The 70,743-nt window shown below is 47.7% G+C and overlaps 2 protein-coding genes and 1 pseudogene across 3 annotated transcripts; 1 reads left to right on the forward strand and 2 right to left on the reverse strand.

Annotated features, from left to right (window-relative positions):
* The first annotated feature begins 7,641 nt into the window (after window positions 1-7,641).
* Window positions 7,642-48,208, forward strand: FGD1 (FYVE, RhoGEF and PH domain containing 1). The gene is made up of 18 exons (XM_021699697.1): window positions 7,642-7,960; window positions 24,840-25,013; window positions 25,318-25,495; window positions 25,621-26,059; window positions 27,367-27,456; window positions 28,157-28,305; window positions 29,677-29,833; window positions 29,939-30,077; window positions 39,128-39,186; window positions 39,324-39,470; window positions 40,038-40,130; window positions 40,297-40,376; window positions 43,856-43,886; window positions 44,398-44,499; window positions 44,855-44,980; window positions 45,157-45,318; window positions 46,630-46,773; window positions 47,321-48,208. The coding sequence occupies exons 1-18, from the start codon at window positions 7,654-7,656 to the stop codon at window positions 47,624-47,626; spliced, it is 2,883 nt and encodes a 960-aa protein (XP_021555372.1). The 5' UTR covers window positions 7,642-7,653; the 3' UTR covers window positions 47,627-48,208.
* Window positions 48,209-48,226: 18 nt separating this feature from the next.
* Window positions 48,227-53,215, reverse strand: TSR2 (TSR2 ribosome maturation factor). Of its 2 annotated transcripts, none has more exons than XM_021699578.1 (5): window positions 53,130-53,215; window positions 52,877-52,967; window positions 50,265-50,356; window positions 49,505-49,675; window positions 48,227-49,275 (listed from the first exon to the last, which is right to left on the reverse strand). In XM_021699578.1, the coding sequence occupies exons 1-5, from the start codon at window positions 53,211-53,213 to the stop codon at window positions 49,141-49,143; spliced, it is 573 nt and encodes a 190-aa protein (XP_021555253.1). In that variant the 5' UTR covers window positions 53,214-53,215; the 3' UTR covers window positions 48,227-49,140. The 2 variants fall into 2 exon arrangements, with proteins under 2 accessions (XP_021555253.1, XP_044767892.1); XM_044911957.1 differs by having other exon boundaries at window positions 49,505-49,666; window positions 53,130-53,210.
* A 4,223-nt stretch (window positions 53,216-57,438) lies between these two features.
* Window positions 57,439-57,995, reverse strand: LOC110589048 (annotated as a pseudogene).
* Between the last annotated feature and the right edge of the window lie 12,748 nt (window positions 57,996-70,743).

Consider the following 70,743-nt stretch of genomic DNA (forward strand, 5'->3'; position numbering starts at 1 on the left):
TTAAAATTTTTTAACTATCAATAGTAAAAAAACAAATTTCTATCGACCATGCTATTAAGAAAGTCTAATATTTTTATTCTTTCTGCAGAAAATGGCCTTACCTCATGCTTCAGTGACAAGATTGAAGCCATTGGACATCAGGAATGGTTCCTGGGCCCTCATTTTCCCACCACCAAATCTCTAAACCTCCCAGTAACTGTGTTCATCCTTGTCTTGTTCCTAACCAGTTACAATGAGGGGCCTGAAGACCTCTCCTCCTCTTGTCTCAGATCCCAACCCCTCCTTTCTCTTCCTCTTCTGCATCTTGTCCTCTCCCTCTCTACTGGATCATTCCCAGCAGCAAATGAGCATAGTCTACTATCTCCTATCTTTAAAAAAAATCATTCTTTGACCCTCCTCCTACCATCACCTTATCTCTCTGGGCTCTGTTCCCATTCACAGCCAAGTTTCTCAGTGGAATTGCCTATACACCTAGCTCTACTTCAATGGGGATGAGGGAGGTGTTCTGTTCCCTTTGATCTCAGGGAGGGTCCTGTAACAAATTACACTCTCACCAGCCCTCTATACAATTATTACTGTTTGTTAAATTAATTTTATTTTTCAGTATATACTTTAAGTATTTTAGAATCTACATATACAGACAGTTTGAATAAATAATAAATATCTGTATACCCATCACCTAGCTTCAAAACCAGATCATTTTCAATGACAAAACCCCCTGGGTACCCTCCCCAGCCACATTTCTTTCCCCTCCCTGAGGTAACCACTGTTCTGAATTTTTCATTTTTCATTCTTTGCTTTTCTGTATAGTTTTATAACATATGACTGTATCCATATATTGCATAATTTTTCATGTTTTTCAACTTTACATAAACATATTCTTCCATAACTTTTTTGAATCAGCATTAGGTTTTCTGAGTTTCATCCATGTTATTATGTGTAGCTAGAGTTCATTCATTTTTTATTTCTTTATAGTATTCCATCGTATAAATATGTCTGAATTTATTCATCCCATGCTTGTTTCCATTTCTTGCTGTTACTAACAGGCTTTGGTGAATATTCTTGTAGTGTCTCCCAGTACACATGTGCAAGGATTTCTCTAGGGAAGCAATTCTCAAATTTTTTGATCTCAGGACTTCCTTTACATTCTTAAAATTCACTGTAAGATAAATAAATAAATGTTTAAAAAGGGGGGGGAGCCTGGGTGACTCAGTAGGTTAAGCGCCTGACTCTTGATTTTGGCTCAGGTCATGATCTCAGGGTCATGAGATCGAGCCCCCACCCCACCCAAGGCTCCGAGTCTACTTGAGATTCTCTCTCTCCCTCTCTCTCTCTTCCCCTCCCCCCCACACTCGTGCATGCTCTCTCTCTCTCTCAAATAAATAAATCTTTAAAAAAAATCACTGCAAGACCTCAAAGAGCTTTCACGAATGTGGGTTTTATCAATTGATACTTGCTGCATTAGAAATTAAAACTGCAAAAGCTTCAATATATTAATTAAAAATAATAATAAATCCATCATTTTCAAATAAATAACATATTTCATGAAAAATAACTATTTTCCAAAACAAAAATAATTCAGTGAGAAGAGTGGCATTGTTTTACGTTTTTGCACATCTCTTTAGCATATGGCTTAATAGAAGACAGCTGGATTCTCATATCTGCTTCTGCATTCAATCTGTTGTGTTATCTAGAACACTCCACTCTACAGTCTTGAGAGAATGAGAGTAAAAGAAGCAAATAACACCTTACTAGCATTATGGTTTTGGCTCCCTGCCCCCCACTTCTGCCCCCAGGATAACCCAGACCACACAGGGAGAACCACTGCTCTAGGATATATACCTAAAAAGGCTGGGTCATAGAATATTTGCATCATTCAGCTTTACTAGAAAACGTCCAGCTTCTTCTAGAGTGGTTGTATCAATTTACACTCTTACCAATGGTGTATCCATTCCCTCTTCATCCATTCTGGTGTTCACCCCTACCACTCCACCAAAACTGCTATTAAGGTCACTACCAATATCCGTGTTGTCATATCCAATGGACCCTTTTCAATCTTTGTCTTAGTTGACTTCTCAGTACTCTTTTCAAAAATCTCCAACACAACCCTAGTTATATCCCGATCTCTTTATTTCTTTCTCAGTCTCCTTGCCACCTCCTGCTCCTTCACCCAGTCTCTAAAGTTGGAGTTCCTTTGAGCTCAGTCAAGGATCCTCTTTCTTTCCCTTTGCTCTCTTTCAGACTGACCTCTTCTCTTGTGGCTTTTAATGCCATCTCTATAGTGACAACTCTCATTTATATCTGAAACTCAGACCTCTCCTCTGGGATGTATACACCATTACCTGCTTTGACCTCTCCACTTGATTATCTTAAGGGACTGTAGAACTGAACCCTTGATCTTCCCCCTGAAACCCTGTTCTTCTTTCTGTCTTCCTCATCTCAATGAATGACCTAGCCCACATCAGATCCATGGGAGGCATCAAAGATGCCTCCCTCTCCCTCCCTCCCCCAAGCCACCACACCAACGCCTTTCAATTCTAAATATCTCCCAAATCTGTCTACATCTCTCCATCTCCACAGCCACCACTTTAGTCCACTTACCATTATCTCTGACTACAGTAGGCTTCTAATCTTGCCCACCTCTAGTTCAATCCACAGCAGCCAAAGTACTCTTTTTAAATCATACCACTTCAATCCCCAATTAAAAACCTTTCAGTGTAGGGTATTTCAGCATTTGGGAGATGTGAATTATCTACAAAAGAGATACTAGCAATGTCCACAATAGCCAAACTATGGAGAGAGCCAAGATGTCCATCAACAGATGAATGGATAAAGAAGATGTGGTATGTATATATATATATATATATATATATATATATATACACACACACACACAATGGAATATTATGCAGCCATCAAAAAAACCCCAAAATCTTGCCATTTGCAATGACATGGATGGAATTAAAGGGTATTATGCTAAGTGAAATAAGTCAATCAGAGAAAGACAAGTATCATATGATCTCACTGATATGAGGAATTTGAGAAACAAGACAGAGGATCATAGGGGAAAGGAGGGAAAAAATGAAACAAGATGAAACCAGAGAGGGAGACAAACCATAAGAGACTCTTAATCTCAGGAAACAAACAGGGTTGCTGGAGTGGTGGGGGGTGGGAGGGATGGGGGGCTGGGTGATGGACACTGGGGAGGGTATGTGCTATGGTGAGCACTGTGAATTCTGTAAGACTGATAAATCACAGACCTGTACTTCTGAAACAAATAATGTTCTTAACAAATATGTTAAGAAGAAGAAGACAGTAGGAAGGGAAAAATGAAGGGGGGGAATCGGAGGGGGAGATGAACCATGAGAGACTATGGACTCTGAGAAACAGAGAGGAGGGGATGGGGGGATGGTTAGCCCAGTGATGGGTATTAAGGAGGGCACGTACTGCATGGAGCACTGGGTGTTATACGCAAACAATGAATCATGGAACACTACATCAAAAACTAATGATGTAATGTATGGTGACTAACATAATATAATAAAATTAATAAAAAATAGAGATACTATTTCATCATGTTTCAGTTTATATGATACAACCTGAAACAAAAGTTTCATGAAAGAAACTTACCCTTCCTACATGATTCTATGGTACATCAATATTTTTTATTCTTATCTCAACTTGATCTCAGTACCTTCTGCAGTTTGACCCTTTTAAGTGCTTTTAAGCACTGCTTCAATACCTTTCCATTGCTCACAGAATAAGATCCATTCTCCTTACCATGGCCTATAAAGCCCTACATAATATGGCTCCTGCCTACCTCTTTGACCTCATATCTTACTCCTCTCACTCTCAGCTCACTATGCTCCAGCCACAGTGGCCTTCCTACAGTTCCTAAGTATACCATTTACATTTCTCCCCAGGGCCTTCCCACATGTTGTGTCCTCTGTGTGAAACACTTTTGCCTCTACTCATCGGCTAACTCCCACTCCTTCACATTCAGCTTAAATATCAGGCCTTGCCTGACCCCTCAGACTTAATTGCCCCCACCCGTTACTCTCCCTCTCATATCACCCTGTTCTATCTCTTTATATAGCCTTATCACAATTTGTAATTATGTGTGTGTTTATGTGTTATAATTATGTGTTTGTTCACTTCCCGTCCTTTCCAGCACCAGACCATAAACTCATGGTCTTGTTCACATCTGTCTTATTCACTGCTGCATAGCTAGTGCCTCACACGGTGCCTGGCCCATGGTATGTGCTCAAAAAGACATTCATCAAATGAGCAGAGATCGGAAGAACAAACGAAGTGGAACTGGGGAAATGTGGAGTTTCACGCAGAGGCAACAGCATATGCAAAGACTCAGAGGCTAAAGAGACTAAGGAATGGTCTAAGACTTTCAACTTAGACTCAAGAATGAAGCCTGGAGAGGCTGCCAGCATCAAATAAATCATCAAGGGTGCAGCTTAATCTTCCTTGTTGAAGAAGGTAGGTTTCCTTTTGAGCCCGTGGGGACTCATTGAAGGGTTCTAAATATGAGAGGGATATGAGTTGATTTACCTTTTGAAAAAATCACACCACCTACAATGGAGAGAAGGGATTCCAGGGAGTAAGACTGAAACAGGGAGGCTGTGACAGTATACCAGTTTAGATGTGGTGCTGGCCTATACTAGGTTCATGTCAGCAGAAATGAAGAGACTGCATAAATAAATATGGGAGATATTTGAGAAGTAAACATGACAAGATTTGGTGATTGCATGGGGGTGGAGGAGAGAGAAGAGTCGGGGTATAACTCAGGTTTCTGCTTTGGGGTCATTCACAAAAGTAATGTACAAAGAAGGACAAACAGGTTGGGAGGAGGATGCCTTGAGGTGGTAAAAAACTGAGGTTTTAGGTGCTTCTGGAGTGCTCAGGTAGAGCTGTCTAATAACCAGTTGAATGCATGGGTCAGGAGAAATATCTGGACTTGAGGTATCAATATGGGAGTCATCAGCAAAGAGATGATAATTGAAGCCATGGGAGCGAATGTAATAATTGAAGGAAAGAGCATAGAAAGAGGAGAGAGCTCAGGCCAAATCCCTAAGGAGCACTGCCGTTTAAGGGTTAGACAAAGAGGAGCCTGGAAAGTAACGAGGAATTTAAACAAGGTGGGTATTTACCTCAAAGACACAGTTGTAGTGAAAAGAAGGGCCATATGCACCCCAATGTTCATAGCAGCAATGTCCACAATAGCCAAACTGTGAAAAGAGCCAAGATGCCCTTCAACAGATGAATGGATAAAGAAGATGTGGTCCATATATACAATGGAATATTACTCAGCCATCAGAAAGGATGAATACCCAACTTTTACATCAACATGGATGGGACTGGAGGAGATTATGCTAAGTGAAGTAAGTCGAGCAGAGAAAGCCTATTATCATATGGTTTCACTTATTTGTGGAACATAAGGAATAGCATGGAGGACATTAGGAGAAGGAAGGGAAAAAGGAAGGTGGGGAAATCAGAGGGAGAGATGAACCATGAGAGACTATGGACTCTGAGAAACAAACTAAGGGTGTTAGAGGGGAGGGGGGTAGGAGGATGGGTTAGCCCGGTGATGGGTATTAAGGAGGGCATATACTGCATGGAGCACTGGGTGTTATACGAGAACAATGAATCGTGGATCACTACATCAAAAACTAATGATGTATTGTATGGTGACTAACATAACAGAATAAGATAAAATTTAAAAAAAAATAAACAAAGCAGTAGAAGAAAAAGTGCGAGTGTGGTGTCATGGAAGTGGTTTAAGGAGGAGGGAGTGGTCACAAGTGCCAGATACTACCAAGAAGTCAAGTAGGATAACCTCTGAAAAGATTCTATTATATTTTGTGAGCTAGGCCATGGCAGACCTTGATGAGAGAGCAGTATTAGGCAAGTAGTGGAGGCAGATTGGAGTGGGTTGAAAGATAAATGAGAAGTGGGAAAATGAAGAGAGTTAAGTGTAGGCAACTCTTCTGAGAAGCTTACAGAGAGGAGAAGAGAAGGTGGTGGTTGGAGAGGGAGGCTTTTCAGCAATTGTTTACTTGTTTTCAGATGGAAGAGACCAACCTGAATATGTTTAGATGATGATGGGAAGGGGCAAGGACTCTGTAGGTTTGGTAGCAAGAAGTCCAGAACTTCCTTTCAGTGACTTCTGTTTACTCTGTGAAGTAGGACCTGGTCGGGTCATCTGCTGAGGCTTGGGGGCAGATGGAAAAGTTGGGGGTTTGAGGAGAAGGGAGGTTTGAAAGGGCCGCTGTGGAGCACGGGGGAAAGAGCAGCCGAGGGACACAGTAAAGTTGTGGGTCAGTACTGAGGGCCTCATAGATGATGGGGACCATGAGTTTATAGTGGCACAAATCCGTGAGACTGAACGGTTTTCTCCAGCACTGTTTAGCTGCCTTTGCGCAGGCATGGAAAAAGCGGACAGTTGGACTGATCCAAGGTTGGGATGTTGCCAGGCGGATGCAACAATCCTGAGAACTGAGGCTTTTGGCAAGAGAGTGGCGAAGTTAAGGACCATAAGGTCTGGTCTGAGCAGAGTGAAGTGTATCAAAGACAAGTCCTCTATGAGCCAAGCACTAGGGAGACTCTGGAACCTGTGGAAAGGTTTCTGGAAGAGACTGAAGGACGAGCAGACAGAGGAAGACCTGAGAGAGGGACAGAAAGGCACATTAGGGGGTTTGAGCCCAGAGACTTGCCTGTGTGGGACCACAGAGGGATGGGGAACGAAGGCCGAGGGGAATGTTTAAGGGGGAGGAGGGCCTTTGAGGGCGGTCGCAGCGAGAAGCGAGGCGGGTCCGAGGCAGGGGGCGTGGCCAAGCGCAAATCCCGGGCGAGGGGGCGGGGCCCGGGTAACTGGGTCCCAGCGCCGCTGTGGCTGCGGCTGCCTCAGCGACGGCTCCCGCCTCCCCACCCCCCTTCGCCGTCTCCTTCCTGCCCGCCGCCGCGGAGACCTAGGCCGAAGCTGTTACCCTGCCCCCGCGGCTGAAGCATCGTCCAGAGGGATTGGCTGAGGGCGAGCCCCGCAGCCCAAGCGCGCGACGCACACGCGCGCCCCCCGCCAGCGCCATCCTCTCCTCCCTCCCTCCCCTGCCCTGCCCTCCCTTCCCCTCCCCTCCGCCCCCCAGCCTCCGCTGCGGCGGGAGGAAGAACCCTTTCCGACCAGTCAGAAGAGCCCAGATCGATTCCCATTCGGGGAGAAAGAGACCCCGCACACCGAACAAACCGACCGCTCGCCCCGGGGCCACGGAAGTGGCTCGCCTCCTAAGAGGGAGCCCGCGCCGAGCGCAGCCCCCCGACCCTCACCCAGCCGCTGCCGCATAGACAGCGCTCCTCAGCGGGCCCCCGGCCCCGCCGAGCCCAATCCCCGCGCAGGGCCCGGGCTGGCGATGCCTGGCACGGCAGCGGCGGTGGCTGCGGCTGCTGCTGGTACTGCCACTGCTGCCACGGCTGCTGGCCCGGGCCCGGGCCGGGGGCTTGAATCTCCGCAGTGGGGCTGAGCCCGCAGCCCCGCCCCCCGAGCCTGAGGCCGCTGCTCTGCCGGGCGCCGGGCCTCCTCCGCCCGCGCCTCCGCCCCAGGAGCTGGAGCCAAGCGGGGAGCCCGGGCCCCGCGCCCAGGCCCGGACCATGCATGGCCACCGAGCCCCGGGGGGCGCCGGGCCTTCCGAGCCCGAACACCCAACCACGAACGCCTCCGGCGCCGCTCCACCGGTCAGTGCCGACACGGACCCTGGGGCCTCCGAGCCGGGACTGCCGGTGCTTAGGGGCTCAAGCTCCGCTCTCGGCGGCCCCCTGGATCCCCAGTTTGCCGGACCCTCGGACGCCAGCCTGGGCGCTGCTCCAGGCCCCCGGGTCTTACCCTGCGGCCCCAGTCCACAGCACCACCGGGCCCTGCGCTTCTCCTACCACCTGGAGGGCTCTCAGCCCCGGCCTGGTGAGTGATCCAGAGAGCATGGGAGCCTGGGCCACGGGCCTGGTACTGGGAGCGGGTTCTTGTTCTCGGGCCCTCTAAGCCCCACCTCGGAGCCGGCCCGCTCACCCTGGCCCCTCGAGTCTTCTCAACCCCCACCCCCTTCCCTCGCTCCTCTTCCGTCCAGTCCTTTCAACCTCTGTCCGCGGTCTCCTCTCTCTGTCCCTTTGCCCCCTCAACCCTTCCCACCCCCTTCTTGTCTATCTGCTGAGACTAATGGGAGAAGGAGCACTCCAAGAAAAACGGTCAGAATTGCAAAGCAGTAAGGGGAATTTGGTTGGGGGAACGGAGTTTGGGAGAATAGGAGAAAAGGAGTCTCCCATTTGCCAAGCGCCTACATTGTGCCAGGCACTGGGCTGGGTGCTTTGTATGGGCTCTCATATCATCTTCAGGAGCTTCCTGTGAAGTAGGTATCATTAGCCCCATTTTGTAGGGTAGGAAACTGAAGCCCAGAGAAGTTAAGTAACTTGCCCAACGTCCCACAGCTAGAATGGAGCCAGGATTTAAAACCAGATGCATTTGAGTCCAAAGTCTGTGGTCTTTCTCTTTCCCCAAACTGAGGTTGGAGACCATGAAAGTAATGCCAAGCCTTCTGCTTATGTGATTTTCTCCTGTACTGTTCAGCAGCTCTGGAGTATGAGTGGAAAAAAAAAGAGAGAGAGATGGTGGATTGATCCAGGTTGGGGTTTTGCCAAGGTGTGTGTGGCGGGAGGACCAGGGAAGGAGGGAGTAGAAGGTGCTGATGAGCGAGATAGGTGGAGGAGGTGGGCCTTGGGGGTCAAGCTGGAGGGGAGGGCTGGAAGGGCTGATAAGTAGGGAGACAGCAGAAGGGGTGGGGGGCAAAGTCAGCTGTAGCAGAGCTGTAGAGCTGCAGGGCTGCAAGGATGGTTGTAAAGAGAAATCAGGATGCTCGAACTTGGATTCGCAGAGGTGGAGCAGCTCTGGGTCAGGCTGGGGCCACAGACTACTGCCTGGAGAGGCATTTGCCCTGCACAGACCTGAAAGTCTGAGGAGTCCAGCAGGGCCACCCCCATCTGGGGACATCCCCATGTGGACCTGAACCCAGGAGCCACAGAGAAAGAGCAGTGTATTTCTGGTCTGCCTTCCACTGGAACACTGACAGAGCTGTTGAGCGCCTGGGACCCCCCCCCTCCCCCAGGGCTCACATCCCCAGCCTCCATAGGTCTCTGGGACTGTGGCCCAGCACAGTTAGCAGTAGTGAAACAAAGCACTGGCAAGATGTGCCCCTTACTGCTGTTGTGACCTTGGGCTAGTCATGGAACCTCTGGGAGTTTCCAGGGGCTCCTTCAGTGTGGGCTGGAGATATCCAGCTGACAAGAGGCCTTTAACGCCCTGCCCTGCGTTCGCTCCTGCTAGCTTCCCAAACACCCCTTGACAGACACTGTGTGGAGCAGGCTACTTGGCTGCCCCTACTACAGCACCTTCTTTCAAATCCCAAAACAAGCCACAAGGACTCCCACCTCAGGGTCTTTGCGTCTGCTTTTCCATCTGCCTGGCAGCTCTTCCCCCTGCTCTCCACCTGGCTTGTTCTTCATCTTTCAGGTCTCAGCTCAGATGTCACCTCCTCCAGAGACCCTCCCTGACCACTTTGGGGGGTGGTGCACTTGTGAGTCTCCATCACAGCTTCCGTCCTTGCCCTTCGTACAGTCTGAAATTATCTTATTGTATGTGTCCACTTGTTTATTGGCCATCTTCCTCCACTAGAAGGTGAACTCTGTGAGGGCAAGGGGATTGTATCTGTTTTGTTCACTGTTGTATCCCCAGTGAGTAGGGCAGTGCCTAGCACACAGTAGGTGCTCAATAAATCCTCGTTGAACAAATGCCTGAACAGATATGAAGGGAGCACATAGTAGGCCCTCAGGAACTATTGTCTAAAAGAAGGACAACGGAATTCCTGGCCTCCAGATGCTCTTGGTCTGAGAGTCAGTAGCTGGGCAGCGTCTTGACCCCTGGTCTCTTAGCCTCTGATTGCTGCTGCTACCGCTGCCACCCCCATGGCGGTGATTCGGAGTTGCTGTCCCACATCCCACTCTCCCAGTCCTTACACATTACCAGTCACAATACCCAGCCTGAACTCCCCTCCTCCCCAAAAAAAGCAAAACAAAGTTTCCAGGATCCTTTTTGCCAGTCAAATCCCTGTGTCTGTAATTGGTGGCTGTCTATATATGTATATACTCCAAGATGGGGATTAAGAATAAGAAGAGTGTTAGGGAAAGACCTGGCTTCCCAACCAACCATTCCTACGTGACTCACCATGTGACCCTGGGTGAGTGACTTCCCTAAGCCTCGATTTCCCCATCTATAGAATGCCTCGAGAAGTCTATGAGATACTGGTGAGAAACCTGCAGAATAAAATGAAATTTTTTAAAAATAAGGGGAAAACCTTCTGAAGAGGAGGTGGAGGAATTACTCAGGCCCTGGCAAAGCAGGCGCCGGGCCATGTGATTCACAGCAGCATGGGGTGTGAGAGGCCCGCCTCCCCCACTGCCCAGCCGGCCCAGGGGTAGGCACAAGTGACTTGCTTCTCTCTCCACAGGACTCGCCTATAATTGGCCCAAAGAGGGCAGGGTTGGTGGTTGTAGGGTGTGTGTGTGTGTGTGAGAGAGAGAGAGACAGAGACAGAGACAGAGACAGAAAGAGGGAGAGAGAGAGAGTCCTCTCAATTAAAGGGTTGAACATTTTAGTCCACATGTTAAGATTTCTGTGTGCCTGCCGACTTCCTCCCTCAGACTGCTGAGGCTTTTATTGAATCACCACCCATAGGGACCAGTGACCCATCCTGGTGGGGGGGGGGGTGCTCTTAAAAATAATACAGTTGATCCTTGAACAATGGGGGAGTTAGGGTTATGAGCCCCCATGCCCCTACTTGCACAGTCAAAAAATCTGTGTATAACTTTTGACTCCCCCAAAACATAACTACTAATAGCCTACTTTTGACCGGAATCCTTACCAATAACATAAACAGTCAAGTAACAAATCATTTTGTATATGTATTATACACTTTATTCTTAAAGTAAGCCAGAGAAAAGAAAGTGTTATTAAGAAATCATAAGGAAGAGAAGGGGCACCTGGGTAGGCTCAGTCAGTTAAGCGTCTAACTCTTGATTTCAACTCAGGTCATGATATCAGGGTGGTGAGATCGAGCCCCACATTGGGCTCTGTGCTCAGCAGAGTCTGCTTGGGATTTTCTCTCTCCCTCTGCCCCTCCCCCCACTTGCACACGCACTCTCCCTCTCTCTCTGTCTAAAATAAATAAATAAATCTTAAAAAAAAGGAAAGAAAATCATAAGGAAGAGGAAATACATTTATAGTACTATACTATATTTATTGAAAGAATCCACATATAAGTGGACCTGTGCAGTTCATACCGTGTTGTTCAAGGGTCCACTGTAGTTAAATCTTATCCATGTGAAAAACCTTCAATTTCTTCAAAGTGCTTTCTCTTTGAGTTACCCTGATTTCTGGTACGGGGAGGGGGCAATTGTTTTTATACCCATTTTCCAGGTTAATAAAACCTGGAAAGAGATGCCAGAGAGGGCTTTGAGAGAGTCGGAAAGGAGTTCCGAGCCTAGGTTTGCTCACACAGATTTGAGGGAAACCCTACCCTATTCCTCAGTTTTGAGACCTAGAATATCCTTCTGGATGCTGGGTGGGGAGTAGCTTGGGACCTGTCTCAGTCAAAATAGTTGCACCTGATGTAAGAGTCTTTTCATGGGTAGTGGGAGAACTGAGCCAATTGAGGGGGGCAGCAATAGGGCTGGCTCCCTCTAATTTGGAGCCTAGGGCATCATCAGAGACTCCAAGAGTTAGAATGGGAGCTGGAAAGGGCCCTGGACACCATCTGGTTCTGGGTTTCCCAAACTGGGTGAACATCAGAATCCCCTGATGACTTTGAAAAAATAAATGTTATTCCCAGACTCCACCTCAGAGCTCCAGAATCTTGGGGTTGCAATTCAGGAATATATTTTTAAAGCTTCCCAGGTGATTCTGATACACAGCCTAGAGTGGGAACTGATTTTTAGTTGGGGTAGTGGAGGCTCAGAGAGGCAGTTTATTCATGGTCCTACGGTGAATCAGCATGATTAGGGCCAGAAGGATGCATTGGCCTCCCCTCTGAGGCCCTCTCCTCAGGACCCTATGTGGGCCTACCTCCCTGCCTCCCAACCCCAAAGGAAGGCAGGGATCTAAGCTAAAGGGAGTGAGTCAACCCCTCACTCATATACGCACAAACACCGGCTGCCTTAGTTTACCATCTATACCTAGCTCTAGTGAATGGCTGCCATTTGGCACGTCACGTTGGAAAGCAATTGCAGTTCTGGGACTCTAGGCAGGGGAAACTGTAGCATCAGCAGCACCCACCACAGGGCCTGGCCCAAAGCAAGGGCTCTAAAAGGTGTCAGCAGGGTTTGTAGAACGAGGAGGAACATGGAGGGCAGTTCAGGTAAGAATTTCAGTGGGAGGGGCGCCTGGGTGGCTCAGTTGGTTAAGCGACTGCCTTCAGCTCAGGTCATGATCCTGGAGTCCTGGGATCGGGTCCCGCATCGGACTCCCCCCTCGGCGGGGAGTCTGCTTCTCCCTCTGGCCCTCCCCCCTCTCATGCTCTCTCTGTCTCATTCTTTCTCTCTCAAATAAATAAATAAAATCTTTAAAAAAAAAAAGAATTTCAGTGGGAGCAAGGGCACTGAGGCTTGAGGCATGCTGGGAACTGGGAGTGGTATTGAGAGGCCTAAGGGATAAGGCTAGGAAAGGAACTTTATCCTGAGGGCAAAGGGGAACTATGGAAGGGTTTATTAAGCAGGGGAATGACGTGCTCAGAGGTGGGTGTTTGGGAGATCCCCATAGCTACATGTGGAGAGTGGATGGTAGGGATGCAAGAATGGGAACAGGGAGACAGGCAGGTGGGGGTCATAGTCATCCCAGTGATGGGTGATCATAGCTTGGGTTAGAGTGATGGCAATAGGAAGGACAATAAGATCTGAGAGATATTTAGGGGCTAACATGGACAGGCCTTGGTGGTGGCTTGGATGTACAGGCCAAGGAAGAAAGAAAAGTCCAGGATGAGTTTGGGTTGTTGTCTGAAACCAACTACAGTGACCCAGTGGTTGGTGCTGGGGCCATCTACCTGCAAGAGAAGGAGCAGGTTTGAGGGAGGATATTGAGTTTGAAAGGCCTTGGGGGACATCCAGGTGGAAGCGGCCAGCAGGCATCTCGATGTAGGGTTGGAAAGCTCAAAAGAGAGAGGACTGGGCCAGAGATGTTTGGGAATTCTCACCACCAATGCATACCGTGGATCACAAAGCAGCTCATGGGGAGAAGTGTGTGCAGTTCTGGGGGCCAGTCCCATCCCTGAAGACATAGATAGTGAGGTCAGCAGAGTCACACTCAGGTGGGTCATTCATTACCCGCTGAAACTTTGCCTTAGAAATGCCTTGAGGGGGGAGGGCAGTGTTTTAAAGCACATTGGCATAAAGCTGAGACCCATTTCACAGATACCCAGGCTAGTGGCTTGTTGCAAAGAACTGAGGCAGTACTCCTGAAAAGCAAATCAAACACTGATAAAGGAAATTCCTGTGGCTCCCTCAATGTTCTCCCTTTTGAGGGCATCCTGAGAGGTCACAGAGGAAGGTCGCTTTTGGGAAGAAGAGGGGGCTTATGACGGGGGGGGGGGGTGGGCTCTGCTGGGGGTTTTTGGAGAGCAGCAGTTTGAGATTCTGAGGGAATGTCTGGGAAAAGACCCAGATTTGGTTCAGTCAGCTGGGGTCTTCCAAACAAACACAACAAAACATAAAAGACTCTGGATAGCTGGAAAAAGGACTTCCCCAGACAGGACTAAAGGAATTGAAGCTTCCAAGTTGCAGATGGTTGGCACCCCGTTCCTCGGCCCTTTCAGGTACCTCTGTCCCTGTGGGAGGGCCTGGTGGGAGCTACCTGCCTCCTCAGCGGTGAGTGGCAGCTGTGTCCGAGACAGACTCCAACCACAGCTTTGTGGGGGCCAGTTAGCTAAATGCCTTAGGCAGATGTTGAGCTGGCCAGATCCTGGCTGGGTGGGGCTAGGACCTGTCTGGAATGAGGGCAGGAAGCACAGTCTGCCATTGGCCAGCCCAGCAGAGTTATGTTCCCTCCTCTGGAGAGAGCAGACATCCTTGGAGCAGTAAGTCCAGACTCTGGGTTCTAATACCCAGTTCCTTGGACTTGGAAGGCATCGCATCTCCAAAAGGTGCTTCAAAACCCACACAGAGCTGAAGACAAGGATGCAGGACAGTAGCTGAAGGAACCTCAGTGCTCCTGGCTCTGCCACTGGCGCACTGTACCCCACCCCGGGGTCCTTTCCCCTCTCAGGGCCTTAGTTTCCCCATTTATAACCCTGGGACCTGATTATCACATTTGTCTGGTGTATAACACGGCATCAATGAATACTTGGTAATAAATACTTGGCAGATAAGGGAAAGTGAAAGGGGAGGAAGAAGGGCATTTCTTTATTCAACGAATGTTTATTGAAGAGGTACTACGTGCGTGGCCCTGTGCAAGAAGACAGAGCTTCTTCCTAGCAGGGAAGATCTACATGACAAGTAATTGTGAGCACAGATGCTGCAGGAACATATGAGGAGTGGCGTAAGCAGGGAAAAGAGGACACTTGAGTTGAGACTCCAAGGATAAATGGGAGTCCAGAGGTAAGGCAAAGCGGAAAAGCCATTCAGGCCACGGGAACAACATGTGCCAAAGCCCCAGGCGGAAGAGAGCACTTTCGAGGAACAGACAAGAGGCCATTGTGGCTGGAGGGTGGGGGCGGGGAAGTGTTCTTGAGCTGGGCCTTACTTGTCCCCAAGCTCAGGAGGCTGGCGTTCACCCGGGAGGTGAGGGGGAGCCCTTCACAGGGCCACAGGAATTGAAGCCGACTGTTTTCATAGGCTGGTTGTGGTGTGGAGAACGCCTTGTAGAGAGGATGAGAGGGAAAGTAGTTAGGAAGCTGGAGAGTGGGGCAAAGCTTATGGATTCTAAAGCTATGAAAGTCAGGTCTGCTAGGGGTTGGGGTCTGGCTGGATGTGTGAGTTGAGGGAGAGGGAGGAGACCTGGAGAAAGCCCAGCCTCTGGCTTGGAGAACTGCAGGGCTGGATGTGCCCCTCTTGGGATGGGGAAGGCAGGAGGAGGTGCCCCTAGGGGTTGGGTGTGGCTTGGGACACACTGAGTCTGAGGGAGCCCGAAGACAGGGGATGGGGCATCCCGGTGGCAGTGCCCAGCAGGCATCGGCTGTGCCCCGGCCCCCGGGCCCCAGAGTTAAGGGCAGGAGGGTGAGGGGCACAGGTGTGTGGCTGAGGCCCAGAGGGAATTGGGAGGCTCCTCGGGGCGCTGGCAGCCTCCAGCCATCTGTGGTGCCTTCTTGTATGTAGCCTGGGCACAGAAGGGGTTAAGTCACAGAGGGAAGGCTGGCCCCAGGGAGCTGCAGCTGGCATAGCAGCCCTTCCGCTTGGGCCTGCTGGGCACGCAGCAGCTGCCCACACCTCTACCTCTGCCTTCACCTTCACCTTCCCTGCTCCCCTGCCCGAGCTTCTTCCCAGTTCCCCTAGGCAGGGCCTCCCTGCCTAATGCATTCCAGGTGTTGACACAGCCCCAGGGGTGGCAGGAAGTAGGGCAGGGAAGGTGTGGGTCTCTCTTGCTGTGCATCTCTTAGGGGCTCCAGTCTCCAGGCCTCACTGACTGCTTCTGTTCTCTGGAAAATTCCTTCAGGGATCTCTGTTTGGGTCCTGAGTCTCCGGCAGGGTCAGGCAGTGGTGAGAGCGCCCCCCGACCCCCCGGCCCCAGACCCAGCTCTGGCACTTTCTAGCTTCACGTGACCTTGAGCAAGTCTCTTCACCTCCCTGAGCCTCAGTTTTAACATCTGTAAAATGGGGTTATCATGCCCACCTCTCAGTGTTGTCTTAAGAATTTGCCACAGGTAGAGAAAAACCCCGCAGCACTCAGCATGACACATTGTAGCTATGTTCAACAAATGGCCGTGGTCTGCCTTGGTCTGCCCTTTTTGTTTCTTCACATTTGCCTCTCTAAGCCTGCATCCCTCACTGTCCCTGTCTCCCTTCTGACTTGCCCCCCCCTTTACCGTTTCCCTCTCTAGCTGTTGGGCTCTCCACAGTCTTCCTTCCGGTCTTCTCCTTCCTTGTCTTGGTTCCAGTGCCTCTCTCTCTCTTTTTCTCTCTCTCTGCCTTTTTCCCTCATGATCTCTCTGTGTTACTAATTCTCAAATTTGACCAGGCTTCTGGTGACAGGGGAAGGGAAATGGGTGGATCTTGGGATCCCTGGGGTCACACACAGCAGGGGTCAGAGGGGCCATCCCCTAGTGGCTTTGTCCTCACAGGAAGGGAAATCCCAGCCAGCGTGGCAGCCCCAGCACTGGGTAATTACTGCCCCCAGTGCTCCCAGCTGCAGCTCCACTCCCTTCCCTTCCTGTCCTCTGAAGTCCCCAGCCCCTCCTGGGGGTGGAGCAACCACCCCCATCCTTCTCTGGCCTCAGGTCCAGAGACACAGGGAGGAGGTGGGCAGGCCCTGACAGCAGTCCAGCAACTGGAAGAGGGATGGGCTGCCTGTGCTCCCATGTGGCCGTGTGGTGTGTGTGTGTGTGTGTGTGTGTGTGAGCGCGCGCATGTGTGCGTGCATGCACGTGCATGTGTGCACATGTGCCTGGCTGCCTGGCTGTCTTTGTCCCCAAGGGTCTGTTTTGTGTGTATCTTAATGTTCTTATTTCTGTATGTCTGTCTGTATGTTTGAGTGTGTGTCTGTATATGTCTCTCTGTGTCTATGTGTGTCTTTGGGTCTGTATTTGTTGTGTGTTCCTGTTTGCCTGCTTGTGTGTCACCTTGGTTCTGTCTAAGCCCCTGGGAGTTTCTAGATGTTTCTGCATGTGGGTTTCTGTATGTAGATCTCGTGTGTGTGCGTGTGTGTGTGTGTTTCTGTGCCCATGTCTGTCTCTGTATGCCCCCTATGAGGTCTGTATCTTGGTTGTGGTTGTAGTTGGTGTGTGTGTGGGCAGGGATGCCTGCCTGTCTTTTGGCCCTTCCTGCCCTCTTCCTCCTGTTCTGGAACGTTTTTTTTTTTTTTACAAACCCAGGACTCTGTTCATTGTGCCCTCAAACACACTCTTCACCTTCCCACCTAGTATTCCCACCTTTGCTCAATTTCTTCCCTTGCCTGCAGGACCATGCCCAGTCCACCTAAAACCAAAAAACAACAATAACAACAACAAAAACATACCCCATCCTGGATGGCTGAACTCAAAAACCGCCTCCATTAGAAAGTCACCCCATTCCCCCCTCCAAATGTCATTTCTTTCCCAACTCAGCAAACATTGGCTGAGGATGTGCTCTGTGACTCTGGACACAGACATGCTTGGGATCCCATCCCAGCTCTAACTGTGTATCCTCAGACAAGTTATTTTGCTTCTCTGTGTCTCGCTTTTCTTGCCTATAAGATGGAGCTAATAGTACACAGGGTTGTTAGGAGGATGCCATACCGGAAAGCATCAACACAAAGCCTGACCCAGAGTAGGTGCTTAACAAACAGTTGAACCCCCATACTTTATATTCTCCACGAAGAAGTGAACACCTTGAGTTCCAAACAGTTCTGGAGGTTCTTGAAATGCCCTGCTCTCTTCTCCAAGGGTCTTGCACAGGGCAAAGTGTAAACTGGACCAGGTGGAACCAAAGGATCCCAGTTCAGGGAACTGCTGACAAGTGTTGCATGAGCCTGCTCGGGCCCAGAGAAGATTGGGCCCTAGCAGAGGGTGGAAGAAGGGACCTCCAAGGCTGCCACCCAATGGCCAGAGCATGTCAGATAGGGCAGGAGGTAACCGGCAGAGGTGGAAGGGGCCTAACGGACCATCTAATTCGGATACCCCAAAGTGGTGGCCCACAAGTTGAATTGGACTCACAAATATTGTTTGACCTACTCACTGTTTTCAAAATTAGGGGGTTTCACGTAAAAGTCTGGATTTCTGATTCTCTTGAAATATTGGAAGATCCGAAAACACAGGGCCCTGTTCCTGCAAAGTGACAATTAGATAGAAGGGAGATACTTCAGGTGAGGCATGTGGTCTCCAGTTTACCCCAGTCCCTACCATTCCCTAATGGCTGGTACTGTTCCATTTTACAGAAAGGTCCTCACTTTACATGAGAGTACACACTTTACAGAAACATCCTTCACTTTACAGAAGGGGCCTCACTCTATAAGAGACTTCCTCCATTTTACAGAAAAGCCTTCTGTTTGGCAGAGAGTCCTTCATTTACAGGCAGGTCATCCGTTTTACAAAAAGGTCTTTATAGAACTCTCCTTGCTTTACAGAACGTCCCTCCATTTTGAAGAAGTCTCCTCCACTTTCTAGAAATTTCTTCCCTTTACAGAAGGGGCATTCTTTTTATCAAAAAGGCCTCCATTTTGTTGAAAGTTTCTCTATTTTGCAGGAAGGAATACTCTAGAAAACTCTTGGAAGTGGCTCCCACTTTCCAAAATCGCCTTCACTCTGCAGAAGGTTCCTCTGTTTTTCTGCAGAGTCCTTATGTTCAGAAGACCAATCCACTTCAGGGAAGGAACTTTCAGATCTACGCACAGGGTTCCTGTAGAACAGCTCCCCCTGCACGTCTCACACTTGACAGAGCTTCGTGTTTGAGCTCTCAGAGAGAACATCTGTCAGGCCAAGCAAGGCCTGGGTCAGTCTGGCCCCAAGGGTGTAGGGCAGCAGGGCTGGACCTCACATTCAAGGGGAAGGTAGAAAAAGTGGGGCAGCTATGCCTTTATCTCCTGCTTTTTTCTCAAACTGAGGGGCTCCCCTCCCCCCCCCAAACTGAGCTGGCTTTCCAAAAGGCACTTTCTTATTTGCTGTTGTTCTTTCTTCTCCACTCCCTCTGTTCCCTTTCTCCACCCCACCCCACCCCACCCCCAGGAATTCCAGCTGTCCCTGGGGCCTACCTCTTAGCCTGGAGAGACAGAGATCTGGGGGCTGTAGGGAGAAGTATGCAGTGGGGGGTCAGGAGGCCTGAAGGCTGGGGCCAGCTTCTGCCCACTCTAGCATCTCACCAGGTCCTCAGAATGAGGAGCGCACACATATTCTCCCCCATTTTGCAGATGGGGAAATTGGGGTCCAGAGTTGTGAAGCAACTCCCCAGGTCACCATGGAGTTAATGGCTGAGGTCCAGTCTGAGGCCCTATTAGCTGACTTGAGATTAAGCCAAGGCTACAACTAGGAGATGGGAGAGGGGGTGTTGCTGTCCAGGGAAGGGGGATGCTGGGAGCTGAAATTACCAGAAAGAGGTGAGGGAGAGGCAGGGTCATTCCAGTGGAAATGGGCAAAGGCAAGGATCCTTATCTTCCAACAGCTAGAGGACAGACCTGCTCTGCTAGGAGCCCCAAAGCATGCGCTCAGGGCACCTGCCAAGTAGGGGCATGCAGCAACCAGAAACAATTTTTGGAATGATTTTGTTACTTCAATAACAAAATGTTGTCATGGAAAAATTCAAAACTCTATTATACTTCTGAACACTTATATTACAGTTTTGTATGATTTGTATTTTCAATTGAGTTTGAATTGCAGGATGGGGTACCATTGTCTTTTCTTTGCCATGCCACCTCTAGTAGGAATCCTGCCCTGATCTGAGGAGCTGTCGAGGAGAGTGGAGCTGGATTCTGTGTCCCTCTCTGACTGGGTTTGCTCGTGTTTCTTGGTGTGTCAATAGCTTTGTGTTGGGTTGCAGCCTGCGGCCTGGGGGTTTATTATCTGTGTGCATAGTTTTGTGTCTTTGCAGATGTGTAGTTCTGTGGGATTTCAAGTTTCACTCACATTGCTGTGTGGATGGGGGGCACTATGCTCTCTCCCTTTTTTGTTTCACGGACTACCCCAAATCAGGGGCTGTGATTACTATCCAATTTTCCAGACAAGGAAACTGAGGTTCAGTAGATAGAGAGGCTTGCCCAGGGTCACACAACTAGTAAGTGGGGGTGTTGGGATTTAACCAGGTTCTCTATGACTCCTGAACCAGCTCTTCCTTTTTTTTTTTTTAAAGAGGGGAGAGAGTGGGGGAAGGACAGGAGGAGAGGGAGAGAGAACCTCAAGCAGGCTCCACGCCCAGGGTGGAGCCTGTCACAGGGCTTGATCTCACAACCCCGAGGTCATGCCTGGAGCCAAAATCAAGAGTCAGAAGCCCAACCCACTGAGCCACCCAGGTGCCCCCTGAATCAGCTCTTCCTAATGAAGGTGCCACAACACCTCAACATGCACAGTCCAGTCAGTGAGTGCAGTCATGCCACCCCTCTTTGGGATAGTCATATACCACAGGTTCTAATTGACTGTCCTTGTTTTTTTAATAAATAAGACCAGATTCAAGGTTATCCCTGAAATAATGTCATTGTCATGAGCACTCAGGTGCCCATTGCAGGGAAATTGGGTAGAGTCCACAGCTTGCCTGAGGCTTAACTGGACAAGAGACTAGGGGGCCCTGGTTGCCAGGTGCCGCCTCAGAGGCCCCGCTCTGCCTCATTCACTCTAAGCCCTCCTTGACTGAGGTTGCTAAAATTTGCTCAAATAAAGTACAGGTAGATTTGAATTTCAGGTATTCGACAAACAATATTTTAGTATGGCATAATAAATTTTTAGTGTAAGTATGCATGAGACATGCTTATACTAAGAAATTATTCATTGTTGATCTGAAATTCAAATATAACTGGGCATTCTGTACTTTATCTGGTCGCCCTGTCCATGGCCTCTCCCTCCCCTGAGCTTCCCCATCCCAACAGACTGACCCCCCCCTACGGCACTTCCTGAGCCCCACTTAGCTTTTCCTAAATGAAAGTCTCTTGTCTTTGAGATTGGGAGCTCCCTGAGGGTTAAGATCAAGATTACCTTTTGCCTGCTGAAGGCTAGCCGGGATGGCACACCCCCACCCCCGCAGAAGAGCTGAGACAGTGCCCAGGATGTGCTTCCGGTCGGTGACAAGAGATGCCAGAATGGCAACAATGGTGGTGTGTGAGCATAACGTGCCGAGCACGTGGCATATGGACACGTGAACAACTCTGCAGCTCTCGGGAGGTCTTTGAGGGCTCTGCATTGCCAACATGTGGCTGGGTACATTTTCACAATGTATTATAAAGTTCGGTGGTGTGACTTTCTGTGGGGTGGGGCCCTTTGTGGCCTCTGCTCTAATGGGCCCTGGGGACTCTGGTAAACCCAGTAGTGGAGGGGGCAGTGCTGGTGGAAGACTCCATCAGGTGTGTAGGTATGCACACGTGAGAGATAATGCCGGTGACGGTCAACTATAAAAAATGGGCTGGAGACAACCAGTGCAGAACCTAGCCAGGTGGGGATGGGATGGAGCAGTGGGAAAGGCTGTGGCATCCAGGAAGGGAGAAGGCCTCCCTTGGGAGCTCCCTAGGGGCAGAGATGGGATTTCACATCTTCTAGCAGTGAGTCTACTGGGCTCAGAGTAGGACTCAAATACCTGGGGGAACTGAGCTAAGCCTAGGGAAACCAGAGAGTTCAACAGAACCGTGAGGTGCCATGGGGGCCTAGCTGAGAAGTTCCTATCTTCCCCATGGGCAGTGGGAAGTCATAAAAGGCTCTTGCGCAGGTAAGTGTCATGCCCTGAGCTGGAGGTCCATCTACCCTCATGGAGGAAGCAAGACCTGGGCACCAGGGGGACACTGGGGGAAAACATAGGCAGAGACAAGGAAATGGAGGCAGAGGGACAGGCATGAGGAGCACTGACACAGGAGAGGGAGGGATCTTGAACCTTCTTCCTTCAGTGGAGCCTCAGCCGTTCTTGGCCAGGCCTAGGCTCCTGAACTGGAACCCTGATGTCATCTCCCTGGAGGTGGGCGTAAAGGTATTGTACTCACTAGCCACACTGCAGCTCACAACTTTCTGAAGCACTGGGGTACAACCCTGCCCCTCCTACTTCCCCCCTTTTCCAGCTTCCCCTTGAAGGGCAGGGTTCAGAAAGGAGTCCAGTGCAGGACCCATCTGCTGAAGCTCTGCCATTGACTTGCTGTGTGACCTCGGGCAAGTCACTGCCCCTTTCTCGGCCTTCATCTCTTCATTAGATCCTGAGCTCACAGTCCCTGCCCTTCTCTCCTGCGAAGCCAGAGTGTGCCAGAATATCTGAATTTTATCCAGCCTTCCATTCTGCAGGGCTGCCCGCAAGGAGGCAGAGAGAAAGGAGAGCAGGCCCACTGGTGGGGTGGGTGTAAAGGGAGTAGAGGGTAGGCCAGAGCAGGGCCACAAAGAATGGTATGGTCACCCTATCCCCAGAACAAGCAGTGGAGTGGACAGAGAGAGAAGCCCAGCCAGGGGCCCCCCAGCTGCTCTGCACAGACGGGGTAGGGAGGGCTCACTGGGGAGGCCTGCCTGATTTGAGGTGTGGAGACAGGGCGAGAAGGAGCCCTGAGGAGGCAGACAAGGGGCACCTGAGACCCTGGCATCTATGTGTGTATCTCTCGGGGGGGGTCTCTGCACAACGGCGTGCCTGGCTTTGCCTGTTGGGTCTCTGACACTGTCAGCTACTCTGTGTCTCTCTTGCTCTGGCCATGTGTCTCTCAAACTGTGTCTCGTCATGTGCCACCCTCCAAGTGATTCATCCTCTTCAACCCCACACCCAGGGGGAAGGCAGGGCAGGACCAGGCCAGGATGTGCTGAGCAGGGCAGGGTAAGCCGAACTGAGAGGAGTATGTCCTCCCTCCCTGTCAGGGCCCTGCCTGCTCAGGTGGGAAAAGAAGGAGGAACCTGCACCCAAGGCAAAGTTGCAGGGTGGAGGAGTGGGGCGCGGCCTGGGGCCTGGAGCACCATGTTCCTGCAGGGCTGGGAGCGGACCACAGCCCAGGTCCCCTGGGGCCTGCCTGGCTGGACTGGGGCCAGAGTGCAGCCAGGGACCCAGGGAAGCTGCTGGAACACTGTGTGTTGGGCTATTCCTTCCCTCCAGGACTGGGAGACCTAAAATTCCCTGTGCCTTTTTTTTGCCCATGCGACCCCACAGGGTGTCTCTGCGTGTTGTAGCTGTATGTTTTTGCAACGGAGGGCACATGGGACACCGTGACCATTTAGACCAGTAAGCAGATGTCAGGTGTGTCAGTGTGCCTGAGCCCCCAAGACCTACGGACACCTTGGACATGTTTGTTTCATGAGTACGACATGGGATTAAAAGAGGCCATACGTCTGTGATCGTGTGTCTGCGTTTCTGGATACATGGTGGTGTGTGACTTCGGGATGTTATCCCATTGTGTGCAGTCATATCTGACAGGGTACAATGACCCTGCATGGCTATAGTCCTCATAGCTGTGTGAACCACTTGCAGGTGTGTGAACCCGTAACACTGTATTACGGTATGTGTGACACACTGTGGCCCTGCGATTGTGAGACGCAATATAAATGACTCTGTATGTCTTTGTGACTCAGTGTAACCATCTTTGAGGAGTGTGTATGATGGTAAGTGGTTGGGAAATTATCATATGAAACTGCATAAAACGATGGGCTTGCCACCGTGTGGCTGTCTTTGTGAGTGTGCGTGCCTGTTTGCTTGTGTACGTGATACCGTGGGGCCGCGTGATAATACGTGAGTTTGTGACTGTGGGTCTTGGTGACTGTGTGTGAGCAGGCTTTCAGGAGCGTGATAGCATGTGATTGATTGGATATTTGAATTTGTGGGGCCCTGCAGTTGCCTGAGACAGTCTAAATAACACCATGTGGCTCCGTAACTGAGTGGGCCCTTTTGTGACTGGTCAGTATGAGACTCTGTAACACAGGGTAGCAGATCCTGTGGCTGTGAGAGGGTGTGTGGCTGGGGCCCAGCAAAACCAACACCACGTGTGGGTGGGCAGGGGCTCTTGGCCGCCACTCACTCTCCTGTCCTCACACCTGTTTGCCTACGTCCTTCCCTACGCCGTGGACTTTCATGACTTCCTTCTGCCCGCAGGACGGTCACCTAGCTCCTCAGCCTGCCTCCAGGGTTGGCCCTCTCTGCTCTGTCCCCCCACCCCACTGACTTCTCGGTGAAGACCAAGCCAGGCCCACCTGAGCGCCACACTTCTTCCCTTTGGGACATGTCAGCCTGGAGGGCCCCTCATTGTCTTCCAGATGGAATCTTCTCTCCCAAAGGCAACCATCATCTTCCCCTAGGACCAAAGACAGAGGTGGACTTAGGGAGCCCACAGTGAGGGAAGAGGGACAGTGCAAAAAGGCCTCCCATTTTCTGCATTTGTTGCCTGCCGTTTTAAAGCCATTCCCGTGACCTGAACTCTGCGTGCTGGGTGTGTGTGGTTGTATGTGGGTGTGGAAGTGGAGGAGGGTAGTAACAGATTAGTGAGAGGCTGGGTTTTTAAGGAGCAAAACTTTTGTTCGTGAAATCCAATTTTGTCATTTTTTAGCACACTCGGCTGAATACAATTGTAGACAAGGAAGACCAAGTATCCTCAGGACCTTAAGAAAAAGGATGAATGGCTTAGGCTCAGCATACTCACTGTGGCCATATAAACAAGGGCTGCAAACACGTACACAAACTGGAGGGTGCTCGCATCCACCCCCAGTCTGGTTAAACGCCCTAATAATGCCTGCTGACATACAAGGAATCAATGCACAGATCACAAAGAACTCTTGTCTATTGATGAAAACAGCCAGCCACAGCCCCAGGCCTGGCTCCCCATCTGAGGGCTGTGGTAGGGGCTTCCCAGAAAGGCAGTGTGCCCTGGAAAGGGGTTCAGGGAAACCCAATACCCCAAACCTGCTAAGACATACAACTCCCCTGGCCCCTTTGGGGTAACATCAATCGCTTCACACCCAGGTTCTCCCTTTCTGCAGGGCTGCACCAAGGAAACCGGATCCTGGTTAAAAGTTTGTCCCTTGACCCTGGCCAGAGCCTTGAACCTCATCCAGAAGGTCCCCAGCGGCTTCGCTCAGACCCAGGCCCCCCCACTGAAACCCCCAGCCAGCGTCCTTCGCCACTGAGGCGGACACCCGGCCCAAAGCCACAAGGTAAGTGGTTCCAGCGAGGGGCAGAGAAATGGCCCAGGAGAGGGGATGACAGAGGGGAAAGGCTGACCAGTGGCAGAGGAGAATGCTTGTTAGAAGGCTAGGAAGCACCACGGTCTAGCGGCAGAGGGCTGTGGCCTGTGGCTGATGCATACACGCTGGCATTTTGCCTCAGGCTTGCTCTGTACCCGCCTTGGGCAAAGGTGCAGACTAGAGGTTTGTGGAGGGCCTTGTGGCCTGACCATGACAGCCACCTCCAAACTCAGCTCACTGGGATCTCCCCTCTCTTCCCTGTGCATTTCTCCAGTCCCCCCAAAGCCCAGCTACCTGCAGATGCCCCGGATGCCCCCCCCACCTGAGCCCATTCCCCCTCCACCATCACGCCCGCTGCCTGCAGACCCCCGAGTGGCCAAGGGCCTGGCCCCCAGGGTGGAGGCCAGCCCCAGTTCTGCAGCAGTATCCTCACTGATTGAAAAATTTGAAAGGTGAGTCTGGTCCCCGGGGGACCCTGTGGGGGTGAGGGTGGGCCTGGGACAGGAAGGACAGCTCTAAGACGGGACTCTCAGTGAGTTCATCCCCTGCCTCCGTGTGTGTCCACCACCCACCTCAGAGAGCCTGTGATTGTCGCCTCGGATAGGCCAGCCCCTGGCCCCAGCCCAGGTCCCACAGAGCCAGCCGTGTTGCCACAGCCACCCGCGCAGCCTCCAGTGCCCCAGCTTCCCGAGGGCGAGGCCTCCCGCTGCCTGTTCCTGTTGGCTCCTGGGCCCCGGGATGGCGAGAAGGTGCCCAACCGGGACAGTGGCATTGACAGCATCAGCTCGCCATCCAACAGTGAGGAGACCTGCTTCGTCAGTGATGACGGGCCCCCCAGCCACAGCCTGTGCCCCGGGCCCCCTGCCCTGGCCAGTGTCCCTGTTGCCTTGGCTGACCCCCACCGGCCCGGCTCCCAGGAAGTTGATAGCGACCTGGAGGAGGAGGATGACGAGGAGGAGGAGGAGAAGGACAGAGAAATCCCAGTGCCCCCGATGGAAAGACAGGAATCTGTGGAGGTACTGACCCATGTTCACCAAGAGACGGGACCATGTGGAAAAACCAGGAGCCTGGCTCTTACACTTGGTTCTTCCCCAGCTCGTTATTTCTCAAAACAGGGCATTGTTTCCACTTTGGATGTTTGGCTTCCCTGGTCCCCTGGTACTAAATATCGGTAGCAAACCCATACCTCGCTGCCCCCCCGCTTCACTGTAACTACCAAAATGACCATGCATGGTCCCAAATGCCCACTGGGAAAATTGTTCTTCCCTCATCAGAGAACCACTAGCTGGACCTCAGTTTTTCTGTCTTAAAGATGTGCATCCTGCTTGGGGATCCTTAAAGTCCTCCTCCAGCTGGAAAATCCCAAGACTCGGTAGCTATGTGACACTGGGCAAGACTCCACTCCCCTACCACGAGCCTCGGTTTCCTTATTTATAAAATGGAAAGTCTCTCACATCCAGAGAGACTTCCCAGCAGCTGGCCGCCAGAGGGGCACGAGAGCTAGAGCTCCTCCTGCCTGAAGGACCTGAGGCTGTGGTCATGAAGGCCCTTGGCAGCAGGAAACCCTTTCTGTGCCCCAGCAGCCTAAGGCTGCTTTCAAAGGCTTCCTCGCACTTAAGTTAGGTTGCCTCCAGAACACCTTCTTCACCAGAACCCAGCTCAAATGTGGGGGCTGAGGCCAGGGACTCAGCAAATATGTGTCCAGTGATTTGGAAACTGGGCCAACAGGTGATGAGTCGTATACATTTTTGTACTTTGGTGTTTTCTTCACACCCCGGGTACTCGGCAAGCTTTTGCTGACAGTGAACTGAGTGGTGAATACATAACATTTATAGACTACTTAATCTGTAGTCTGCTATGTTTTACTTACATTAAATCATTTAATTATCTCAACTACCAATGGACTTAGGTCCTATTACTATCAGTTTATACAGATGAGGAGACTTAAATACAGAGCAGTTACACAACTTATGCAAGCTAATGAATGGCAGAGCTAGGATTTGAACCCAGGAAGTCTGACTTCCTGGCCCACACAATTAACCACTGCACTATGCTAAATGAATAGAGAGAGCAGATGCCTGGGTGCACAAGTGGCCAAGTAAGAGAGTGCGTATCATCGGAATCGAGGAGTGGCCTTTAGGATACACTGGGGAGTCAGAGATTGAAGCTGGGAGGCTTATGAGTCCAGAGATGGGGAAGTAGGGTTCACCCAGGGTGGCACTGGGCTTAGAGTAGCATTTGAGCTGTTCTGAGAATTCTGTGGGCTTGGGTGAAGGTTAGGGTATGGGGTGATGGATGAGTGGTTGCCTCTTCTCCTTTCCAGTTGACTGTGCAGCAGAAAGTGTTCCATATTGCCAATGAGCTCCTGCAAACTGAGAAGGCCTACGTTTCCAGGCTCCATCTCCTGGATCAGGTGAATGGCCCCTTGGGGGTCCCAGGGCCCCAGGACCTGGTAGGTGGGTGCCAAGGAGGAAGTAATAGGGCCTGAACCCAGCCGTACCATTACCAATCTAGAGTTGGTAAGACCCCTTTCTGACCTTGACCCCCGTCCTGTCTCTGAAGTCAATTCTGATTATGACCCCAAGCTTGATCTTTGTACCAACCCTCATTCCTAACTTTGGGGGGTACATCAGCCCTGACTGCAACTCTGACCTAGATCCTGAATTGACCCCAGCTGTAAACCAGACCCTGATCCTCATTCTAATCCTGGCCCTATTCCTGCCCCCAAATCCACTAGAATCCATATGGGTAGGAATTTTTGCTTGCTTCGTTCACTCTGTTATCCCAGCCATTACAACAGTGCCTGGCACACAGTAGGCACTCAAAAATATGTGTTAAATGAATGAGTCTGACCCTGAATCTAATTCTGACCTTGACCCTGCTCCTGACTTCTCCTTGTTCCCATGCCTACCTCCAAGTCCTAACCTCGATGACCCGAAATCCAACCCCACATAGAAGCCTAACTCCATTCCCTCTCTCCTCGGTCTCAAGACCAGTGCTGATCCCAAAGCTCCACAGAGCTGCCCACAAACACTGCCCTCACCTCCAAGCTGCCCCTTCCCCAGCCAAGTCCCAGGCCCAGCTGGGCTCAACACTCCTGCCCTGCCCCACAGGTGTTCTGTGCCCGGCTACTGGAAGAAGCTCGGAACCGCAGTTCCTTCCCTGCTGACGTCGTCCATGGCATCTTCTCTAACATCTGCTCCATCTATTGCTTCCACCAGCAGTTCCTGCTGCCTGAGCTAGAGAAGCGCATGGAGGAATGGTGAGGGACCCCAGATCTAGGCTGCCTGCCTTCCTGTCCACGCGCCTGCCAAGCCCAGGGCACAAGTGTGCACTCAAGGTCATTCCCGCCCGTCCTCTCCTCTTAGCGCCTTTCACAAAGAGAATCAGACCGAAGCTCTGCCCACCACACCGTCCCAATGTAATATGAAACGCAGACCGGGACTCAGAAAATTACAACAGAATAGCACAGCCCTTAAGAGTATGAGGTTAGGAGCCAAATTGGCTGGGTTCAAATTTCAGCTCTGCCGTTGGCTCGCTTTTTGATATTAAGCAAGTTTCTTAAATTACTGTGGTTCAGTTTCCTCCTCTGTGTAATGAGGATAATAATAATAGCCTACCTTGGAGGGTTGTTTGAAGGATAAATGAATTGACACATGTCGAGAGCTTAGAACAGTATCCTGCATATAATAAGTGCTCAATGTGAGCTGTTGTGTTTTTTTATCAGACCTATGATAGAGCTGAGAACGGGAGGCTGTAGGAATCCAGACGAATGGACCAAACCTAGGCTGGGGTTAGAGAAGGATTCAAGGAGGAGCTGATTCCTGAGCTGAGTCCTGAGGTAGAAGGGCAGGGTTTACAGGCAATCTCCCAGCCGCCAGGCTCTCCTTTTCCCATCCATCCTTTGGAGTCTACACCACCTGCCATAATGGTCTTTCTGAACAATCAGACTGCATTACTTCCTGCTTGAAAATCATCTCCATGCTCCCCACACCCACAGGATAAAGTGTGTCTCCCTCCCTAGACTGTCACCACTGAGGGCTGGCATGAAGCCAGTTCCTGCATCTTCCCAATTGACTGTTACCCCTGAGGGATAGGCCTGGCCCGGTTCTTGTGTGTCCCCCAGCAGACCGTGACCAATGAGGGCTTAAAACCAGGTCTAGTGCCATGTGTCCCTCAGCGAACTGTGACTCCTGAGGAGTATGACCAGGCTTGTTCACTTTGTCTCCCCTATCAGACAGTGACCCTGTCGGGCTTAGCTCAGTGTGACTCATTTGTGTCTTCGGAATCACCCGGCATACAGCTGGGCACAGAATCAATAAGAAGTGTATGAAGTGGCCCTCACGGTGAGGTCTGGGCAGGTATTTCAGGACATGTTATTCCTGGTACTTGAGAAAGGCAGAGTCGGGGCCGGTGGCACCCCGGGCCATGGTTTCAGGTCAAGCTGAGCCTCTTGGCCTAACTGGCCTATAACATGAGCAGCAATTCCAGAGGAGCAGAACTGGCTGACGAGTAGATTTCCAGGAATGCGATGAGAGTAGCTTCCCTGGGACTAGAGACCTAGGAAGAACCCTGGGAGAGTTCTGGGGGACAAGGCTCAGCAGGACCGTGCCAGCCCCCGCTTCCACCCCAGGGACCGCTACCCACGCATCGGAGACATCCTGCAGAAGCTGGCACCCTTCCTCAAGATGTACGGCGAGTACGTGAAGAACTTCGACCGGGCCGTGGAGCTGGTCAACACCTGGACAGAGCGCTCCACCCAGTTTAAAGTAATCATCCATGAGGTGCAGGTAAGCAGCGAAGCTGGATAGGACAGACTGGGGAGGAGAGGTCTGCAGGGACCCAGTGAGGGGTCTGTGGCCGGACCTGAGCCCCTCTGCTTCTGCCCGTCACAGAAGGAGGAAGCCTGTGGCAACCTGACGTTGCAGCACCACATGCTGGAACCCGTGCAGCGCATTCCCCGCTATGAGCTGCTTCTCAAGGACTATCTGTTAAAGCTGCCCCACGGCTCCCCGGACAGCAAGGACGCCCAAAGTGAGTGCACACATCCGGGCCCTGCCCCACCCCAGCCCCCAAGACTTAACTCACAGGGTCAGCCTTCCATTGCAACATAATGAGATCCCAGAAGAGGATCTCCAAACTGAAAGGCCCACATTGAGGCTCTAGAGTAAGACCCCAGGATGTACCTCCGGGTTGAGTCTCTGCCTGAGTACCCAGACAGAGCAGTCAGGGGTCTCCCAGTCTGAAGTCCCCAACTGGAATCCCAGAGTTGGAAGAGTATACCAGAATGATCCCCTAGAGGGAGCCATCTGTTTTCTAGGCCAAGACCCCAAAGCTCACCCCTAGACTCATCCTCAAATGAAGTTGTCCCAAGTCCAAAATGAAACTGAGCCTGAACCCCCAGGGACTGAGCCACCAGGCCAAGAGCCCAGACTGACCCCTCAGGCCAAGCCCTCTTTACTGAATCTCCACAGCTGAGCTCCCTACAAGGAGAGGTGTCTCATCAAGACCCTGACTTTACATCATCCACGTTTAGAGCTCCACCCTGTGTCGCCAGCCGCTACCTAAAATGAACCTCATAAAGAACCTCCCAAGTCTGATCAGAGCCCTACAGAATCACCTTTTCAGAACTGAGCACCCCAGACTGGACCCCAAATTTTCTGCCTCCAAGATTTGGATCTCTAGGCTGAGATACCGTCTCCTCAGACTGAGTCTTCACACACTGAACCACTAGGAAAGTATTTCATTCTGATTCCTCCAGTATGAGACCCACCCCACCCCCAGGTTCACGCCTCTAAGAGTGCTTCCCTAGAGTCTCCCCAACTTTCTCCCCCCAGAGTGTTATTTCCATTCGTTCCTTCATTAATATAGCAGCTATTTACTGAGCACCTTATTCTGTGCATTGTTGTAGGCACAGGGGATATGGAAGTGAACAAGACAGACAGCAGATAATAAAGAGAAGTAATAAATACACAGGAGAACATTGGATAGGTGCTACGTGTAATTCAGAGAATAAGAGGGTGATATGACAGGGACTGGGGGGCTTACTTGAGGTTGGGTGGCCTCTCTGAATAGAAGATATTTGAGTCAGACCTGAATGACATGAAGAAGGGAGCCACATGCCGACTGGGGAGGAACATATTCCCCAGAGGCAACAGCAGGTGCAGAGTTCCTAGGGGGGAGGAGGCGGCAGCTTGCATATCTCCGGACCAACAAGAGGGCCAGTGTGACCTGAGCATGGTAAGTGAGGGTAGAATGGTAGAAGTAGGGTTGGAGAGAGGAGCAAGACTTTAAAGGCCTGGATAAGGAGATGGATTTTTTTTCTGAGTGCAGTGGGTAGCCAAGGGAAGATTTGGATCGGGATTACTACCAGTAAGAAGCCTTTGCAATAATCTAAGTGAGAAAAGTTGGCTTAGATGAGGGTAGTAGCAGTGGAAGTAGAGAGAAATGGTTAGATTCAGGATATATTATATTTGGAAGCAGCACTGAAAGAACCAGGATGGAGTGGGTGTGAGACTTGGGAGAAAGAGTCAAGAATTACTTGCAGATTTTTGGCTAGTGGTGATGGTTCTTGAGATGAGCTTAGGAGGTTGATTTTGGACATGTTCAAAGTGAGCTGCCAGGTAGGCAGTTAGATGAGTCTACAATCCCAGGGAGAGAGATTTGGATGTCACCGGCTCACAGACAGTATTCAGAGCTGTGAGGCTGGCCCCAGTCACCAAGAGAGTGAATGTAAATGGAGAAGAAATGGGGACCAACGACAAAGCTGAGGGAGGTTGAATCAGCAAAGGACTTAAGAAGGAGCAGCCCTACAGGGAGGAGGAAAGTTAGGAAAATGTGGGATGCTGGAAACCACAAGAATCAGGAGCAGACAGTTGTGTCCACTGCTGTGTCTACTCCCCAAACTGAGGCCCCGCCACCCTACCACATGGGACACTTTGCTACCATGCCTGGACCTCTAGAAAGAGCGAGAACCCTAGAACGTTTGACAGCTAAACTCTACAAACAGACATCTGCAGACTAAGGGCCTCAATCCTCTCCCCAAATGAGAGCCCCCACTGAAGTGCCAGGATGAGCTACATTAACCTAAACCTTGAGAAACAGCCTTCCAAACTGATTCCCTGGGAATAGTTCCATGGGCTGACATCTCCAACCTGAGCCCTCAGGCTGAATCCAGTATGAGGTCCCAGTTATAGGACCTCCCACACTTGGTTTCCCCAAACTAAGATCTGGGCTTCCAGAATGTTCTCCCCACCCTGAGCTCGGAGAGCAGGTTCCCAATCTGAGCCCTCAGCCTGAAGTCCCACAGGGAGATTCCCCCAAAGAACTTCCTGGTCTGATCTCCATGGCCACCATTCTATAAACAGGTATTGCCAAACTTAGCACCCCAGATTCATCCCCCATTTACTGTCCCTCAGATTGAGACATCTATCCTAGCCCCAAAGATTGACTCTTTTGTCAGGGGACCGATCCATGCCACAGACTGAGACCACTGAGGCCTCAGACTGATTTCTACAGTACTCCAGTGTGAACCCCAGAGGGAACCCTGAGATTAAGCTGCCTGATCTGAGCTCCAAACAGAGACTCCAGATTGTGTTCTTGCTAACCCCAATCCCCCAGACTGAAGATCCCTGTTTTCCATCCCCTTCACTGCACCCTGGGACTAATGCCCTAGATTTTCTCCCAAATTAAGTCTGATCCTCCAAGTCTGATCTTCCCAGTCCTGACTCCCAGACTGACTCCCCACAAACAGTGCCCCCCCCCACCGCAATTTTCTACATCCCAGTCTTGGATTCACAGATTGAGATTCCCAGGCTGAGTCCTGCAGAATGAGGTCTCCAGATTGGGCTCCATCTTGAGACCCAAGAAGGACACCTCACTGCCACACTGAGTCTCCACATTTTATAACCCTCCAACTGGGATCCCCAGAAGAAGCCTCCTGGCTTATTTCTCCACTCAGAGCCCATGGATTCTACAGAATCACATATCCACAGTGAGCTTTCAGGACTGAGTTCTTTCAATTTTATTTCCACACTGGATCTCTAGCATGACATTTCCAAACTGAAATTCCCCAAATGAGCTCCCTGTACTGAACCCCCAAAGTGAGTTGCCAGTATAATATTCCTAAACTGGGCACCAGATAGAGTCCCTTTTACCAACTATGTGTCCCTGGGCAAGCTGCTTGGGCTCAGTTTTCTCGTGTGTAGAAGGGGGATGATAAGGATACCTCCCTCATAGAGTTGTTCTCAGGATAAATGAGATAATCCAGGTAAAGCTATTAGCACAGTGCCTAGCGCATGGCAAAGGTCCAATAAATGTTAGCAGTTTTTATTACTTAATGCCCTGACTGATGCCTTCCATACTGAATGCCCATAAAAGTAGATTGAGTTTACCTAACTTGGGTTCCTATTTTGTACCAATCTCAACCCTATCTGAGTCCCCAGATTCAGCCTCAGGGCTTGAGCTTGCCCAACTGAGCTCCCCATGCTAAGCCCAAAGATGAACACCCCCCCCACCACCACCACCCAAGAAAGAATTTTCCAGTCCGGTTTTCTGAGCCACTCAGAATGAGAATCTCTGAATGAGAGCCAGTCCAAGATATGCTCACTAAGCTACCCAGCCCAAGATCTTAAACTGACCGCCCAATGTTTTACCCCTCAGACTAAAATCCCCAGAAAGTGCCTCAGGGTCTGAGCCCCACTGAATCACATCTCTGGTTCCCTAGACTCACTCCCCCCACTTTCTTTTTTTAAAAAATATTTTATTTACTTATTCGAGAGAGTGAGAGAGCATGAGAGAGAGAGCACACAAGCGGGGGAGGGGGGAGAGGGAGAGGGAGAAACAGACTCCTCACTGAGCAGGGAGCCTGATGCGGGATGCAGTCCCAGGACCCTGGGATCATGACCTGAGCCGAAGACAGACGCTTAACCGACTGAGCCACCCAGGCGCCCACTCCCCCCACTCTCTACTTCCTAGACTGAACTCTGGAACCTGGACTGTAGACTGGGCTCCTCAAACCAGGCTAGAGGGAACTACTGTCTGAACTGCATACCCTGAGCCCAAGACTGAACTACAAACCCAGGCTGCCAAAGCCCCACCAGAGCTTCCAGACCAAGCCCCTACACTCAGTTCCCCAAACTGCACTCCCTAGTCCACACCCCCAAATGAAATCCTAGCCTGACATCCCAGACAGAGCCTACACACACTGGACCCCTGGAAATACCAGTTTGTACTCCACACAAGGCATCTCCAGACAGAGTTCCTGATAGGAAAGACTCTAGTCTGAGCCCAGTGACCTGCCCTGGCCTGAGTGTGTATGCCCACAGCTTACCAGAGTCTTCTTCCTGTCCCTTCCCTGGTTACCTCCTACCTCTACCACCCAACATGCCCCCTGCCCTGGGGTGGGGGAGATACAGAACAGCTAGGAGAAAAGGCAGATGGCCGAGCAGTTCCAGCTCTGATGGCAACTCGGCCACTTTCCAGGTAGACAACCTAAGGCCACCACCTCTTCTCCCTGAGTCTGTTCCCTCATTTTGGACAAACAGGGCACAAATCACACCTATCTTACAGAGTTGTTGTGAGGATTGAAAGGAGCTAATTTATGCAGAGCATCTGATGGGGAGCCCTGGAGAGGGTGGGGGGACTTTGGCCCCATCCTAGGGAGTTCCCAGTCTACTGAGGGATGCAGATTTGTCAATACATGATGAATACACAGTGTGGCTGGTGGGACAGAGGGGAGCGCAGAGGAATGTGGGAACCGAGACAGGGTCTCGGCCCAGCCTGGGAACTCAGGGCAGGTTTACTAGAGGAGGTAAGCTGAATCCAGAAGACTGAGTGGCAGTTAGCCAGATAAAGCAAGACAGGACATGTTTAGGGAGGTACAAGTGGAGAAAGTTGGAGAGGTCAGCAGAAGCCAGATCTCCAAGGGCTTTCGATGACAGGCTAAAGGGCTGGGTCTTTTCCCCTGCGGATACAGGGGAGCTATTGACAGATTTAAGCAGAAGAGTGACAGCAAGCTATATGTGAGAAAGATCCCTCTGGCAGCTAGAGTGGAAGAGGGGTTGAAGATTAGAGACTCCTGAAAGGCCTGAGCTGAGACAGGGGCTACAGATCTTGAGTACCAAGACTTGGTCATGGAGGCAGAGCCTCCTAGAAAAGCAAGACTTGGTTTGCCAGGCATATGGACCCTCTTGAGAAGCACCTGTACTCCTCCATCACAGGCAGATTTTCCAGTGGGAAAATTTGGCATCATACAGACAAGAGTGGGATGCAGTACATCTGTAGCAGGGCCTCAAGTGTGGGCAGGATTTTCTAGTGTGGGGATATGTAGGGACTTACTTCAAGATTTTTTTTTTCCCCTGATGATACCTGGTCACTATACCTGAAATATGGAAATTACAGAAAAGACCAAAGAGGTAGGGAAAAAGATCACCTGTGATACAAGCCCCCAGAGAATAAGCACAATAAACATTTTGACATATTTTCTTCCCAGTGTTTTTATACATATATATTTGCGAAATTGAGATCACTCAGTGTACACAAGTTGGTATCCTTTTCTTAAAATATCCTGAGCATTTCACAAATTATGAAAAACTCTACATAAGCATCACTTGTAAAGGATGTTCAGTCTTCTGTTATATGAATGCCCATGAATTTATTTAACTGACCCCCTACAGGGGGTCAGTTAAATATTTTTTTTGGCGAGAGAGAGAGAGAGTGCGTGTGCAGTGGGGGGAGAGGGAGAGAGAGAATCCCAAGCAGACTTCTGGCTGAGCATGGAGCCTGACACAGGGCTTGATCTCATGACCCCGAGATCATGACCTGAGCCAAAATCAAGAGTCAGTTGCTTAACCGACTGAGCCACCCAGGCGCCCCTACAGTTGGACATTTTTGTTTCCGGTTGACACTGTTGTAAACACCACTGCAATGAAAGTGTGTTTGTACATAGAACGTGTATTTTCTCTTTTTTATTTATTAAGTTTTTATTTTATTTTTATTTTTTTAAAGATTTTCTTTCTTTATTTGACAGAGAGAGCACAAGCAGGGAGAGCCACAGGCAGAGGGAGAGGGAGGAACAGGCCCTCCGCTGAGCGGAGAGCCCGATGCGGGGCTCGATCCCAGGACCCTGGGATCATGACCCGAGCCGAAGGCAGACACTTAACCAACCGAGCCCCCCAGGCACCCCTAAGTTTTTATTTTAATTCCAGTATAGTTAACATACAGTGTTATATTAGTTTCAGGTGTACAATACAGTGACAATTTTACACATCACCCGGTTCTCATCAAGACAAGTGCACTCCTTAATCCCCATCACCTACTTAACTCATTCCCCACCCCTCTTCCCTCTAGTCTGGAACTGTGATACCTCTGTTTTGTTTTTCTTTTTCAATTTGCTTTGGCTATTCAGGGTCTTTTGTGGTTCCATACAAATTTTAGGATTATTTGTTCTAGTTCTGTGGAAAATGCTGTTGTTGTTTTGTTTGTTTGTTTGTTTTTTATTTATTTATTTCACAGAGAGAGACACAGCGAGAGAGGGAACACAAGCAGGGGGAGTGGGAGAGGGAGAAGCAGGCTTCCCGCTGAGCAGGGAGCCCGATGCGGGGCTCGATCCCAGGACCCTGGGACCATGACCTGAGCCGAAGGCAGATGCTTAACGACTGAGCCACCTAGGCGCCCCGCTGTTGTTGTTTTGATAGGGATTGCATTAAATGTGTAGATTGCTTTGGGTAGTACAGACATTTTACCAATATCTTATCTTCCAACTCATGAGCATAGAATGTCTTTCCATTTTTTTTTTCTTTGTGTCATATTCAGTTTCTTTCATCAGTGTTTTAAAGTTTTCAGAGTACAGGTCTTTCACCTCTTTGGTTAAGGTTATTCCTAGGTACTGTGCAATTTAAATGGGATTGTTTTCTTAATTTCTCTTTCTGCTTCTTCGTTATTAGTATGTAGAAATGCAACGGATTTCTGTACATTGATTTTGTATCCTGTGACTTTACTGAATTCATATATCAGTTCTAGTAGTTTTTTGGTGGAGTCTTTAGGGTTTTCTCTATAGGGTATCATGTCATCTGCAAATAGTGAACATTTTACTTCTTCCTTACCAATTTGGGTGCCTTTTATTTCTTTTTGTTGTCTGATTACTGTGGCTAGGACTTCCAGTGCTATGTTGAATAGAAGTGAGGAGAGTGGACATCCTTGTCTTATTCCTGATCTTAGTGGAAAATCTCTCAGTTTTCCCTCATTGAGTATGATGTTCCTTGTGGGTTTTCCATAGATGGCCTTTATGATGTTGAGGTATGTTCCTTCTAAACCTACTTTGTTGTGGGTTTTTATCAAGAATGGATGTTGTACTTTGTCAAATGTTTCTTCTGCGTCTATTGAGATGATCATATGAATTTTGTCCTGTCTCCTGTTGATGTGATGTATCACGTTGATTGATTTGCGAATATTGATCCACCCTTGCAGCCCAGGAATAAATCCCACTTGACTGTGGTGGATGATTCTTTTAATGTATTTTTGAATACAGTTTGCTAGTATTTTGTTGAGGATTTTTCATGTATGTTCACCAGGGATATTGGCCTATAGTTCTCTTTTCTTGTAGTGTCTTTATCTGGTCTTGGAATCAAGGTAATGCTGGCCTCATAGAATGACTTTGGAAGTTTTCCTTCCCCTTCAATTTTTTTGGAATAGTTTGAGAAGAATAGGTATTTTTTTCTAGAAACATAATTTTTCTTTTCTTTTTTTTTTTTTAAGATTTTATTTATTTATTTGTCAGAGAGAGCGAGAGCGAGAGAGTACAAGCGGGGGGGGGGGGGGAGCAGCAGAGGCAGAGGGAGAAGCAGACTCCCGCCTGAGCAGGGAGCCTGATGCGGGGCTCGATCCCAGGATCCTGGGATCGTGACCTGAGCTGAAGGCAGACTCTTAACCGACTGAGCCAGCCAGGTGTCCCGAGAAGAATAGATATTAAGTCTTCTTTAAATGTTTGGTAGAAATCGCCTATGAAGCCATCTGGGTCCTGCACTTTTGTTTATTGGGAGTTTTTTGATTACTGACTCAATTTCCTTGGTAATAATCAGTCTGTTCATATTTTCTATTTCTTCCTGCTTCAGTTTTATTAGGCTATATGTTTCTAGGAACTTATCCATTTCTTCTAGGCTGTCCAATTTGCTGGCATATAGTTTTTCACAATATTCTCTTACAGTTGTTTGTATTTCTGTGGTGTTGGTTGTTATTTCTCCTCTCTCATTTGTGACTTTATTTATTTGAGTCCTTTCCCCCCTTTTTTCAATGAGTCTGGCTAGGGAGTTATTGGTTTTGTTGATTAGAACATATATTTTCTTAGTATAGATTCCTATAATCAGTATTATTGAGACAAAGAATAGGCTCATCTCTTTGTTTCTTTTTCTTAAGATTTTATTTATTTATTTGAGAGAGAGAGAATGCACACGAGACAGAGAGGGAGAGAGAGGGGGGAGAGGGAGAGAAAGAGCATGAGCGGGGGTGGCGGGGGAGACAGAGGGAGAAGCAGACTCCCCGCTGAGCAGGGAGCCCGATGCGGGGCTCCATCCCAGGACCCTGGGATCATGACCTGAGCCGAAGGCAGATGCTTAACCGACTGAGCCACCCAGGCGCCCCTCTTTGTTTCCTTATATGGCTTTTTTTCTGATTATAAAAGTAATACATGCTCTTCATCAAAAATATGGAAAATACAGAAAAATCTAAAGAACACAATAAAAAGCACCCATAGTCCCACCATTCAGAGACAACTTGTTAAACATGGGTATGTTTGTTTCTAGTTACCGATGTAATTATTATTTTTGCTATTTGTAATGGTAATAATAATCCTGTTAAGCTTGCATTTTATTCACTGCCAGTTATTCCATGTACTGTGATTCTGCTGTTGTGGGATTAATTGAGATAGTTTCTGATTTTAAGTGATGTTGCTATGGACATCTTTGAGGCTGGTGCTTTCCGGGACGGGGCGGGTGTAGTCAGGCCAGGAGGAGGTACTCAGGGAGCAAAGAAGCCCTCAGAGCCTCTCCTCTGCTGGTCCCCCACTTGACCTCCCACTCTGCCCACAGAGTCTCTGGAGCTGATAGCCACAGCAGCAGAGCACTCTAACGCTGCCATCCGCAAAATGGTGAGTGGCCCTTCCAGCCCCTGCCCTTCCTCGGCCACCCACCTGTGGTGTCTTTGTCCTGGGGGACTTGTGACATGTGGACACGTCAGGGGAGGCCAGCACCTCAGCCCTGCCCTCTGCTTACTGTCTCCTGCCAGGAGCGAATGCACAAGCTGCTGAAGGTATACGAGCTGCTAGGGGGTGAGGAAGACATTGTCAGCCCCACCAAAGAGCTCATAAAAGAAGGCCATATCCTTAAGCTGTCAGCAAAGAATGGGACCACTCAAGACCGATACCTCATACTAGTAAGTGCCAGGCGTGGGGTTGCACACATTGACTTGGTACTCACTCAAGACTGTACCTCCTGCTGGCCATTCTTTCCTCTATTTTTTTTTTTTTTTAAAGATTTTATCTATTTATTCATGAGAGATAGAGAGAGAGAGGCAGAGGCAGAGGGAGAAGCAGGCTCCCCACGGAGCAGGGAGCCCGATGCGGGACTCGATCCCAGGACCCCGGGATCACGACCCGAGCTGAAGGCAGATGCTTAACCGACTGAGCCACCCAGGCGTCCCATTCTTTCCTCTATTGATTCATTGTATTTTCACTACCTACACTAGGAATTTTTTTTCTCTACTTCAGAGGTGATGTAACTAAGACTTAGAAGTGACTTGCCCAAGGTCAGCCAACTAGGGGGTGACTCTCATGCCTAGGCTCTTTCCTTGTGACCCTTGTGCCCAATCTGGGCTGTGCGTTCTCCATCTATTGCCTTGATTCCCCAACAGTAAAGCTTCAGGAGTCCCATAAGGGTAGGGAGCTGGGCCACACCTCTCCTGGGCCTTCCACACATACATCCCCAAACTTTTCCTTCCTAGTTCAACGACCGCCTCCTTTACTGCGTGCCCAGGCTGCGGCTCCTTGGCCAGAAGTTTAGCGTGCGGGCACGCATTGATGTAGATGGCATGGAGGTGAGCACCAGGAGGTGGGAGATGGGGACCTGGAGTGGGGCCTTGGTGCTGGGAGGAATAAAGTTGTTCTGACTTTGACCCCAAGTCTCTGTGTGCATGTGTGCAGAGGGTAAGGGCCCCGTGGAGCTTAGTAGTCCTCACAAAGCCTCTTTCTCCCTCCATTCAGCTAAAGGAAAGCTCCAACCTCAATCTGCCTCGGACCTTCCTGGTGTCAGGAAAGCAGCGCTCCCTGGAGCTCCAGGCTAGGTACTTGCCCTTACCTATACCTTCCCTCCAGCCCCCTCTTTTCCTTCAGTTATGAGGCATTCTAGGCCTAGTGCCAGGCTACCTCCCCAAGAAAGAGATCCTTCCAGAGAAAAGATGGGCACCTTTTCCCAAAGATGCAGGCTTGCTCTTCTGGCGGGTTTTGTTAGAAGAGAGGGAAGAATGAGATATTAATCCAAACAGGAAGAATAACAACACGGTTTATTGAAGATTCAGAAATTTAAGAGAAATAACAACCAAATGCAATGCTTGGTCCACGATAGGAGCCTAATTAGAGCAAAACCCTAAAAGACATTTGCAAGACAATAGGGAAAATCTAAATATGAACTGAACAATAGCTGTTGGGTAATTACTGCTAACTTTTTCAGGTGTGATAATGGTATAATGTTTATACAGGAGAATGGCCTTGTTTTTTCGTGAAGCATGCTGAAGATTTAGTATCATGATATCTGTAATTTATTTTTAAATGACTTATCAACCAAAAAAATACACACATATATACATATACGCACACATATATACGTACCTATATGACTATATGTGAATATATGCATATATATGAAGTAAATACAGCAAAATATTTTTTAAATTTGCATCTATATAATAGGCATACATTTAATGAATTTGTGCTATCCTGTCTGCTTTTTTGTATGCTTGAAATGTTTTATAATAAAACTTTTTAAAATAATAACATTTTAAAATAATGTCTAGCCATTTTACAAAGGGGCTTTCATATCCATCCTCTACTTGGATAATAGTAGCTCACATTTAGTGAAGACTTGCTCTTATGTTAGGCACTGTTTTAAGTTAATTTTAACTTAAACAATTTAAGTTTAAACTGACTAGTTGAATCCTTAAAACAACCCTTGAAGTAGCTACTGTTACCATCAATCCCATTTCACATATGAGCAAACTGAGGCACAGAAGAGTTATGTACCTTGCCCAAGATCCTATAGCTAGAAAGGAGCAGAGCTGGAAATCAAGCTCATGCTGCCTTCTGAGGGCCCAAGTGATTGATAGGGAATCGAGGTCAGGGTCAGGGCCAGGGCATGGATGCATATGGGTAGATGATCTGTTTCTGACAGGCTGCAAGGAAGTGAAAAATGAGAATCAGAACCCTCATTGCTGGGACTGCATGGAGGCAGAAAAGAGAGATGAGTTACCTTTGAAGCTCTGGGAGACCAGAGAGCATCCCCGAGGCCTGCAGCCAGGAAGCAAGAACAAAGCCAACGTTGGGCACATCCAGGAGAGGGCTCAGTAGAACCTGAGTGACAAGTCACATGACTCAGGTCTTCTGCTAGGAGGATGGGAGGGAGGGGGCTGCTGAGACAATGGAGCCAGAAAGGAGCACTAAGCAGTGTACGGTTTCCTCCTAGTGGCAGAGGAAAGGCATGGAGGGCTTACCTTGCAATTGCTTGTACTGCCCTTTAAAAAAATTTTTTAACGAAAAATTTCAAATATCCAGAAAAGTAGAAATAGAACAAACACCCATATACCTACCATTTGGACAACTGGTGCTCAACCTTGGCAACACAGGAATCAGCTGGGGAGCTTTTAAAAAATAGTTATGTCTGAGGGGCACCTGGCTGGCTCAGTCAGTTAAAGCATGCGACTCTTGATCTCGGGGTTAGAGGTTCGAGCCCCATGTTGGGTGTAGAGATTACTTAAAAATAAAATCTTTTAAAAAATACCAATGTCTGAAACCCACCCCCAAAGACTGATTGAATTTGTCTCGGGCATAGCCTGAACATGAGGAGTTTTCAAAGCTCCCTTGGTGGTTTTAGTGTGTGCACCAGGGTTTAGAACCACTGACTTAGGAGTCAACAACTATTGACATTTTGCCATATATATCTTTGGCTGAACCATTTTAAAGTAAATTAAAGACATGATACTTCACCCCAGGCCTTTCCTCTATTTGCATATATGTGTGTATGTGTATACACACACACGCGTTTTCTTTCTATATTTTATTATGAAAATATTTCAAAATACAGAAAGGTTTAAGAATTATACAGCGAACAACTGTAATCCCACCATACAGATTCTACAAGTGTTAACATTGCGCTATATTTACTTTATCACAAATCTATCCTTTTATCCATCCACCAATCCATCTGGTTTTTTAACATGTATTTCAAATGAAGTTACAGACATCACTACACCTCATCCCTAAAGAGTTTGGTGTGCATATTATTAACTAGAGATCAGTATTTAATGTCCTCTCCTTTTCTTGAGGCCAAATTTTCACACAGTGAAATGCACAGGTCTTAAGTGTGTACCATCAGTAAGTTTTGACAAATATAAACACTCATGTCACATGTTTTTCAACAAAAATGGAATGCTATGTGTATTTTATATGTTTTCACTTAACATAAAGAGCTTTCTATACCACTTAACATACTATATTTCACTTAACATATTATAAGCAGCTTTCTATACCATTTTTGTTGTCTGACAGTAATGATGTACCATCATTTCTTTTTCTTTATCTGATTCCTTGTTGTTGGACACTTAGGCTGCTTCCAATTTTTCATAATAAATAGCATTGCAAACCTAAATATTAACTCCTATCCTTAATTTTTCATGAAGTGGTTCTAAGGATGTAGTCAGATTTTCATATTAGAAAAATACTTTTGATGTCTGGTGGGTAGATGTGGAAGGGGATTAGAAGGAGGCCAGGCAGGAGTCAGCCAAGAAACTGGGTCCTCTTCCTAGTGAGAGGTTTATGGAGTTATCCCAGCATAGAGGCCTTGGAGACTACGGGGCAGACAAGGAGAGGTGGGAAAGGAAGGCAAAAGGAAGACGTAATTCGCATTGACTGAGCACCTAGTGGACCAAGGATTGTGCTGGGCACTTTACATACCACTTCAGTTACTGCTCAGAACAACCCAGACTGATAATTCTCTCCATGTAAAATGGAGAAGAAAATGGACTAAAGGAAAACAAACTGCCCCCCTTTCTCAAATTTGCCATTCCGACAACAGGGAACTATTTATGGTTCTTGTATGTTCCATACTTTTACACACACCTCACCCATAGCCCTCTACCTGAGGCCCAGCACCTCCTTGAAGAAACCTTCCTTAACAGCCCCACCCAAATTCCAGGCTGGGGCAAGTCTCTTCTTCAGGGCTTCTCAGCCCTATTTTCCCTCTGTCACAGTGCTGATCCCCCTGTATTGTCCCTGTCTATCTCCCCTCCTAGACCATGAGCTCCTTGAGGGTAGGGTCCTCTCTAAGCCCCAGGTTCCTAGCACAGGGTCTGGAAAGTATTAGTAACTATTGAGTAAATAAACTCAGACAGGCTACATGACTTGCCTAACGTCACACAGTAAGTTAAGGACCAGAGGGTCAAAACCCTGGTCTGTCTGACTCCAAAATACCTACTCGTTACCATTACCGTTGCTTTTGGTTGGCCTGCCTAACCCAACATTTTTCTTTCCGCCCCCCCCCCCCTTCCCCAAGGACTGAGGAGGAGAAGAAAGACTGGGTCCAGGTAACATCCAAGAAGGCTTTGTGGTAGGGGGCTGGAGGAGTATTAACAGGTCTCCTTGGGGTTGGTGGACTCTCCCCTAAAACTCATATCAGACCAGAATGGGCCTGGACACCTGCTTTCCAACAAACTTTACCATCCCCGTTTTACAGAGAAGCAAGCCGAGGTCCAGGAGTTAAACAGAAACTCACAAATTCTCCCCTTAGAAAGCTGGTTCCGCTGAGGGTGTAACCCCAGTGAGTTAAATCCTGTAAAACCTTAAGCCCAGAGAGTGGCCAGGAAGACCTGAGTTTTTTCAACCACTGATCCCCCTCCACCATTTCACAAATTTAAGAACTGAGAACTGGATTTGGGATTGGGCTTGCTCAAGATCGTATGCATAGCAAGGGGCAGAGTTTGGCCTAGAAGCCAACTTTTCCGACTCCAGGCTAAGTCACAGGAAGGTGAGGTGAGGGTGGAAGTGGGTGCGTTGTGAGGTGATCTGACCTCTTATTTCTTACAACCTCCTTTATAGGCCATCAACTCCACTCTCCTGAAGCATGAACAGACGCTGGAGACCTTCAAACTGTTGAACTCAACAAACAGGGAAGATGAAGACACACCCCCTAACTCTCCAGTAAGAGTCCCCACCCTCTCCCCCTGCCCTGGGACCCCTTCCAGGTTTCCAAGTCCCCACTTTACTTTGAAATGATCCTTGCCCCTTCCCAGAGAGTAAAGACCAGAGAGGCAGTGCATGACCTCGGAAGCACAGTCTTCTTTTGGTATGGCCGCAGAGAAATCATGGGGGAAACTGAGGCCCAGGAAGTAAAAATGACAGTGAGGTAGGGACAGAGCAAGGACTCAAAGGCAGGTCTTCTGAACGTATGTGCTGCCTCCCAATGATGAGCCAAGCCTTGGGGCAGAGGGCAGGGGCTGGCTGCACTGGGCTGGGGAGTAGCTATCTCTGACCTGGGACCTGGCCCTCTCTCCAGAACGTGGATCTTGGGAAGCGGGCACCTACACCCATCCGAGAAAAGGAAGTCACCATGTGCATGCGCTGCCAGGAGCCCTTCAATTCCATCACCAAACGCAGGCACCACTGCAAGGCCTGCGGGCATGTGAGTTTTGGCAGGCAGGGGCAGAGCTAGGGAGGGGACAGGCTGGCAGCCCAGAGGCCCACTTCTCAGCGGGTTACCCTCCAAGCGCGGGAGGCCATGAGGCCACTGTGGGAGTTGGTCCACTGAAGGGAAAGACCTGCAGGAACCAGGCTGTTTTTGCCCACTTGCCACCCCAGGTGGTTTGTGGGAAGTGCTCCGAGTTCCGGGCCCGCCTCATCTATGACAACAACCGCTCCAACCGTGTGTGCACGGACTGCTACGTGGCCTTGCATGGGGTGCCCGGGAGCAGCCCGGCCTGCAGCCAGCATACACCCCAGCGCCGGAGGTCTATCCTGGAGGTAAGAGCCAGGTCCCTGACTAACGCTCCCACGCTGACCACAGGGGCCCCAGCCACCCAGCCGGTGTGACTGACGCCAGGGCATCTCTGAAATGCTAGGGTGCCATGTGCATCCACTGAGCAAGTGACCCAGGCTCGGAGTGAGTAAAATGAGTGCAAGAGTCAATGAAAGACCGATTTTTATTTAAGTGCTTTAGACGTTTAATCCTCACAGTAACTAAACTATCCATGCTATTACTATCCCTGGGTTACAAATGAGGAAACTGAGGCCCAGGGAGTTATTTGCCCAAATTACACAGCCAGCGAATGGCAGAGCTAGGATGTTTTCTCAATTAACAAATTATCTTTTCTTATTACAAAGTAGGATATGTGCACTGAAGAAAATTAGACAATATAAACAGAAATAATAAAACACCATATTGCTTCTACCCACTAGATCACTACTATTAATAGCTGTGCTATAGCATGTACACACATTTTTGGTTTTGTTTTTTAACCAAATTGAGGTATTTATTTTATTTAACACTCAAAGAATGCTTGCTCTAGGGGTGCCTGGGTGGCTCAGTCAGTTAAGCGGTTGGCTCTTGATTTCAGCTCAAGTCACGATCTCAGGGTCCTGAGATTGAGCCCTGTGGTGAGTTCCTCACTCGGCGGGGAGTTTGCTTGAGGCTTCTCTCCCTCTCCCTCTCCCTCTGCCCCCTAACTCCCACTCGCGTGCACGCGCACTCGCTCTCGCTCTCTCAAATAAATAAATCTTTTTTTAAAAAAGAATGCTTACTCTGTGCCAGGCACTATTCAGAGCATTTTGCATACATTAACTCATTTAATCCTTACAACGGACCTGTATGTTCTCCAAGTCAGTACATTTTCATCTCGAGCTGGGATTCTGAGCCAGACTGCCTTACCCAGCTTCCCAGTCCTCTTCACCACGATGCTAGGTTGCCTCTTGCTAAATGTAAGGCACAGGTGTATGATGGAAGAGGACGAACAGGGGAGGTGTAAAGGCCTAAGTGACTTGAGGAATGCGTGACTGATGGAAGAATGCCTGCGCAGCAGCCAGGTGCCCCTGCTGAGACACCCCTCCCACCAACTCTTCGGAGGCAGCAGCCATGGCAGTTCAGCAGACAAGCCTGGCTTTTGGTCTCCAGTCTAACTCACTGTGGGGGGAGGGAGGGCGAGGGGCACTGGACAAATCCCTCCTGCCATCTGAGCATCAGCTTCATCAATCCCTATGCTGAGGGGGTGTCAAAGCCAAGAGGAGCCAAGCCAGGCCTTCTATTGACACTGATGTCCCCCATGTCTCTGGCCACAGAAACAGGCCTCAGTGGCTGCGGAGAACAGCGTCATCTGCAGCTTCCTACACTACATGGAGAAAGGTGGCAAAGGCTGGCATAAGGCATGGTTTGTGGTGCCTGAGAACGAACCCTTGGTGCTGTACATCTATGGAGCCCCTCAGGTGTGCATCCTATTCCTTCGGGTCCTTCCCGCCACCTGACAAAACCAGGCTGTTCCTCCTCCCCTTCGGTCCTTGACCTCCCCTTGGCCTTGGGGGATTGGGTAAGGCTAAGAGGAAATCAGAACCCCTACCCTTGTGAGACAAAGACCAAGTAGAGACGAGGAGTGACTGTGGGCCAACATGTGTAGGGAAAAGTGGGGTGAGCTGGCGGAGCTAGTTTCCTGGAGGAAGCCAGAGTGGAGGTTAGGCACTGCTAGGTCCAATTGGAGCGGGGAAGAACATGTAAGTGGAGGCAAGAGCCGAGACAAAGGCCTGCAAACATTATTTGGTATGTGCTAAAGAGACTAGCCCAACTGGTTTTGGTTGTGGGAGGAAACAGGTATTTGAACTAGCCTGCATGCTAGTTGCCTCAGTTGACATTTTTCTATTGCTATCAGTGGAGCCACGGAAGGTTCCTGAGCAGGGGAAGGAAAAGAAGGGTTCAGCAGATGCAAAACTAGTGAGAAGCCCAGACTCAAGGTGACCCCAGCTCTGTCCTGTTCCCTAGGATGTGAAAGCCCAGCGCAGCTTGCCCCTCATTGGCTTTGAGGTGGGACCTCCTGAGGCAGGGGAGCGGCCTGACAGAAGGCACGTCTTCAAGATCACCCAGAGCCACCTGAGCTGGTACTTCAGCCCCGAGACGGAGGAGCTGCAGCGGCGCTGGATGGCAGTGCTCGGTCGGGCAGGCCGTGGGGACACGTTCTGCCCAGGGCCCACACTGTCGGAGGACAGGGAGATGGAGGAGGCACCGGCGGCAGCTTCAGGAGCCACTGCTGAACCCTCCGAAGCCCCCCAGACCCGAGACAAGACCTAGAGGGTTTGGGAGGAACTGGGGCCCCCTGCCCCACACCCTAGCTGCCCATGTCCAGTTGGGGGGCCCCAGCCCCCTCCCTCCCAGCTCAGTCAATACTTGAACTCCCATCATGGGCACTTTCAATCCCCAGTGCTGGGTCTTGGGTTTTTTAAATTCATCTTTTCACAAAACATGGGCTTTAAAAAAAATTCCTACAGTGATGTTAATTTTTTTAAAATCCCTGTCCCCAGGAAGGGTGGGAGCTGTTGCTAGACCCCCCCCCCGAATTAGGCCATTTTGTCCCCCATCCCCTCAACACCCTACAGATCCTGCCTCCACCCAATTCCCCCCAAAGCACTGGAGGCAGGAGATCTGGATTCAAGTGCCAGCTCTGCCACTGACCCTATGGCCCTGGCCCAGCCCTGCCCCCTCAGCCGGTGTCTTTACACGTGTTACATGGGGCAGGGAGCAGACCCCTCCTGCCTCTCCCATGGCTTACAGCTTCCACCCGGCCCCAAGACTACCCAGTATTTTATCGTCCAGACCCATGGCAGGGCCACAGGGCAGGACAGGGGAATGGGTGGGGAGGACAATGGATACTCTTTGTTTTGTTTTGTTTTTTTTAAAGAAAAATACAGTTTATTTCGGGCTTATGGAAACTTTCAGAGTGCTGCTGTGTTCCATTTGTCCATCTGTTTGTTTGTTCAAAGTAACAGGCTGCTAGGATGGGCCCAGAAACTGCTCCCCTACGGAGCTCTGAAGCCCGGCTCCTAAAAGGCTGATTCCAAGGCTCTCCATGGGTCAAGTCACAGATTAAACAATAAGGTACTATTCATTGAGGTTTTAAGCCTCATCCCAGGATTTGGATAAGTGTACAGAAAGAGGGAGGAGCCAGAAAACAAAGCCCAGGTCCCCCAAGCTCACCACCTAGCCAAAGTCTTAGACTTCCTGAAGGAACCCAGGACTGGAGGCTAAGCTGCAGAAAGGGAGTGTTCCTGGGAGGTTCCAATTTCTGGCCAGGAGTACAGAGCTGCTCTGTGTGTGTATGAGCGGGGGGAGAAGGAGAGGTACCACAGCTATCTTCATTCACATCTTCGACTCATCTCGCTTCTGGTTTGCAAGTTCATGTCACCATTCCTGACCCAGCAGGGCTATTGGTTCTCCTGCTGGTCCTCTCCCTTCACAGATCCACCTGGTCACTGTCAACCAGTGTTTAGCTTCTCCTCCAGTCACGCCCTCACCCGCTCATCCCTCCCTCTTCACACTGACCGCACCTGAGAGGCAATGTGCTGGGAAACCAGGCCTCATCATGCAGATAGTAACTTAAGGCCCAAGGGGCTGTGGTGAACCAGGCCACACTACCTAGAGAGCAAGGACCCTAGCGCTCTTCTTCCCCTGGAGGAAACTGGACAGGGGAACAGGAAGAGGGTGGAGATGGGGCAACCAGTCCAGGAGTCCACAACCCTCCCCCAAACCCCTACAGACAAGTCTCAAAACAACTAGCAAGCAAGGGCCCAAACCATTTCCAGCCCCACTCATTTCTTTCTCCGGACAATGGTCCAGCCATCCTCCACTATATCGTCTTCTTTAATAGTCTGGGAGTCTGGACCAGTGGATTCAGGCTGGGGGCAAACCCCATCTGTAGCTGCCCCATCATTCGTAGCTGTGACCTGGAGGAGAAATACAGGAGAGAGCTAAATACAACACCTGCTGGCTGTGGCCACTGGAGACCCAGGCTCTCTTCCCAGCTTTGCCAGGACTGGCTGTGTGACCTTAGGAAAGTTCCTTGCCCTCTCTGGATAATATAACCCCCCCCCCATCATTTCCCTATGAAACTAGCTGATTTCCTAGAAAATTGAAGGTATCTGCATCTCCCCACCCAAGGGGCACCCCTTTCACCTCCATCTCCTCCACGCTGTCCGCATCATCTTCATCCGTTTCTCTGGCTGTTGTAACTGCAGTGGCTCTGACCCTGCACTTTCTTTGGGTGATGTGAGAGGCCATCTCCTTCAGAGCAGCCCCATCACCCCTCTGGAAGTGGTAGAACATGGTCTGTAGCTGCTGGCTCACCTACCAAGAAAACATTCAACCAGGATTTTCTAGATTTTCTAGAGAGATTTTCTAGAGAACCTACAATACAACCAGCATGTGTTTGCAGCAAGAGTAGGGAGGGGTTTAGGATTTTCCAGAAGAGAATGGGGCTTTTTCTTCCCCAAGGAGTTCACTAATGAAGGAACCATGTATGAAAGACTCAGGTGAGAGCCTAAAGTACGGAAGGAGAGCTTCCTAGCAAGGAAGGCACTAGAACTCGGTTTGAAAGACAGAAGAGGTAAAAGAGAAGGCAATCCCAGCAGGAATTGATGGGGAGAAATGTTAACCAGAAGAGGGGTGGAAATGTACCTGGCCTGACCTGCCCTTGGGATGGGGTTGAAGAACGGACCCGGCTGAGAATGTTGTATGGAGAGAAATAAAGGAGGAGGCAGAGTTTGGAAAGACCTGGGAAGACGACTTTTCCCTTTAGGCAAAAGGGAGTCACAGAAGGTTCTTGTGCAGGACTCAAGAAAAGAATGGTTAGACCCAAGAGTCTTGGCCTAAAAACAGACAGGGAGAGGAAAGACTGCGGGCAGGGAAATGGCAGTTATGTCCACGATATGCTCACCTGGGGCAGACTCCCATCCTCCACAACTGTATCAAATTCGTTCGTCATGAGCTCCCCGAGGAAATCCTCCACCTCATCTAGCTCCAAGTCAGCTGAGTAGGAAAGCAAAGACCAGCCAACTGAATCACTCTGGCCTACTACTATTCAATACCTACTTGGTGAGTCCACATGTGATTGGTGGGTAAAGGCCCAAACAGCGAGCCTTTTATTCACTGTAGTGCTCTGTACTCCAGGTTTTTACGTGATTTTTAAAAACCCACCAAACAAACGCTAAATATAAATACCTAATTTCCAATCTCCTGCGTCTTACCAAACCCTCTTATTCCCACAGCATCCCAACCACACTCACCCTCTTTCATCTGACCTATTTTAACTGGCCTCCTCTCTGTGACCTTGAGCAAGTTACTTATCTCTGTGCCTGTTTTCTCATCTACAAAGTGGGGCTAATAGTGGCCTTCTTGGAGGTCTGTTATGAGGAGTCCCCTAAATAATGCCTAACATAGGAGAGACCCATAATCCATGTTAATCTCCATCACTCAAGGGCTGAAGTTTCTGAAATGTAGAAACCCTTCACAACTGTGGCTCCACTGAACGGGATAGGTAAGAAAAAATGGATGTTACATACTTCCAATGATGAAATCATCACAGCCTTGCCATCAACATCCTACTGTGTGATTTTGGCTAATCCCTCCCCTCTAGGCTTCAGTTACCTTCTGGGCCCATGCTCTTTTTCTGAATTAGAGAATTACTCAAGAGAGTCTTCCACAAAGCTCCTCACTCTCCCTTCCCTCTGGGAGAGCTCAATTCACTCCCTTGACTTTCCTTACCACTCTCATCTAATATCCCCCAAAGCTGTCTCCAACCCAGACTACACTCTACCTGTTTCACAGATGCCTCAGGCCCTCCATATCCAAAGCCAAACTCATCACCTTACCCTTCAAACCTACTTCTCGTCCTCCAGAGTTCCTCTATTCCATGAAAGGCACCTAATCCACCCAGCGACTCAAACCAGAAACCTGCCTCCTTTTCCCTCCCTCTTCACAGCCGAACAATCTCCAAGGCCCTAATCCATTGCTATTGCCACTGCCCTAGTTGGGGCCTCATTATTTTCTAGACAGAAATAACCTTCTCATCAGTCTTTCCCTCTCCAGTCCATGCTCCATACGGATTATTTTCTGAACTTTCTAGTCAACAAATCCCATCCCATTACTCACCTTAGAAAGGGCCCACGAATTTTTATCACCTACAGCAGTGTTTCATATCCTGCTTTTCAGAAATAGCTGTCCTGCTGGTTTTTAAAGGAAGCTATCCATAGAAAGCTAATGGGAAACAAAGGAAAAGAGGCTTCTTTTTTGTGGTTCTTATCTTTATCCAAGCTTTTATTATGTTAATGATTATTATGACTCCTAAGGAGGAGCTGAAAAAAAGTTCTTACATAATTTGACTGGAGAAGCTTTTTCTTCACAGAACTAGTCTTCCACAGCCTACATTTTGGCAAATGCTGGCCTAACAGACAAAACCAAAGGCATGTAAGGTCTTCCACGTCTTAACCTCTTCCTGGGGCCTCCCCACCCCCCCCAGCTTCATTCTCAACCACTCCTACCCTCCTTATACCCACAAGCGCACCCACACCCTTACTCCAATACTGAGCTCCCTGCCACTTTCCAAATATAACACATCATCTTCTCATACCACAGAACTTATTTGTGTGTTGCTCTCTGTCTCCCCCACCTAGTTAACTCCTTTTCATCCCTTAAGACTCAATCCAATCACTACCTCCCTGAACAATCTCCAAAAGAAGCCTCCTCAGTCTCAGGCTACCCAAGCACCCTGAGCTCCTCCTTATTAGAACATCTATCACCCCGAGTGTAAATGCCTACTTACTTGAGTGGATCCATCACTAGATGGTAAACTCCCTTGACAGAACTCTGCCTAATGTCATCTACAAGACTAAATACCTGAATAAAGAATTTTGTAAAAATCTTAATATGCAAAAGACCCTCTACAGGGTCCCCTATTCTTACACGACCTTCAAGACACATCAAAGGTGTAGATCTTTGCTGTCCAAATAACCAAATGTGGTTACTGAGCACTCAAAATGTGGCTAGGCACACTGCAAACGTGCTAAAATTGTAAAATACCCACCAGATTTTGAAAACTTAATACTAAAAAGGGATGTAAAATATCTCATTAGTAATCTTTTATACTGATTACCTGCTGAAATACTTTAGATATACTGAGTTCAGTAACAATTTCATCTGCTTCTTTTTACTTTGTTGAAGCGGCTGCTAGAAAATTTTAAATGACATGATGTGATTCGCACTGTATTTTTATTGGACAGTGCTGAGATGGGTACTTTAATATCCATTTCAGGAATCAGGAAACGGAGTCTCAGGTAAAATAACTTGTCCAGAGTGATACCGCGGGGCAATGGCACGGCCTGTAAGGCATCAGAACTCAAGATTCTGACTCCCAAAGCCTGTATTCATTCTACTTCGACCTTAGTTAGGTACCATCCCACAACTGTTCAAGAGGAAGTGCGTGCTCCCTAGGACCCGCCTCCTCCTCCCCACGCCCCCACAGACAGGTCGCAGCGCCTCACATTCACTCACCATTGCGGAAGAAGTACTCCTCTACTGCACCCCCCAGCCACTCGGCCTTCTCCTGGCTGTGCACGCCCCCGAAGCCATTCTCCACAGCGATCTGCGAACATAGGCCCGAGCCCACCACGTCAGCCTGGAAGCCGGCCTGGGGAGGTGTAGGGTTGGCTGTTTATGCGGCCCGGTGGAGCCTCAGGCGCGAAGTCCAGCCAACTCCTGTTCTGCCCCAGACCCTAACCTTTATCCTAGCCGTGGCCCCACTCACTTGCAAGGCCTGCCAGGCTTCCAGCGCCGCACGGACGCCAGCCCCGAAGAGCGCCCGCGAATCTTCCCCAGCTCCGGCCATCATCCGGCCTCAGACCACGTGATGCCCAGGAGGCCCAATCGCTACGCAGCACGGCCCAGGCCGAAGGAGCCGAAAGCCGAACCTGAGAACGCCTATGTGCCTTTCCGCGGACCTGGCAGCAAGACTAGAGCAATAGAAAGGTCTGTCAGAGCAATGGATGACATCACCTCGGTTACGCCTATGTAATAAACCAAAGGAAGCCAGGAGTGGAGGTCGCGCGGGGCCATGGGTTCTTGAAAAATGTGGGAACTCAATAAAGATACGGATTCCAAGCCTTGGAACAGAGGAATCAACCTCAGGGAGCATCGCCTTAAAATCCGCATTTAAAAAAAAAGCATCCTAACACCCATAGGACACTGCACCCAACAGCAACAACAGAATATACATTTTTCTGAAGTGCACCTGGAACGTTCTCCACGACAGACCATAGGCTAAGTCATAAAGCAGGCCTCAATAGACTTTAAAAGGATTGAAATCATACAAAGTGTGTTCTCCCACCACAATGGAGTGAAATTAGAAATCAATAACAAAGAAATTTGTGAAATTCACAAATATGTGGAAATTAACACACTTCTAAATAACAAATGGGTCAAAGAAAAAATCATGAGGGAAACTGGAAAACAAATTGAAAGGAATGAAAACGAAAGCACAGCACACCAAAATTTATGAAATGCAACTAAAACAATGCTTAAAGTGAATTTTATAGCTATAAACACCCATATTAAAAAAGAAGAAAGATCTCAAATTAATAACCTAACTTTTCACCTTAGGAAACTGGAAAAAGAAGAACAAAGTAATCCCAAAGCAAGCAGAAGGAAGGAAATAATAAAGATTGGACAGAAAATACATGGAATAGAAAACAAAAGCTATAGAGAAAATCAGTGAAACAAAAGTTGGTTATTTGAAAAGATCAACAAAATTGACAAATTTTTAGCTAGGTTGGCTAAATAAAAAAGAGAGAAGACTCAAATTACTGAAATCAGGAATGAAAGAGGTGGCATCACTACGAGCTAGCCAAAAAAGACTACATATTGTATGATACCATTTAATATGAAATGTACAGAATAGGCAAATCTACAGAGATAGAGAATAGGTTAATGGGTTGCCTGGGTCTTGGGGAGGGGGAGAAATGGGGTTTCTTTGGGGGGAGATGAAGATGTTCTAAAATTAGATGTGTGAATGTTGCTGTTGGGGGCTGAGTTGTGTGTCATCCCCTCCATTCATATGTTGAAGAGCTAACCCCCAATACCTGAGAATGTGACTGTATTTGGAGACAGAGCCTCTAAAGAGGTAAATAAGGTAAAATGAGGCCTTAGAGGTACATGCTAATCCAATATGATTGGTGTCCTCATAAGAAAAGGAGATAGGGCATAGAGAGAGACACAAGATACACAGAGAAATGACTCTGTAAACACTGAAGGTAGACATCTGCAAACCAAAGAGAAAGGCCTCAGAAGAAATCAAACCTGCTGACACCTTGGTCTCAAAGCTTGAGAAGTTCGAGAAAATAAATTTTTGTTGTTAAAGCCACCAGTCTGTGGTACTTTGTTATGGCAGCCCTAGCAAACGAATACAGTTGCACAACACTGTAAATATACTAAAAACCACTGAATTTTACACTTTACATGGGTGAAATTTATGACATATAAATAATATCTCAATAAAGCTGTTCTTAGAAAAATAGCGTAGGTGCTTTCCTCTCACAGCAAGGATTGCAAAATTTGGACTAGACCATGTTAACAAACAGTACTGAAACTTCTGTGCCTGGGCCTGTGCTGAATGCTGCTGGGTTACGCATGGGGTTTGATCAAATGCCTAAGGAGTTTACAGGCTGTCATGCAAGACTGGCCAAGGACCCTAGAGAATGATCAGTGCTCTGGGTGAATCTAGGTGTTAAAGGGCTTGAAGCAGATAGAATTTTGCAAACTGTGTTTAAGAGAAATAGTACAAATTAGGTATGAAAGTATTGCTTTGGGGCGCCTGGGTGGCTCAGTTGGTTAAGCGACTGCCTTCGGCTCAGGTCATGATTCCGGAGTCCTGGGATCGAGTCCCACATCGGGCTCCCGGCTCAGCGGGGAGCCTGCTTCTCCCTCTGACCCTATCCCCTCTCATGCTGTTTATCTCTCTCTCTCTCTCAAATAAATAAATAAAAATAAAATCTTTAAAAAAAATAATAAAAAATAAAAAAATAAAGTATTGCTTTATTTTTATAAAAGAAATCACAAATGTTACAAATTACAAAAATTTTAAAAAACTGACAAATACCATAAACATTCTCAAACCCCCCCCCAAATAAAATATTTTTATCAATTTTTTGACTTGCCTCTCCACTAATTTTTTTTAAATATCTTATTTATTTATTTGACAGAGAGAGAGCATAAGCAGGGAGAGCAGCAGAGGGAGAGGGAGAAGCAGGCTCCCCCGTGAGCAAGGACCCCTGTGGGGCTCCATCCCAGGACCCTGGGACCATGACCTGAGCTGAAGGCAGCTGCTTAACCAACTGAGCCACCCAGGTGCCCCATCTCCACTAATTTTTGCTTTGGTTGCAAGCTCCTTGATACCCTCTTCTAAATGAATAGGACAATTGTTTTATAATAACATTTTCTAGAGAGAATACAAAGAATTCAATTGAATTCAATGTCATTCAGTTGATACAAATTTTTATTGGTAGGTTAGAAAAGTTTTGACTTCACAATTTGTTATTAGTAAGGTAAATTTTAAGATTGTTGTTAAATTTGGGGGAACCTCTATCTAGTTTCTTTACATGTGAGCTGTAAAATTTCAGAGTATTTTAACTGTTCTTGTGCAGTGACAAATCTTAAATGCTCTTCCAATTGACAGTGCTCAATAATCAGGGACTCGGAAGTGGCCTGTGTAAGTATGGGGTGCTGAGGCTTAAGCTTTACTAGTTCTATAATAAATCCATCTCTGTGCAATGTGAGGAGAAGGGAGCACAGGGGCTCATGAGAGTCCAGCAGAGGGGGCCCCTGACCCAGCCTCGGGGCTTGTGGCAGGCTCTCAGAGATGATGCTTGAGCTGATTCTTAGAAGTTTGAGTGGAATTTTGCCAGGTGGTGGGATGTGTTACTAAAATAGAGAGAGAGAGAGAAAGAGACTTTCATGCTGAGGAAACAATGTATATACAAAGACACAGAGGCAGAAAACAACATGGTGTGTAATGATAACCATGAGTGTTCCCAGGCTGATAACTTCAGGAGCCATGAACTCCTACAGAACTATTGAGACTCATTCCAACAGACTCAGCAACTTAAATTGAGTTCAAAGAAGCCCAAAGATATTGAGATTAATCACCTCTGCATGAGTTTCCAGGGTCTAAGTCCTCAAATGTATATGGAGAGAGTAGGTAAGATGCTGGTCACCAGTTCCAGTGTGTTGTGGAGGTTTTTCCCACACCACCAAGTAATTCTCTGACATCAGCTGTGTGTCCTCCAATTCAACTCACTTCTGATACTGCCTACCTGGAGATAGCCTCTGATCCCACAGGTTAAAGGTTCAGTCTTACAAAACTGCCCCCCTCCACACACACACACACATCACATGCCAAACACAAGTGCAGGTTGTCACCTGCCCTTCTGACCAAAGAGCTACATATGGGTGGGCACAACAACCGCCTCCTCTGGTTCAATTAATTTGCTAGAGTGGCTCACAGAACTCAGAGAAACATTTTACTTACTAGATCATCAGTTTAGGGACACCTGGCTGGCTCAGTCAGAAGATCATGTGACTCTTGATCTTGGGGTCATGAGTTGGAGCCCCACACTGGGTGTAGATAGATAAATAAATAAACTAACTAAAGTTTAGATTATTGGTTTATTATAAAAGGATATAAGTCAGGAACAGCCAGATGGAAGAGATGCATTGTGCAAGGTGTGTGGGAAGGAGCAGGGAGCTTCCATGCTCTCTGTGAATCTCCCTGTGATCATCAACCCAGAGGCTCTCTGACAGGGTTTTTATGGAGGCTTCATTACATAAGCATGATCGGACATTGGTGATTTGTTGTTGGTGCTGTTGTTTAGCTTTTATTTCATAATCATAAACTTCATTCTGCAATCCAACTAGACTTGGAGTAAGGAAAATATGGAACCCAGAGAACTGCAGCAAGAGCACAAAGATTATAGGATATTTCGAGCAGATGGAGGTGAAGGGGTGCTCTCCTGAGCTACAGAAGGAATGGTCTGGAGGTTAAGATAAAACACAAGTCAAATTTATTAGATTTGTCCACAGTCAGCAATAGTGATCTTCTTGCTGGTCTTGCCATTCCTGGTCCCAAAGCGCTCCATGGCTTCCACAAGATTCATGCCCTCGTTCACCTTGGCAAAGACCACATGATTGCCATCCAACCACTCAAGTGTTGGCAGTGCAGATGAAAAACCGGTGACTGTTCATGTTGGGTCCAACATTTGCCATGGACAAGATGCCAGGACCCATATGCTTCATGATGAAACTCTCATCATCAAATTTCTCCCCATAGATGGACTTGCCACCAGTGCCATTATGGTGTTTGAAGTCACCACCCTGGCACAGAAATCCCAGAATAATCCTGTGAAAGCAGGAACCTTTATAACCAAATCCTTTCTTCCCAGTACTCAGAGCATGAAAGTTTTCTGCTGTCTTTGGAACTTTGTCTGCAAAGAGCTGCAATCTGTTAAAACAGCTTTATGGATTAGATGAGCAGTCACTTCTTGGTTTCCAGGTCCCTTACCTCAAAGGAGATGCAGCCCAAGGGCTCACTATCCACGGCAATGTGCACAGTGTGGTTGACCATGGCTGGTGGCATGGGAGGCTCCAGGGCAGTGGTGTCTGCAATGCCTTTGGTGATTGAATTCAACCTCCGGCCCCTCTCCTCTCCCAAGAGGACTGAAACTTCCAAACTTATAATAACAGGGTTGGCTCTATAGGCAACCAGCCCCCATCCTTTGTTACCTACGGGCTTTCCAAAAGTCACCTCACTAACATAACAATAGATACCTTTTACCGTTCTCATCACTCAGGAGGTTACAAAGATTTTAGGAGCTCTGTGCCAGGAACAAGGTCAAAGACCAAATATGTATTTCTTATTATAAATCACAATATCACAGTAGATCTTCTAGAAATATCTACACTTGGAGCCCCACTCTGGGCTCCAACAAACCAAGACCTCCGAATGAACCCTGAGATTTAGCCTTGAGACTGAAGTCCAAGGTTGAGTATACTAAGTGACAAACTTCACCTTTTCTGTGCCTTGAACCCATCTGGCAATCTGGTGAAGCCAATATGTCCCTTCCCAGATTAATGATTTTAAGTGCATAAAATAAAATCTAGGTTACAAAGGAAACCAATTATATTAAAATATAGTTATCAAAACATTACAAAAATTAATTGTAATATACATGTTTCTTTATTAATGCCTTAAATACAATGCTCTACTAGCAGATTAGCAGTTAAGTGACTACTGTGATTTCAAATTAATGATGATTGTAAATAACATTTTAAGAGATCTGCTATTAGGGGTGCCTGGGTGGTGCAGTCAGTTAAGCGTCTGATCTTGGTTTTGCTCAGGTCATGATCTCAGGGTCGTGAAATCGAGCCCTGCGTTGGGCTCCATGCTGAGCATGAAGTATGCTCAAGATTCTCTCTCCCTCTCCCTCTGCCCTCCCCCTCTATAAAGTAAACAAATAAATCTTTCTTAAAAAAAGATCTACTATGAAAAATATGTGTGTTGGTGGGCGCCTGGGTGGCTCAGTTGGTTAAGCGACTGCCTTCGGCTCAGGTCATGATCCTGGAGGCCCTGGATCGAGTCCTGCATCGGGCTCCCTGCTCGGCAGGGAGCCTGCTTCTCCCTCTGACCCTCCCCCCTCTCATGTGCTCTCTCTCTCTCATTCTCTCTGTCTCAAATAAATAAAATCTTTAAAAAAAATATGTGTGTTGGTGACAAATTAGTATTACTGCTAATACTACTGTGGTTGGTTGCCTACATTTATTATTGAAAGAAATGCCTAATTTCATTGGAGGTTAGTGAAAATAAGATGTATTTTTTCACATCTAAATGTTCACTCAGTTCTATGCATGACACTTACTCTACTCCTACTCTAGACCTTATTCTAGAGTGTACATTTCAGGCTAGATTAAGCCTTCAGATGAAGAGGACCAGATTGATGTGGTAAAGACTGAACTCCCAAAACCTAAGTCTAAACTCAATTCCCAACATGAGACCTGAGACTAAGCTCCAAGATTAAAACACAGATTGAGTTGCCAAATTGAACTGCTAGTGTCTAAATGCAGCAGGTGCTTCCAGATGGAAATTTTTCATACTAGAACCCAGCCTGGAATCCCAAGACAGAGCCCACCAGACAGAGATCCCCAAGTGAAGTCATCATACTGAAATTCCCTAGGCTTGGCTCCTCAAGCTAAAATATCCTGGACTGAACTCCAAAAATCTGATTGTCCCAAAGCAGGCCAGACCCAGCCACCCAGACTGAGCCTTGAGCCCGGCAATCACTTGGTGAGAGGCTCAGTCATATCTTAGACCAAAAATCAGGCTTCCATATTGAATCCTTGGGCGTTTCAAGAGTGAACTGTCAATGTTTAAGCCCTCAAAGTCATGTCCCTGTAATGAGCTTCTAGGCAGAGGCATGGGATTGAGACCCTAAATTTAGCTCCTTGAAGGAGGATAAGGATGATATCTGGAAGTAGTCCAAGGCTGAGTTCCCAAAAGGACCCCTCACATGCTGAGGCCACAGATACCTCTCCTCACTGTAAGTATAAAGTGAGCCCATGTTCTGAAACAAGTTCCTCCAGAATGAAAACCTAATGTCTGAGCCCCCAATTAACGTGCCCAGAATGAGCCCTAGAGGGAATCCCCAGAAAGAACCACCAGTATTTATCCAATGGTAGCCATGAGAAAGCATCTCATAGACTTTTTATTTTTTTATTTTTTTAAATTCTTTTGTTTTAAAAAGATTCTATTTATTTGAGAGAGACAGAGACAGAGAGAGCACTAGCAGGGGGAGGGGCAGAGGAGAAGGGAGAAGCAGACTTCCCACTGAGCATGGAGCCCAATGCGGGGCTCAATCCCAGGACCCCGGGGTCATGACCCGAGCCGAAGGCAGACGCCCAATCAACCAAGCCACCTGGGTGCCCATCTCATAGACTTTTTAGACTTCAGGGAGCATAAGTAATCAAGTGCACAGCTGCTGTGTTCTGAAATCCATCCCTACATTTCTGCAAAAACCATGCTTCCCACAAGCTACTCCTAGCCTGAGTATGGCAGAGATACTTTGATGACTTTGGTTCAGGAATCCCAGACAGCCTTGCCAACCTTCCTTGAACTGCACAGCCGTCTAGAACACTTCCATTCAACCTCCCCCCCTTCTCTCCTTAGCTGGGTCAGACTACACTGTGTTCTGATAGCTCTCTCAGCTTTCCATGGCACCTATCCCATTTTTTGTCATGGGCATTTCCCCTGATAAAATCTTGCTCATTTAATCCCATCTTGGTGTTTGCTTCTCAAGACTAACATGAGCTCCTGTGCATGAGATTATGTTAATTGCTCCAGACTGAGCTTCCATTTTTAGAATGAGCATATAGATGGAGATCAGGAGCCACGGTGTTCCCAGATGAGCTAACAAGGTCTCAACCTCAAACTAATATCCCAGTTTGAGTCCTCAAACTTGTATGGAAGAGGGAGCAATCTAGGTGGACTCCAGAGGCTGCCAGATTGAACTCCCACTCTCAAAACTTTAGGTTTATGTTTGTAGAATTAGCTTCCAAGACTGAGCCCTCAGTCAAAGTGCCCCAGAATGAATTACTAGATTATCCATTTAACTGACTCCCCTGAGGAAGCTCCCACACCAAAGCCCTAGACTGAGCTCCCAATATTAGAGCTCCTAAGACATATGCCAAAAATGGATCTCCAGATAGGTATGCAGAGAGAGGGGGTCCTTGACAATTCAGACTGAGGACCCCACACTGAATTCAAATATGATGAATAAAGGCTGATCCCCCAAATTGAGCTAGTTCTCTTAGATTGAGCCTCCAAAAGCTGGGCTCACAAACCCAATGCCCAGAATGAAGCACCAAACTAGCAATTCAGAGACTCAGACATACCCTGGACTGAGCCCAAAGGTAGAACACCAAAAATCAGGCTCCCAGACTGAACTCTCATATTGAAATACTAGAATGATTCCCTAGTCCTAGTACCCCCAGACTGAACTTCCTATAAATGGAAGACCAAGAACGGGAATCTGTAGACTGATTCTACCAGACTGTCTACAGACTCAGAAATTGAACTGAATCCTTTAAAGTAAGCTTCTAGACCAAGGTCCCCCAACTGTGATCATGGAACTGATTTCCCAGAATGAACTTCCAATCTCTCAGACCCTAAATTCACACCCCCAGAATGAGTACTCAAAATGGTATCCACAGAATCAGGGGCTTAGACTGAGAATCCCAGGCTGAGACATCTGTGCAGCAAGGCTGCTAGCTTCACATTCCAACTTACATTTTCCCTTTTCTCCTTTAATTCTAATCTGCTAAGATGCAGTCTTATGGGAGTGACATCCCATCACTTTTGTCATATTCTATTGGCTAGAAGCAAGTCACAGATTCTGCTTACACTCAATGGGAGGATATTACACAGGACAATGAACACCAGGTAGTGGGGATTACTGGGAGTTGCTTTATGGTCTGTTGGGCACAAGGGCTAGAATAGTAAGGATGTTTGCAAGGGAGTGATTATAATGATGGATAATGAAATCTAAGCTGAGTGTATTAGTTTTCTATTGATACATAACGAATTACCACAAAATTGCAACTTAAAACAACACACAGTTATTATGTCACAGTTTCTATGTGTGAGAAGTCCAGGTACAGCTTACCTGGGTTCTCTGTTCAGGGTCTCACAGGCTGCAATCAAGATTTTGGCCAGAGCTCAGGTCTCATATGAAGCCACATATTATTTCATATTCTCTTCCAATCTCACATGGTTGTTGGCAGAATTCACTTCTGTGTGGTTACAGAACTGAGGTTCTCAGATCCTAGGGTCTGCCCAAAGTTCCCTGCCATGTGGCCCTCTCCATAGGCAGTTCACGACATAGCAGTTTGCCTCTTCAAGGCCAGCAGTTGAGTTCCTTGCATGCTAGCAAGATGAAGCCAGATAGATAGCTAGATAGGTAGATAGAGATATCTCCCAACACCTTTGCCATATTCTATTGGTTGGAAGCAAGTCATAAGTCCTGCTCATACTCCAGGGAAAAGGATTATACAGGGCATAATACCAGGAGGTAGAGATCATGGGGACCATCTTAGAGTTCTGCCTACCACACTAGGTAAGGAGGGAAGTGAGAGCACAAGGGGAGTGCAGGACAGTGAAAAGGTGGTGGGGTGAAAGAATCAGAGGTTGAGATGTGTTTGAAGAATTCCTATGCAAGGTAGGTATGAAAGTAAATCAGCTAGAGGACCAGGAAATGATGATTAGAGGGTGGTATGTTTGAACTCAAGATTTGGGGAAGAGGTTCCATTTTTGCTGAGGATAAGGGTTAGGCTGTGACCATGAAAGTGGGAGGCTGAGGTGGCTGGAGAGGAAGGTTGGAAAGGAGGAGGTCAGAGATAGGCCAGTATGGTGGATTGCTCATCTACATCTAGGACCTAGCCATCCAGGAGAGCCTCATAAATTGAGCCCTGCCTAAATGGAGCCCTCAAATTGAGATCCTAAGGTAGAGCCCCATAGATTTGATGCCCCCTAAATCAAGCCCCTTGATTGAATGAAGAAGCTCACATAGGCCTGAGTAAATTCCCATGGAGAGGATATGCCCCTAACTTGTCCTTTTCCATACATAATCTCCTACCCTGAGTATCTATCTGGGTATCCTGCAAGGTTTCGTCTTGTTTCCCTCAGTCTCTCTCAAGCTAACAGCCTTTTATCCTATGTTGTCTCATCCTTCCCAGCCACCCCTACCCATCCCCTCCACAACCTACCCCAGGGAGATGCAGCAGGTAAGGCTGCTACTAGCCCATACAGTAATGTTCTCTGAATGTAGTGAAAGAGGCACTCCCCTGGCCGGACAAATTACAAAAATGAGCCCCTTCCACTGGATAGGCACAAGTTTATAAAGGGGTAGCTGCCTTGTTGAGTGCATCACAGGTTAGATTTCAGCCCAGTCCCCACTGAGCCTCTAGATTGGGTATTCTTGTAAATGCATAAACTACACAACCATATACAGCAGCCAAGGCAGCATGTGTAGGGGAAATGACCACTGTGAGGGAGCCTTAGCTCTGCCATCTCCTAGCTAAACAACCTAATGCCAGCTACCTCCCTTCTCTGAGCCTCAGTTTCCTCATTGGACGAATGAGACATAATCATACTTATATTACAGGGCTGTCCTGAGAATTAAAAGGACTACTTAATGCAAAGCATTTGATGGGGAGCCCTCGAGAGGGGCGTGGGACCTGGGCCCTGCCCTAGGGGGCACAACCTGATAGTGTATGTATGTGACCTCATGTGGGTAGGGACCACCTCTGGTCATCTAATGTCTCACAGTGTACTCTCACACTCATTTCTGCACCATATTTCCTTATCTGTGAATGGTCTGTTCATATCCCTTGCTTATTTTTATGTTGGGATGTTGGGGCTTTGTATCCAGCAATGCAAAGATGGGGAAAATGATTGGTGTTCATTCACTTCTTCCAGGAGTGGTGCATGGGGGAACCTGTTAATAATTTTATGCTATTGTCAAGTTCCCTGATGGGCTTTTGTCTGTCCTTCCTTTCAATCCTGTGAGTTTCTCTTACTTTCTGTTACTTGCAGCCAAAGAATTCTGATCAAAATCCACATTTATAAGTGGAGAGATGAAATTGGGCTGGCCTTCTGCTAACCTTATAAGAATGATTTTGAGGGGGGCGCCTGGGTGGCTCAGTTGGTTAAGTGACTGCCTTCGGCTCAGGTCATGATCCTGGAGTCCCTGGATCGAGTCCCGCATCGGGCTCCCTGCTCGGCAGGGAGTCTGCTTCTCCCTCTGACCCTCCTCCCTCTCATGCTCTCTGTCTCTCATTCTCTCTCTCTCAAAAAAAAAAAAAAAAAGAATGATTTTGAGGGGAGACCCTCAAATAGCATTCTGAATACTAATGAATGAAGTCTTACAGATTGAAGTTTTGCTCTTTATGGGTGGACTCTAATAAATTACTATGTGATATGGAGTAGTAACCTATTGTAAACCAAAGTTTGAGTCAACATAATACTTTATACCATTCACTGTCAGAAAATTACTGGAGCCTTGGTGACAGAGTCATTTGGGCAAAATATTGGGCAAGCTGGAACTATCAATTGTGAGAACAGTTCAGATAAACAGAACTCACCCATATTTTTGCTTCCTCCACTATGGAATCTGCTCCATACCAAATATGGCCCTAGATGGAAATCCCATAAGAGTGTCCTGTTACCTTGCCAGGGAGAAACCAGAGCTGAACAGTTCCTGGAATTCCCAGCTGCTGGGCCTCATCCACAATAATGCCTATGTCCTTAGGCATTCATTCCATCTCTGGGAACCAGGGCTTCATTTGAAGGTTTTATTCAAAGATTAACCCTCATGGAGAAGTTAAGGCTGTTTTTATTTTTATTTATTTTTTTAAGGAAGAACTTTCTGAATTGTCCTTATCAGCTGGTAGCAATATCTTGGGTACACACTGAGAAACTTGTACTTTGTCTTGTAGCTGTGTATCTGAATTGTGAGAACGGTGAGTTTGGGACACGGAGTTCAGATCACCCCTTAACCATATCTCCCTTCTGCCACATACCCTTTAATAAGCTACTGCATTTTGTAATGCCAAACCTTTTAAACATGGCCTTCCAGCAACTTAATGAACCAAAACAATTATTAATGGAGACTCTGACATCAATGCGAAGAATCTTAGTGATGTGCAGACCTTCTTTCTTTACCAAAGCAGTAAAACTAGATGAACAGTCATGCATCTATGCACATAGTTTCCCAAAGTTTTCTTCCAGCTGTTGCTGGACAAAGAAACGTTCAACCCCACCTTGAAGATGCCCAAGAGCCTTTATAGTCCCCCAAAGGGGATCACAAAATAGAATGTCTTTGATGACATCAGCAACACATAAAGGCTGAAAACTAGGTGCTGGCTATAGGGACAGACAATGGCACTTTGACCCAGTTGCGTGTTGAAAGGAAATTGCTCCTCACTCTCCCTCCTTACTGCCCTCCCTTTCTACTTCCCTCCCTCCAGCTTTCCTTCTTCCTTCCTCTAGAAAAGAGGACCAGATCCAGAGCAGCTCTCGACTGATAGTCTTTTAAGGTTTGCTGCATCTGGATGAAGGTATTCCAGCTGTTTGCCCACTCTGCTCTCTTTTTGCTCAAAGGGCGACCTGTTGGCATCATCTGGGAGTTTTTTAGAAATGCAGGATTTCAGGCCTCACTGACTCAGAACCTGCCAGACTCCCAAGTGATTCATATGCATATTAGATTTCAGAGAAGCCTGTCTCAGTCAAGATCCAGCTGGTCTAGTTTGGGCCTTCTGCCCATCCCTTGACGGAGGAGGGCATATACTATGGTTGAACTTCCTGCCAAACTATATCCAGTAGGGGAAGTGATCATTTAAATTTCCCAAGTCAAGGTGCTATTACCAAAAGAATGGGGAATAAATGCTGGGTAGCCAAGAACCAAATAAATATCCATTTCACCTTTGGTCTTCTTTGGGAGGGTGAGGTTTGGAAGGTATTTTTCCCCCCAGGAAGGGTTAATAAAGCTTTGTGTGTTCATTAGCTCTGGTTCTTCCTTGTAAGCAACGGAAGTTACTTTGCCTATAAAAGGGAATTTCAGGGGCTTGAAAAGGAAAGCCTCACAAGGCCTGGGATAAATCCCTAGGGAATGGAAAGAAGAGGGGTCTGTGATGGGCAAATACCCGATTCATTCTGAATCCTGTGCCTCTGAGGCAGTGAGGTCTCCGAGAAGAGCTAAGTGTAAGCTCAGAAACACTGGTTACTTAGAGTTGCAGTTTGGGGAATATTTGAAGGACCATAGTGACCTATGCTGGAAGGTGGAATCAGCAAAGCTTTGCTCTGGAGTGGACCAGAAGTGCCAGATGGAAACAGACCAGTGTTCAGGAGTGTTACATTGTGGCATTGAGGCACAATGTCAGTGGAGATTTTTCTCTGCTGAGGCATAGACAACAAGTCAACCTCCTTTGTGGACTGTGGTCTAGTCCTTTGTGGACTTACCGTTCTGGATAAGCCAGAGGAAGAGAAGAGCCAAAGCGGGTGGTATTAAATTTGTTGCTAATCTGGCCCATGAAGGTTCAAGCCTGTTTTCGTTTATTTTGGAGAAACACAAAAGATATGACTCTACTTGCACCTCAAGAGTTCTAAAGCTATTCATAGAGTCTACATGTGTTTGTATGTAATTGTTAGTTCGGTGTCTTTCTTCCCAACCAGAAAATACCAAGAAGGGCAGGGATTTTGCCTGTCTTATTCATGCCTGCATCCCCAGAACCTAGCACATGGTAGATGCTCAACAAACATTTACTGAATGAATGAATATGATGGAGTATCAGTGTTGTGGGGCTTCAAGACAGGTAATGATACTGGCCAAATCCAAAAGTCATTTAAATGCCTTCTGCCTAGACGTACCCAAAAAGTACAGCCTGATATGGTTTCCTAGTTCTTTAACATTCTCATAAAATGGCTGAAATCCTAGCCACTTAGAAAATCCAGTATCTCCCCTGAAATCTCTGAAGATTCTTGGCAGAATCTCATTTATTCTGGCTGGATTTCCTACTTCTTCTGGGCCCATCTGCTACTTTGCACTGCCCTGCGAGGTGTCATAGCCACTCCCGTTGTTACATACACCAGGAGCAGTCCTTTTCACTGGGGCTTCTCTGAGCTGCCACCAACAGTTCTTGGCATTGTTTTTACCCTGTACTTACTTTTCTTCATGGTCCCCCTCCCATTCAATCCTTTCTTCTTAGACCTTTTAACCTCCTCTAAGGTCACTGCCACTACTCTTTCCTCCCCAGACCAGATTAAGTGACTGTCAAGTAATATCTGGCAGTAGGGGGAGAGCCCCACAAGATGGCCTCTATTTTCCTCTCTTCTCTTTCCAATCTTTATTATAATATGTTCTGCTCTAATTAAGGATTTCTCTTTTGCAGAGTCAAAGTGCATTATCTTTGCACAAAAGCCTAAGTTAAGAGCAAAACAAAACAAAAAGCTGAACATTATCTACCTCTTCCTCTTTATGTTTCTTTTCTAACAATTCTAATTCCAAATTCCATTCGGGGCAATAATGTACTGCATTGAGCTGTCCTCTCTGCAAAATCATGTGCACTCAGAACCTACAAATATGACCTCATTTGAAAATACTATTTTTGCAGATATAATCAAGTTAAGATGAGGTCATACTGGATTAAGTTGGGCCTTAAATCCAGTGATTGGTGGCCTTATTAGAAGAGGGAATTTTGAACACAGAGACACAGAAGACAGACACACAGGGAGAAGGCCATGTGAAGATGGAGGCAGAGATTGGAATGATGGATCTATGAAATAAGGAACACCAAGGATTGCCAGCAACCACCAGAAACTAGGAGAGAGGCATGGATCAGATTCTTCCTCAGAGACTCCCAAAGGAACTAACCTTGCCAATACCTTGACTTTGAACTTCTGTCCTCCTGAGCTGTGAGAGGATGAAATATCTGTTGTTTTAAGCCATTCAGTAAGTATCATTTTGTTATGGCAGCCCTAGGAAACCAATACAAACGTGAATGCTCTTGTCTCCTGGTAGAAGAGCTAGGAAAAGGTAAGACAAAAAAAGAAAAGCACAAAGATTAAGATTTCAAGATTGTATCCTGAGATTTTTAATATGTCTACAACCTTGCTAATCAAAGTAGGTCCAAAGAGCAGCAGAATTACAGTTTAAGAAGGGCTGACCCAAGGAAATTCTGGCACATGCTGCAACATGGATGAACCTTGAGGACATTATGCTAAGTGAGATAAGCCAGTCATAAAAAGACAAATGCTGTATGGTTCCTCTTCTATGGGGTACCTAAAGCAGGCAAATTCATAGAGACAGAAGGTAGAATCGTGGTTGCTTAGGACTGCAGAGAGGGGGGAAATGAGAATTTATTGTTTAATGGGTACAGAGTTTCAGCTTTGCAAGAGGAAAAGAGTTCTGGAGATGGATGGTGGTGATGGGTGCACAACAATGTGAATGTTAATGCCACTAAACCATACACTTAAAAATGGTTAAGATGGTACATTTTTCAAAAGAGTTTTTATTTTTATTTTTTTTTAGTAATCTCTATGTCCAACGTGGGGCTTGAACTCACAGCCCCGAGATCAACAGCTATTTGCTCTTCCAACTGAGCCAGCCGGGTGCCCCTAAGATGGTAAATTTTATGTTATATGCATTTTACCACAATTAAAAATAAAAAAAGAAGGGCTGGCCTCTAAAGTCACTTCTGGCTTCTGCCACCTCTCTAGACTCATTTGGCCCATTGTCCCCCTTACTTTGTGCCCCAAACAACCTGGAGTTTCTTCTATTCCCCGCATGCACCACCTGTGGACTTTGACAAGATGTGGTTCTCTTTGCCTGGTGCACTTCCCCTATCATATTGCCTAATGTCAAATGTCCCTTTCTCGGGGCAAACCTTTCCTGACACTATAGACCAACTCAACCTCCAACTGGACATTCTAAAGACACCCTGTACTTTTCCTTCCTTATGTGGATTGCATCAAATACTTATACAATCCATTGTTTAAAGTCTGTGTCTCCAACTAGAATGTCAGCTCCACAAGGACAGGGATTGTGTCTATTTTGTTTACTGCTGTATCCCTCTCCTAGAACAGTTAGATATTCAGTAAACATTTGCTGACTGAATGAATGACCTACTCATTGATGGGTTCAAGCTCCTTACCTCCTATAATCCAAGGCCTAGGAACTTCAGTTATGTGGATCCAGAAACCTGACTTTGAAGGAACACACAGAGATGATCCAACTCAGAGCTGGGTGACACAAGCAAACAGTACAATCAATTACTCCACAAAACAGATCCCATTTAATTAATTTATGGAGTGGTTGCTTGTTGAGCAGAGAACCAGTGCCAAGAGAGATCAAGAGTCTTGATGATACTTGCCTGATGAAACAAAATGAAACAGAGAGTACCTCCTAGTGATTGGTATATTTCTGTCTCTGGGCCTGCATCTCTGTTAAGGTTGTTGGTTGTGAACAATAGAAATCATGTCTGTGCTTGTAGAATCCATGCTCTCCTGGAGGACCAGGCTGAGAAGGGGGACGGGGACTACAGGAATGCTAAAGGAAATGAACAACTTCACACTCTTCCCTCCGTCCTTGTATTCTTTGCTCATGATTCAAAGATAGCATCTGGTTGGCTAAGTTTAGTTTATAAGCCCACTCCCCTCAACATACTAGGGAAAAAGAGGTAATGTATTATTTCGCAAAACAAGAAGTCTTAAGGTGACTGGGGGACACCTCTGGGTTGGTTAATTCAGTACCTCAAGGACCCAGTCCTTTCTAGCTCACCATTATGTGAAACTCAGTGCATTGACTTTGTTCTTAGAGGCTACCTTGCCTTGCTAGCTGCTAAGTCCCTGCATCACTTCCAGACAGGACAATATTAAAAGACAAACAAAGGAATGGTTGCTTCTTCATGTGTTTCCTTTTCAGATCAAGGAAACCTTTCTTATAATATCACCCCATAGAGGACCACCCTTTCTGTCTCATGAGTCAGGACAGTGTCATATTCTCCTTCTTTAACCAATTTCTGGGACAAGGAATGGGAACCCTATGATTGGCTTAAACCAACTGTTCTCAAAGTTCTTGGCTTCAGGACATCTGTATACCCTTAAAAATTATTGAGGACCTCAAAAAGCTTTTGTTTATATGAGCAATAGTTGACAACTTTTATAATATTAAAAATTCAGACTGAGAAATTTTAAAAATATGGTTGCAAAACAAAACAACAAAATGTACTAACTTCTTGTGTGTTTCCATGTAGATGCACGAAAAACTTTGGGATTTAAAAGTAATGATGGGTGCCTGGCTGGCTCAGTTGGAAGAGCATGTGACTCTTGATCTCAGGGTTGTAAGTTTGAGCCCCACTTGGGTGTAGAGATTACTTAAAAAAAAAAAAACTTTAAAAAAGAAAAAAACATATGCTAAAAAATTTTTAAAAATAAAAGTAGTGATGTATTGGATGATAATAAGGTTGCAGAGATTATAGCTAGTAACAGCACAGAAGTACTGATATTAAACTGAGTTAATCTGTAAAAACACATATATTTATGTTAAACCTTAAAAAATTCTAGAAAATACAAGAATACACAAAGACACATTCTATTCACTGTCAGAGTGATGACATCATATGTCATGTAACCTCTAGAAAACTCCTTCATATACTTGTAATTAGAGTGAAAAAGGAAAAGAACATCATGAAAAGGGTTAAGTAATGGGAGTGAAAAAGGAAAAGAACATCATGAAAAATGTTTTGACCTTGCAGTATGAAAAGGTCTT

The sequence above is a fragment of the Neomonachus schauinslandi genome, chromosome X (assembly GCF_002201575.2).
Source record: "Neomonachus schauinslandi chromosome X, ASM220157v2, whole genome shotgun sequence".
NCBI lineage: Eukaryota > Metazoa > Chordata > Mammalia > Carnivora > Phocidae > Neomonachus > Neomonachus schauinslandi.

Coding starts and splice junctions, on each gene's coding strand:
- FGD1 (XM_021699697.1), top strand. CDS start 7,654: ATGCATGGCCACCGAGCCCCGGGGGGCGCCGGGCCTTCCGAGCCCGAA. Junction 29,834..29,938: donor TAATCATCCATGAGGTGCAG/GTAAGCAGCGAA, acceptor TGCCCGTCACAG/AAGGAGGAAGCCTGTGGCAA. Junction 44,500..44,854: donor ACACACCCCCTAACTCTCCA/GTAAGAGTCCCC, acceptor CCCTCTCTCCAG/AACGTGGATCTTGGGAAGCG.
- TSR2 (XM_021699578.1), bottom strand. CDS start 53,213: ATGATGGCCGGAGCTGGGGAAGATTCGCGGGCGCTCTTCGGGGCTGGC. Junction 52,968..53,129: donor AAGCCTGGCAGGCCTTGCAA/GTGAGTGGGGCC, acceptor CTATGTTCGCAG/ATCGCTGTGGAGAATGGCTT. Junction 50,357..52,876: donor GGAGTACTTCTTCCGCAATG/GTGAGTGAATGT, acceptor TTTCCTACTCAG/CTGACTTGGAGCTAGATGAG.